The sequence below is a fragment of the Cupressus sempervirens genome, chromosome 2 (genome assembly GCF_028749045.1).
Source record: "Cupressus sempervirens isolate cs-2001-9-10 chromosome 2, ASM2874904v1, whole genome shotgun sequence".
Lineage (NCBI taxonomy): Eukaryota > Viridiplantae > Streptophyta > Pinopsida > Cupressales > Cupressaceae > Cupressus > Cupressus sempervirens.
In genome coordinates, this window is record NC_143119.1 from 762783715 (window position 1) to 762855803 (window position 72089).

The window sequence follows — 72089 nt, forward strand, 5'->3', positions numbered from 1 at the left end:
CAAAATTTGAAACTAAATCTCTAGCATGGTAATTAGATCAATGAATCCTATTATATGTGAAAAATGTGTCTCTTTCTTCAAAATGTCTTTGGCAACAAAGACTGCCTTTTGAATGATCTCTATATGTGACAATAATTGTCATTGAATCATTGTCAACTTATGCCTGATCTTTGTATCTTTAGCCATGAACTCGACTAACCTCTTTTGATTGAATGTCTGTTCACCATAAGAGGATGAGCTTGAACTTGCATTCTTTCCCAATGTAATAACATTCACTTTAATATTTTCATGTAATAGCTCTAATGAGCTTGTAGTATCTGTTGTAAAGAAATCTATATCACATAATTTCAAATAAAATGAATTAATGATTTTCAAAATTGTTTCCATCTTAGTGATTGATGTAGAAAGCTCAACTTGTCTTTGTACAAGTTCACGTGAGACTTTTTGTAACACTTTATGCTTCATTCTTCGTTTAGACCACTGTAATAATTTTTCATTGGTTTTTATGTCTTCTTTCTAAATTTTTATCAACTAAAGATACTAGCTAATCCAAAATTGTATGATGATTGTTCAAATCTGTGATCCCAGATGCATCTGTAAAAATGTCTTTGATAGTGTGTAGTACCTATCTTTTTTTTTGCTCTCTTCTCAATTGTTCTTTCTTTGCCTTACATCTCAACAAGGTTTCAAGCTCTTTCATTTGTTCTAATGTAAGATTATTTAAATCATACATAGGTAATGCAATTACCTCATCATCTTCCTCACTTGAATGAGTCACATTCTAAGATTGTGAGGGTGTATTACTCGGTAGTGATAATAACAATTGTTTCCCCTTTTCACTTGATCTTAACTTTGGTTACTACACTTGTGTAAAAATCACCTATTTCATAGGTGTCACATTTGTAGGTTCTGCAACCTTTTCACTCGAAAATTAAATAAGAGCTTGAATAGCCTCTTGTTTTTTCTTTTTTACTTCATCTTCTACCAATTTAGTGTACAAATCTCCATCAAAATTTTCCTTCTTTTACAAATTAGGCATACAAGTCAATGATGTGTATACAATTAAAGCCTTACCAAGTTGCTTGACACTTGTATCCTCTATTACTGATGTGACATTAACATCATCAATCTTCTTATTTTCAAGCTTTGGATACTCAACGATCTATAACAAAATTGGGTTAGTACAAAGTTTGCTTGAATCTTTCATTAAGCTTTAAATTTCCTCTTCAATTAGTACATTCATATTAGGTGGAGGGGTCTCAGTGTCAACTTCAATTATGACAGTCTCTTTCTGTTCACACTGATTGACAAGTTGTTGAATCTCCTCAATCAACTTGGCCATGTCTTGTTTGTATTCATCTTTGAATTCAATTGCATCTCGACCTTCCCTCACTTCCACAGATGGAGTGAGCAATCCAAATGCTTCTTTCCATATCCAAATACTACCTTGCTCAACTTCTTGACAAAATCTTTAAGGGCTATAGCCATATCAGTATTCCCCAAATCTGACATAGCTTGTGCTAGTGTTGTCTCTCTTATTTGTTTCTTAGTGGATAATTCCCATTTCCACTTTGCATCCACTCTTTTGTACAATCCCATTGGAAATCCAATTCCTAATTCCAAGGGTGTGCACTTGAACTTAATCATCATGTCAATTATTTCACTTTCAAGTTTAACCTAATCATCATTGTTCAAAGAATCATATTGAGTGTCTTTGAATCCCATTATTATTTTAGATTCTATCAATTTTTCACATACATGATCCATAGTCATTGGAGGGACTCTTTTCATTATTTGAATTTTTCTCATTTCATCAGACTTGGTCTTTTCATCATCTTCCTCCTCCTCTTGTGTAATGATCAGTTTTCTCCTCATCTTTGCTTGTTCTTCAGCTAGTTTCCTCTTCTTATATGGACTTCCTATCAATAGCTCAATAGTGGGATGTGTTGTACTTTGCTGAATGATGATCACCTTGCCCTTTGGCCTCTAAGATGTCACCATTTCCTTCATTTCCTTTTTTAGGTCAATTTGAACCTTAGGTTCTATCATAACAACCTTTTTCTATTTGGTGGCCCTTGGTTTCACAACAAGAATTTATTTTCCTTTGCCTTCCTTGGCCTCTGTAGGTTTTCCTAACCCTTCTCCTTTGTTCCTTATTACCACCATCAACAAACTTTCTCTTTCTTTGCTTCCTTGCTTTGGGTGTGCTAGATTCAACAGTCAACTCAACAATTGTGTCTCATATGTGCTAAACTACTTGGCACTCACATCTATCTCTTCTACTAAAAGTGTAGTGACTGATGCAATTATCTCATCTACATTTACTTTATAGGGCATTTGGGGTTAGCCATGCTACCCTCAACAAAACTATTTGTGCATATACCAAATATGTATCCACAATGAAACATACTTCATCATAGTATTTGTCCACAACTGACTTTGGAATTATCACTCTGTTCCTCATATTAACTTTGAATTCTTCAAAGTAGTTGTACATTATTGCTTCAAAATTCTCTCCCAATCTGCTAATTAAGTCACTCAGTTGTTCCATAGTTGTTTTGTTCCTATCCCATGTAAATTTTTCAATGGTAGTAAATAGTTATTTACATAGAAAAATATACAAACTAATAAGGATCCAAACTTACAAGAGGTGTTCTTTGCTTTCCTCACTGCCTCTAAGTTCTTTGTAAGTTGGTGAAGTTGCGGCTCAACAAGATCATATGAATGGTCCTTCTTCACAATGTTGTAGCTCAAATCCACTTCTACATAGGGTATGTTGTTCAACCTGCTAAATTGATAAAAATTGTGTGCTATCACATGAACAACAAATTCAATTAACGGGTACTCAATTTCATCAATAGACATACCATGACCATTCCACGTAGCCTTGGTCAAATTTTTAATTTCATTCTTCATTCTGTTCCTTATGCTCTTTTGTTGATCCAAGGTAGGGTACCCAGTTACCCTATGAATGATAGCCTTGTTAATCTTGAGGCATACCTTCCAACCATATTTTCATATCATGAATACAGTTGAGCACAATCTTTATCCATTCAACTTTAAAAACCTTCAGAAATCTTAGAGCACGAGTAAGCCCTTTCTTAGCAATGATCTTGTATTTGTCCTTCAGGATTCCATCAACACATGGCTTCTCATAAGCTACTCTAATTTCAAAATCTTTGATTTCTCCAACCTTGCAACACAATCTTAAATCTTGAACAATCAAGACTCTGGGTGAAATTGATGATAAAGCTCTAATATCATCAATAGTATTTTCAATGTTAATTGGATTTCTAAAGTTGGGTGGAGGACTTTGATCATTCCTTATGATTTTCATTGTTAGCCTTCATCATTTCAATTTCAGATGTCATTCCCAACTACAGTTTGAAACAAAAATATTTCACAACTATCTTCATTGAATATTTAACTCAACACTAAGAATAATATTTACTTTGTTCCACAAATTCACTGATAAATTCCTCTTATTTGTTTGCATTTGTTGCCAAAATCACTTTGATCACCTTGAAATATTCTCATAATCTCTTTGATCACTTGGTGAATGAAAATGATTGTTCAAATTTGATAAATACCTTCAATCTTCCATTTTAGGTATACAATTAATGACTTCATACTTGGTGTATGATAGCTAGCTTGATCTCCACTTTAACTCGGACAAGGTTACTCACTTGGCCATAATCAATTCATTCATATAGTATGTTATCTTCCTTTATAGCTTGGTCTATACTACAAGGCTCAGTCAATATAGATTGTACCACTGATGCTTGATACTTTATGATTTTATTTTTCTAATAGTTCGTAATGCATCTTAACTTATGCATATATGAACTTTTATCACTTTTATGCTAGGAACTTATGTCAAATATTATGCATACCTTCTTTCTTTAGTGAGATGTGGTGTGATCACTGAATCCATTAGATTGGGTGATCATAGTTTCATCTATTGTACTTCTTCCATCTCTTACCATCTTTATCCATGTTTTCTTTCCTTTAGGTTTGTCACTTCCATTACTAGGTGTTGGTGCTGGTGTTCTGGTTTTACAGTTTCTATTGATGTGTCCAACTTTACACAACTAAAACATACTATCTTTCCATTTAACAATTTCTTGTAATTTCCTCTAAAATGTGTTTTGATGCAATTCTCTAGAATGTGTCCATATTCTCCACAATAGTGACAATCGTACCATGTATTGTAATCCCAATTGTAAGAATTGCCTTAATTTCCTTGCTCTATGTTTTTGTTTTTCAGGTAACCAGTTGACTTTTTCTTGAGTCTACACTCATGAGCTCTATGTCCATACTTTTGACAATTGTATCAATGACCTTGGAATTTAGATACCTTTCTAGTTGAGTCATTGTTCTTTGATCTACATTCATGTGCTTGATGTCCTACTTTCTTGCAATTAAAAAAATTATCACTTGGTTCAGGTTCGGGAATTTTCTTGCCATTTTTGCTTCTGCAAATGTTGTCTATGTGACCAATTTTCCCATATTGATGACATGTAGGTTTCCCTTTTGATTTTGCATTCCTTTGTTCTCCACTTTTGGATGATTCTCCTTCTTCAATAGATCAAGAGTACTTGTTTATCCAAGTCCAGAGGTGTCTTTTGTTCTTGGTGGCCTCGTCATTTCTTCAAAGTGTTTGAGTGCTTCATTTAGTTTATTCAATCTCTCCATGAATTCCTTTTCATGCCTTAACTCCTTTTCAATTGCTCATTTTGTAGCCTTAGATTTTTTATCTCCAAATCTTTTCTATTTGCTTCCTGATTTGCTATTACTAATTGATTTATTATAACTAGCTAATTGTTGGTAAGATTTTGTACTTCAAATGATCTCTCTTCAAGTCTGCTAGCCATCTATCTTTTCTCTTCTTCAACCATGAGCTTATCTTCCATTTCTTTCTTCTTTTGTTTGATTACTTCACAAAGTGTAACTAATTGAGTTTCTTGTTTTGTCTTGAGATCTTTTGCTTCTTTTACTAGAGCACTATTCTTCTCTAGCAATTTTTTCAATGCTTCATCATTGTTACCAGTCTTTTTACTATCCAACAGTCCTTCTGTATCAACTTCTTTGTATTGAGTGTCATTTAGCTTAATAGCTATCTCTTTTCTTCTTTTTAGGGTTTTCCTTAACTCCTCTTTTGTTGCTTCTAATTGTTGCAAAATGATCTGGATTTCAATCATCTGATTCTCAATGATTTTTCCCATCTTATAAATTTCCATCTCCATGGTTTGATCCTCTCAAGTTGTTAGGCTTCCTGACAAGAGAACTAGGCTCTGATACCAATTGTTGGAATAAGCATATGAGAAACAAGATACTAAGAGGGGGGGTGAATCAAGATCTTAAACTTTTGACTTCAAAACCAATTTCATAAATTCATGCCTAATTCATCTTATATAATATATCTACCATTAAAACTGAAATGTTGAAACATGAATGAAATGCATTACATCCATAAGGAGTTCAACACATAATACAATGATTTGTTTACCTAGAAACACTTCAAGATGAAGGTAAAATTAGGGTGGGAAAAAAATCCACAAATCATTACTATTGAAATAATAAAGTTAACCTATTAGGGTTGCAATACTTGATCATAAGATATGATCTACCCTATGAGGGGTCTGCCTTGTTAAAAGCTTAAGAGACTATTAGGTCTCACCTTGTTAAGGATTTTATACTCATAGTAAAGTAAGAACTTTGTTAGGAGGTTTACATAGATCTATTAAGAGATTCACCCTATCTCAATTAACAATAATTGATTCAATACTTGACCCTTGGTTTGCTATGTAATCTGATCTTGGGTCTGCTCTTTGTCGTATCTTTGATTTGATCTCCTAATTTGATAACTCTATTTAGTCCTTCACTGCTCTGATTGCTCTTTATTTGATCTGCTTTCAAACTTTGTCTTTAATCTATCACATGCATATACATTCATATGTATGTCCTTACATGCTCAAGGATACTTCTCCTTTTTTCTCCATACGACTCTAGGGTTATAATCCTCCTTAAATAGATATTCTATGAAGGTTCTAGATCTTTATTGATGACTTACACCTCATCATCTTTTGTTGTTTCTATCTCATTTTCTAATTGGTTGAATTGCACACCTTGGGATCATTACCTTATATAATGACATGTGATCATCTCCTTAGCCAAATCTATAAATATTAAATATTATATACAAGTTGACCAAAATGGTTTACATGTGTGTTTGTGCTATTATAAACTTATATGTTAAAACTGAACTACTCGATAGTTGAATGCTTCAATGCTCGGTCATGTATACTTCTTCATGCTATGACTCGGTCTTTATGTTCTTGTTTGCTCAACACTTGATAACTTGTAAACATGCTCGGTCTCAACTATATTGCTCAGCTCCAACTATATTTTCCAGTGCTTACATTTGTTTGATCGCTATTGAGTACTCAACAATCACTATCCTTCTTGGTATAAGTATTGTATGCTTGGCCTTTACTAGATAACTTGATCACAGTGGTAAACTTCTAATCTTGCCTAGTAAATGACTAAGTGTTTGGACACTAATCGACATCAATAGGTTTCCCTTTTAGGTTTTCAATCTCCTTCTATAAGGATTGATCATTTGTAAATTTCATTCATCTCTTCAGTCCGATAATACAAGTTTCCATATTTTTAGAGAAAAAGCCTTGCCTCTTCTTTGTCTTTTCTTCTCTATGATAGGTTCTTGCATGTAGGTGTTCTTCAAGTTTTTTGGATTTGTAATGCTCAAATCCTACATGGTATCAGAGTCTGACATATTGTAACTTGTTCTTATTTGGAGAAAAAAAGGAATGAGGGTTTGACATAATAGATATGAATTTTTGGGTTTTTTTTAGTAAATAGGGGGGTCCTCTAAATTTTAGAGCACTTTAAGGCCAAACAGACCTCACGGTTAGATTCAGAAGACGTCAAAACCCCTATTTTCATATAAAATTGTGTCAATTTTTGATAACATTGACTGGGGAAGATTTTTTTTTTTTAATGCATACCAGGGTCGTATGACCTCTGGCACACAAATCGATATGCACACATGTGATTTTATAATTTTTTAAAAAGTGATGTCAAAACACCACTACAATCATCTTGATTGCAACAACCACCACCGCAGTTATCCTAACCGCAGCGGCACCGCTAGCGGTCGACCTTCTCACTGCAATGACCTCCATCCATTTGTGCCACCATGGCCCCACCCGCCACCAACTTTGTGCCACTTCAATGCCACCCAAGCACTGGTACATTTAAAAGATAAATAAAGCTTTATGATGTTTTCTTGTGATAGATATAAGGGGGTACTAGACCAAAGAATAAGACTATAGAAAAATCGATATCATTTTTATTTTTTAATAGTCATTCATAGTTTTTAAATTCATAAGGATGTCTTAAGAAAATTATTATAGAAATTAGATTGCTAAATGTTCTTAAAACCTTCAATAAGATCCAAGTATGAATATAAGTGATATATCATTTTCATGCTCAAAATTTAATTAGTGATATACCATGTTACTTGGTGAATTATCTCTATTTTCCTTATTTAAGTGTGTATGCAACAATTGAATGTTTTATGTGTAGCATCTTATGTTATTGATTGAAAATGGTGTCTAAAATGTAAGTTATGATTATGAAAGTTCCCAATAGATGCTCTTTGCTTATTTTGAGATATATGTTGTAAGAAATTCAAATTTATATGTATTTAGAATTTGTGATAACTTGTATGTTATGGTAATGACAATGAACATTTTTGTCCAATAATAAACTAGTAGTTGGAATAATGAGTAGAGATCTAGTGGATGAGAAAATGTAATCATGCAATAATGTTCATGGGATAATATGTTCTTGTGTTAACAAAAAATTTATGTTGCGGGAATATCTTATGTGGTTATAGATGATGGTTGATATCCTCATTTAGGGAGGATTAGACGAGCATTGTGATTAATGTGGATATTATATGTGGTTATGTAGATGCAAGATTATGGGTTCATGAAGCAATAAAAGATTTCATACTTTCCTTTAATAGATGTCAGTAATCCATGTGAAGCTATGAATCATGTCATCTTGTATTTCCTCATCCATGTGATTAAACCAATACTGCCATTTGTGTTAAGTGTTGTGTAAAACTAGTAATTGTCATGTGTGCCCATGGGGAATTAAAAATAAATGTTCTTGGAAATTATATTTGTACATAATTATGTGGAAGTCATACCTCGAATGTGTTTCTTGCTTGTATGTAACTCTGCTAAGTACCACCTGAAAGGATGTTTATTGTTAATGATTCCCATAGTTAAAATACAAAATACTAGTACTCAAAATGAAATTCCTTAGACATATTTGTGAATATTCTCATGTGAGATCCAACATGAGGAGCTTAGCATTTCCCATGTTGTGATAGATACCATTCTTGCACATGTTCTGACATGCTGCAATGGGTATGATGCCGCACCTTACTAATGGTATAACCTAGTATGTGGTGATGATGTTGTGTTGCTGATTGTAGCAAGTTGATCTTGAGAACACGATTCCATGTACATAGCTACATGAAGGTGCTATTGTTTTTTTATGTTTTAGTTTCCCACTTGATGTAGAGCATATGGGAGATGCTTGCATTCTTGTGGAGGGTTATCCATGGATGTTCGATCATGTGTACGCAAAAGTGCATATGGGTGGACCCTAGCCATGTATACCTTTGGCTACGATGATGCTTACATGAGATCGCTATGCAAAGTGTGTCCTGCACATGACTTCTCCGTGAGGAACATTGCCATGTGACATACAACTAGAGTTTGCCTTCTCCACTTGGTGTATGGTCAATGTTGGGTGAGTTGACATGCTTAGACTGTACCACTTGATGCGAGGTGTTGCTAAGGTGAACACCCCATGCCATGTGGTTAGTGCACCTTGAGTATCCACATGAAGGGTTATTGCACTAGCCAGATGTTGTTCCCTCCTTCCTCATGGGGTGACTAGATATAGTCACGTAGTGATATAATGTGCAACTTATTTTTCTTATTGTGTAGACCAACAACCTTATTTATTTTGTCTTTGATAGTTTAGCCACAACCTTTGATCTTCATTTTTCCCTTAGCTTTATTCTTGCAATACATTAGAACTTTCTTATTTTATTGTTGTTGAAATATATGATTTAACTTCTCTTATTGAAAAAATTTAGTGGCTAAACTAGTTTCTTTAATGTTTTTGAATGTTGGGTCTTCTGTTGTAATGTGATTCCTCATCAAGGACAGTGGAGATGAACTTGATGAGTGTATATGAGGAAGCAGAAGTAGGGAACCCTTTAGAATGGGGGTATGTGAGCCTGTTATGCAACTATTATCCACTACCTACCTATGTGTGTGGTGTCTATTCCTTAGAGGCTAACCACCTTACATAAACAAGGGATATGACATGTGGTTTTTGTATGGATGAACTCTTAGTGTGTGGGGTCTATTTACCATCGAACCACCAAGTGAGGCATGGATCAAGGATTATTGATTATGGACTATGGATCATGGATTATGGTTATGTATATGGATTCCACTTATTTATGTGGTATAGTGGACTTCAAACCAAGATGAGATTAACATTCTACCTTCTCTGACCATTTATGAACCTTGTGATTTGTTTATCCCAGTGATGTGGCTTGTGTATGTATGTATAGGATGCACATCTAGTATTTTTGTAGATAAAGAAATAAGTAATTGTCAAAATAATGTGATGGAAGTCTCAATGAATAAAAATATATGTTTTGGTGCATTTACGTTGTTGAGTTTAGTAAATTGGTAGTGTAATTTTACAAGTGGACAATGTGAGTTATTCTATGGTTACAAGAAGTAATTATTAGTGTAGTATAAATATTTTTTTTCTACATTTCTTTATTTCATGGATTTAGTATGTAACTTTGACAAAACAGTCAAAAAAGATAGTGTTCCAATTTTGATTTAATATATCATGATTCTATGTATGTTCATAAAATTACAAATTGATAAATGTTGTAAAGATCACTTACATGAGTAGGATTTGATAGATAAAGAAAAAGACACCAAACACCAGTGACTTCTACGAGGAAGTCAAAGACTAGTGGAGGGGAATGTAAGGTCCCCTCCAAGTAAGGACTTGAAAGACCATCAATTTGACTACAATATAATTTGTTTAGAAGTAATCATATTTATTTTGTCGTTAGAAAATATTGCATGACATATGCAATAACATGATTAAGAAGAGTCTCTTTGTTACTATAAATAATTCCATGTTACGTGATTATTGTGTTGAAGTGAATTATGTATTATTTAATTTAAAAATAAAGAAGTACAAAAATGATTAGAATGTAGACAACACATTGAATATTAGTGATACTCATTATGTTATTCTAGAGATGTTATGAGTTGAATCCTATGATGAATTTATAAAGTGTAAGAAATTGCCAACCAATTTAAATGAAAAGATCATTGATGTGAATAATAATCTAAAGATGGGAATGATGTCATAAACATTGGTGACTTCTAGGAGGAAGTCAAGGACAAGGGGGGAGTATGTAATACCCAATCTTATTATAGACATAGACTCAATTGTAAGGACTTGATTAATGTATATGTAAGGTGTTATGATACATACACTATGAATTATTAATGTGGCTACTATTCTTGAAAAGATAGTAACTAGAGAAGTGGTTATAGTAAAATGAATGATATATATTTGTAAATGATTTTTATATGCAAATGATTTTTATATGCAAATGATTTTTAGAAAATGACATTGGAATATGATATCAATCTAATGTGTTGATCTATGGTTCAATCAAGGATATGTATTAATGTTAATAGTTATATATTTATATGTTTGGTTATCGATGTTTAATTTAAATTGTGCAAAGGATGATTATGAAGACCTTAAAAGAATCTATGCCAACTATTGTACAATAGTCAAAGTCCACCTCAATGTAAAATTCTTGTAAAATTGGATTTTAGAGGGGTTAAAATGGACCCTAGAGTGAATTTTGAGTTAAATAACCTAACCCACTTATACTACCTAGGTTTGGGGGTTCATTGAAGATCAAATCATGGGTAAAGCTTTCATTATGACACCTCAAATGGGCCACTTCCCAAGGGTGACGAAAATAAGAAGTGGGAGACACACTCCATGCCTTCTCCCCTTTTTAGGAGATGTGCCATTTGAGTAGGAGACAATGGAGGACATAGAGCCTTGTTCCATCATTATAATAACGGGGATGGAAAGAGAGAGGTAGGGTTTTAAGAAGGTAGGAAGACATAGAAGGGGGATTCATTTTTTTATCATGGTGGGAGAGAAGGAGAAGTGGTATGCAGAATAGGAGAAAGGTGGAGAGGAAGAAGGAGATGGAGGAAGAGGAGGAATGGTTCTTGCATTTTAAGATGGAGATCTATCTTAAAGGAGGGCTCATGGAAAGATAAGTAACTTCTTGCATTTAGAGTAGTTCTTAGTTATTAAGATGAAATATTGTTAAAGGAATTATCCCATAATATTTTAGAGATAACTTTTAAGGAGTGCATCCAAGATCTCTTGCTGTAATGAGTTCTTTTGCTTGGGGGTATGGCTAGGGCTCAAGAAGCCTCATGATGCCATTAATTGGTAGGGTGGAAAATGAGCATTGTATGAGTATTTGTAGTTTCCTTTATTGTATCTTGTAAATAAGTATAAATGAAACTTATAAAAGTAAAGTTTGTTATTTGATTTAAGATTATGTATGATTCTATGCAAAGAAAACTATTTGATCTTACATTTATGATGTATGAAATGTTCCTATTTCAATACAAGAAAAAAATGGAAATGATATGTCTTATTGATATTATATTTGAATGACTTCAAATGGTAACCTAAACCTAATGTTCTTAGAGTTGAAATAAGTTTACAAAAGGTTATGTTAAATCAAATTTTCATGTCCCTATAAGTGCATATCTAATATCTGAAGTAGGATGTAGTAATCTAAATCATGTATGTCTTTAAAATATGTGTTTTTTTGGTATGAAAAAATGGGCATGATAGCAGTGACACTGCTAGTGGTCAACCTTCTCACCATAGCGACCTCCACCCATTTGCACCACCATGGCCCCACCTGCCACTAGCTTTGTGCCACTCTAATGTTGCCCATGCACCTCCGCCACTGGCTATGCCACCCACCCTCCACCACTGGTCTTCTCAACCTCTAGCCAGCAGTCATGTGGGGGGGGGGGGGGGGGGGGGGGGGCGCGCCTAGGGGCCAACGCCCTTTAAAAAAATAATTTGAAATGCCTTCTCGAGGCTCCAACATTCTTTTCACTCTAACTTGAGCATACAAAGGTTTGTTTGGATCCAAAAGAAGTGTCATAAAGCTGATTTGGAGATGGAGATGATTGTTAAGGTATTTTTTGGATTTTTTTCCAATTTGGTACCTATTTTTTCACTCGAAGTCAAATGATTTCTTTTATCTTTCAGGGGTGTAACCTACTTATTTTAGCTCCTTTTTCCAATCTGAAAGAAGTGTTAGAAAGCTCTTCCCAAGCACTATCTAGATTTTTTTTTTCATAATTATTTTTCAAAGGTACATGTGATTCTCAAACTAAAGCTTTTTTTGTCTCTTCTTGTTTACACATTCGTTCTAGCAACTGGGGTTTGATTTTTGCATTTTTGGGGGTGTTTTGTATTATTGTTTCTATTATTTACATCAGTAAACAAGAACATTTTTAAAAAACAATCCAAAACCTTCTAAAACAATGGCCAAGACCTCTTCTTGTCTAGAACTTCTAACCCCTCATAACTATCACACATGGAAGTCCCTGATGAAATGACTTCTTTGATCAAAAGGGTTATGGTCTTCTTTAGATAAAATGCACCAAATTTTACTGAGGCCTTTTGAGGTCATGCAACATAGGAACAAGATGGATGAGGCATGATTTCTTTACAGGTATCTAACAGTCTATAGTTTCATCTTGATGGGTGCAATACCCCTTAAGCTATGTGGACTAAGTTTGATGGCTTGTTTGGTACAGTGAATAAGTTTAGGGAACTTTAGATTGAGGCAGAGATTACCTGTCTTATACCAGATTCTTTTTCTTCCATTGAGGACTTCGTGATGAAGTTCAAAAAACAAAGATCTTTATTGTAGGGTTGTGGGAAAACCAAGACTAACACTGAGTGCATTTACCTGATTCTCTCTAAGCTTTGTGGAAACTTTCAAAATTATTGATTCTACCTTCTATTCCACCAAGGATGCTTTGGGTACTAGATTTACCATACCATCTTTATGGTTTTTTGTGATTGTTTGACTCAAGAGAAAGAAAAGCTCTCTCAGTTGGATTCGCTCACAAGCTCACAGAATTATGCATTGGTAGCTCGGCCATCTTATGGGATGAAGGAGAGGAAATAGAAGTCACATCCTATAGAGTCTCAAATTGATTCTAGCGCTCACATCACACCAGGTCCATCTCCTCCTAAGGGAGATAAACCAAAGCCAAAAAAAATTAAGTGTTCTTATTGTAATAAGCCCAATCATGATGAGTCACATTTCTATGAGAAGAAGTTAGATGACTATGCCAAATAGGTTTCAAATTTGATAGCTCTCCTTCAGAAGAGAAACATTGATATTACTTCTACTTCTCATAAATATTCTTCATCATCATCATTTCAATCATATGGTAAAGATATAGGAAATGGTCATGCACTATGTGCAAGTACTACTCCACATTCTTCTAGATTGTTATTGGATTCAAGTACTTCACACCATATGATATCTTCTTAGGATTTGTTCTCTTCTTTTGAGGCTTCTCCCACTCCACACATTTTGATGAGGAGCAACACTGTTATGACTGTATCTAGGAAAGGTTCTATTGGCATTGATGATGGTATATTTCATGATGTACTTTGTGTTCCATCTTTTTCCTCTAACCTTCTCTTTGTCTATCAGATTACACATAGTGGGACATGGAAGACAATTGAGTTTGCACAAGATTCAATGCACATTAGAGATAGAGAGATAGGTAATATTGTTGCTATAGGGACTGTTGATCACTCTTCCCACTTATACTCTTTCTCTAGTTTTGTTCCACCATCTCCACTATCAGAGACTCACTCTCCTTCTTCACAAGAGACTACTAAGGTGAAATCAGGTCACTTGAACTTATGTGTTGTTCCTAAGAGTAGTGTTGTGACTTTTACACCTCCACCTCTTATTTAAATTCCATCTATTGCTCAAGATTACTCTTCAACATTTCCTACCACTATAACTCTAGTCATTGAGTCACCTACTACAATTATTGAGGATATATCAAAGGGCACACATCTCCTCTTAGATGATAGATTCAACACACCTATTATCCCACTTCCATTGGAGATTCCATTTTAAGATTCTCATGCATTCTCCTTTGAGAATTAGCTAGGACTTTTAGCTTCACCTTACAGTTAGTGGTTTCACCCTCCTTATCTACTACCTTTCTTTCTTTCAGATTGGAGCCACATTGGTATGTTCATCAACACAAGAGTTATAGCATTATGGGGGGGGGACTATGGAGTCTCAAGCTTCTATCATGGGGGGTTTCATTGTACTTATATTCTTCAGAGAGTCATTTGTGCATCCTTTTCTATCTCTTTTTGTAGTAGGTTTTTTCCCACTAGGTTTTCTCTATTTCTCCATTTTATAGAGATTTGGTTGTGATTGGGTACCTCATAAGGCATTGTTGCCAAGACCCAAGTTTTTCTTACAACATTATAGTTTCGTTGTTTTTTCATGCATTGTTTGTAGCTACATTGTTGCTCATCTTAAGGGGGGGTGTTAGAGTAAAAGGTTAATTTCATTTCATTTATTAAAATACCTTTATTCCCTTCCTAAGATTTCCCTTTATGCACTTGCATTTCCATTTAATAATTAATTAGTAATTATTAAATGTCATTTAACTATTAGGGTTTCTCTTTTAGGTTTTCAATCTCCTTCTATAAGGATTGATCATTTTTAAATTTCATTCATATTTTCAGTTTGATAATATAGTTTTCCATATTTTCAAAGCCAAACCCTTGCCTCTTCTTTGTCTTTTCTTCTCTGTGACAAGTTCTTGCATGCAGGTGTTCTTCAGGTAAATTGTGGATTTGTATTGCTCAAATCCTACGTGGCATTGTTAGAGTAAAAGGTATTTAATTTCATTTATTAAATTACCTTTACTCCCTTAAGATTTTCCTTTATGCACTTGCATTTCCATTTAATAATTAATTAGTAATTATTAAATGTCATTTACCACTTAGCGTTTCCCTTTTAGGTTTTCAATCTCCTTCTATAAGGATTTGATCATTTATAAATTGTATTCATCTTTTCAGTCTGATAATATAATTTTCCATATTTTCAGAGAAAAACCCTTGCCTCTTCTTTGTCTTTTCTTCTCTCTGACGGTTTTTGCATGTAGGTGTTCTTCAAGTTTTGTGGATTTGTATTGCTCAAATCCTACAGAAACCCTCCCAAATTCATCGAATCCATCTAATTCCCATCCACATCTCTTTCTCCTAGCACACCCAAACTCCATCTAATGAACCTCATGAGTTCATCCTCTATATACCCATCTCCATCGAAGAACCTCCATATCACATAGGGTGTCTTGTAGGAGTGTGAAAATTATGAATCTACACTTGTATTTCTTGACAAGGTGCCAAATGTTTATTCTCATCTCTCTTTTCCTTCTCGGTCTCTTTCTTTTCAATTTAGGCCTTGTAGCCTTTTTGAGCCCCAAATTTTCCTATCTATCAACTATCCTTCCAATCTTGTCCTTCAAGTCCTTCTTGTGTCTTCTTAACCTCATATGGTCTTCTTTTTGTCATTGTGCCTTCTTTTCATTAAAAAAATTATCTCATATTTATAACAACACTCTTTACTATTTTGTAGGGCTTGTTGGGGGCTGAAATTTCTCAAGTTGATGATGCCATGCTTTTTGCCATTAACTTTGACATTGACAACTATGCAGGATCATAGCTTGCACACCTATCAAGTTTAAAATTTGAGTTGAACTCATGACGTGTCTTATTGATTCCTCTTATGTGATATTTGTTTCTTCTTTAGGGTACTCCACAGAGCTGAAGGTTTGGAGGAAAGAGAAGGAAATCAACAAGAATACCCAAAAAATAAAATATTAAATACAAGTCAAGTTTATATTTAAAAATTTATTATGAATGAATGTATATACATGTACTCAATATTGATGAATACATGTTGACTTGTTTGTTGAATATATGTAGAAACAATTGAGTTTTGTACAGTTGATGAATGCACCTGAGACTGTCGATGTTGAGGTAATGGAAGAGGTAAAATTTCATATTTTCCTTCTCATAAATTTAAGGTTATAGTATGCATTTATTCTATATACATATTAAATAGTTGCATTTACAAATGAGTACATTTTTAATTTTTTTTTCCAATTTTATAGTAATTATCAACAATTTGGCTTATTAACATGTGTTATTTATCTTTTACCTATTATATCACTCTTTGATACTTTGTGCAAATCCTCTCCCATTTCATTTTGTTAGGAGTCCCGAGTGTCAAAGATAGGGTCAAACACAACAGAGGCCAGAGGTATGTGTGTAGATTCTTAGTTGAAGCCCTCTTGTGATCTCAACTTGGATTTCTTGTGTCTATACTAGAAATCCCTAATGCCTACTCTACAATTCTAACATATAGTTTGGGCCTCATACAAGCACTGATTCAATAGCAGTTGTGTCTCCTGCTAGCACATGAGATCCAACTCAGGTTGTAGTACATTTATGCTTTTTTATGCTATTTAGAATACCTAATACCACTCTATAATGCTAACATTTTATTGCTTACCATATAGGTTGTGCCTCATACCAGCATTGATTCATCAGTGGTTGTACCTCTTGCTAGCACAGGAGATCTAACTCAGGCTATAATACATTTTAAATTTTTTTTACTCTATTTGGAATCCCTAACGCCACTCTGTAATTCTAACATTTTATTGCTTACCATATAGGTTGTGCCTCATACCATGATTGATTCATCAGTGGTTGTACCTCATACTAGCACAGGAGATCTAGCTCAGGTTGTAGTTTATATTTTGTTTTTTTTACTCTATTTGGAATCCATTATGCCACTCTATAATTCTAACATTTTAGCGCTTACCATATAGGTTGTGCCTCATACCAGCACTAATTCATGGTTGTGCCTCCCATGGGCATTGATTCATTGGTAGTTGTGTCTCTCATCATCACTCTACCTCATCATTTTTTTAGGAGTCCAACCCATTGACGAAGGAGCCTATTAATGTTATCATTTAGTCTAACTGTGGGATAAAGGAATGAAATAGTGAACAACTCAACTATCCATAATTTAGAACCCAATTTCTAGTTATTTTTATATTACTTATAGATAATATATTTGATATAGTATTTTATTTTTTCTTTTGCAGACACCTAGTGAGCCACAAACTACATCAAAGAGGCTCAATTGTGATGATCCTACACAATCATAGATATTGATAGTGATATACATATGTATTTGTGGTCATTACATGACATTGAAATATATTCAACTTTTGTATTATATATATTTGAGATTTGCATTTTGCACATTCGACATTTCTATTGTACACATTTGACATTTGTCGAGTATTCAACTTTTGTATTGTACCAATGAGACATAACATATTTTTGTAGCTATATGATTGATATGCCATAATATATTTTTCATTTTGATAGACATTAAACTTGTATTTTCATCCAACTTGTTCAATGTGTGCATACAAACTTGTATTTCATCTTACTTTTGTGCAATTAATCAAACACGTGAACATTCAATATTTTATTCAAAAAATGTAACATGTTATCAAATTCATTATAACATGTAATCAAACTAATATGTCACTTATTTTGATGTAATAATACATGAAAGGTAAAAATATGTCATGATTTTTGTATTTATGTCAAAGATTGCAATTTGATAGTGCATAGAGACCCTTAGGGACACTTTTGTGTGTGGTTGATACAAATTAGAGAGACATTGTGGCTGAAATGAGGTTGGTCCTAGCCTAAACTTGACCAACCAGAGCTAACAGAGTAGACAATTTGATCATAGGACCAACGGTTTGAAATATACACAACCTTGCTCATTTGAACTGAGCAACATTGCAAATTTTGGCATAAGGTGAGAAAGGGATGCCAAATCTAAAAAAAGTTGGATATCTAAAAAATGAGATAGGTTGTTGTAGGCCTAGACAACATGATCCTATAGCACCTAACAATTTGTCAATACCTCACACGAGCTCAGAGAAATGCCTAATCAAAGATCACAACTTGATCATGCTCAAAGACCCTTAGGGACGCTTCTGTTCAATGTGGTTGATAGCATTTGAGGGACATTGTGGTTGAAATGAGGTTGGTGCTAGTCTACACCCAACCAATTGGAGCTAATAGAGTAGATGAATCTATCCTAGGATAAATGGTTTGAAATATACACAAATCTTGCTCATTTGAAATGAGCAACATTGTAACTTTTGGCATTAGGCGAGAAAGGGATGCAAATCCAAATAAAGTAGAATCTCTAAAAATTTATATAGGTTGTTGTATGCCTAGAAAACATGATCCTATGGTAACTAAATATTTTTCAATACTTCACATGAGCTCAGAGAAATGGCCGATCAAAGATCATAGCCCAATGGTGATTAGAGACCCTTAGGGATGCTTCTGTTCAGTGTGGTTGATAGCATCTAAGGGATGTTGTAGCTGAAATGAGGTTGGTCCTAGCCTAAATCCAACCAATCAAAGCTAACAAAGTAGAAAATTTGATCCTAGGACCAACAATTTGAAATATATGCAACCTTGCTCATTTAAATTGAGCAACATTGCAACTTTTGACATTACGTGAGAAAGGGATGCCAAATCCAAACAAAGTCAAATCTCTAAAAATTGAGATAGATTGTTGTAGGCCTAGAAAACAAAATCCTATAGCACCTACTAGTTTTTCAATACCTCACATGAGCTCAAAGAAATGACTGATCAAAGATCGTAACCCAATGGTGCTTAGAGACCCTTAGGGATACTTCTGTTTAGTGTGGTTTATAGTGTCTGAGGGATGTTGTGGCTGAAGCAAGGTTTGTCCTAGCCTAAAACCAACCAACTAGAGCTAATGGAGTAGATGATTTGATCCTAAGACCAACGAGTTACAATGTACACAACCTTGCTCATTTAAACTGAGCAACATTACAAATTTTGGCATTAGGCGAGAAAGGGATGCCAAATCCAAACAAAGTTGGATCTCTAAAAATGAGATAGGTTGTTGTAGGCCTAGACAACATGATCATATAGCACCTAAAAATTCATCAATACCTTGTACGATCTCAAAGAAATGCCCTCTCAAAGATCACATCCCAATGGTACTAAAAGACCCTTAGGGACACTTCCATTCACTGTGGTCGATAGTGTCCTAGGGATGTTGTGGCTAAAATAAGGTTGGTCCTAGCCTAAACCTAACCAATCAGAGCTAATAGAGTAGACAATTCAATCCTAGGAATAAGGGTTTGCAATATACACAGCCTTGCTCATTTGAACTGAGCAATATTGCAACTTTTGGCATTAGGTGACAAAGGGATGCCAAATCCAAACAAAGTTGAATCTCTAAAAACTAAGATAGGTTGTTTTATGCCTAGACAATGTGATCTTGTAGCACTTGATAGTTTGTCAATACCTCACACGAGCTTACAAATATGTCAGAAATAAGGATTAAGGGGTGTACACCATGAGAATCATTGTTGGAGGGTATAAAGTTGATGCAATGGTATACCGGCAATTGTATTCCTATAACAAGGAGTATTTTTTGAGTTCATGTTGATTATATATGTTGAATTGAAAGTATACATTGAAATAATTAGTTTTGAAAGTGATTGGAGAGTGAATTTGTAGAAGGCCTTAGTTTTTAGGAGAAAGTGGTGAGGATTTGATGGTTGGGAATGTAAACAAGGCCAAGAGGATTTTAAACCTACTAAACCTATGGTTTTGACATCTAATTAAGTATTGTACAAAATTGGGGACTAAGGGGTTAAGGATAAAGAGTAGTTGCTTTGTAAAAGTGGCCTATTTTAAACCTAAAAAGGGGTGACATAGTGTGAAAACAAGGACACGGTCCAAAAAACCCTATACAAGATTTTCATATGTTGTTGAGAAGCCAAATGGGTATCCAAATCTATAATGTATTTTCCTGATGTTTTGGAAAAGTTGGGAGAAAAATGCAAGAGGACAGCCATCTAAATCTATTTAAGTTGAAGATAATTGATTTTTTTTAAAGAAGTTATCATTAAACCCACGAAAAAGAGTTCAAGAGCCAAATTTATAGCCATAATAGTAAATTCAATGCACAAATCTTTAACAGTAATGTACAATATTTATATCTCTTATCGATTTTATATACAAAATCTAGCATCTAATTATGCACATGTGACATCTCTTATCGAACTTTTATACAAAATATGGCATATAAATATGCACATGTTACATTTCTTCTCTTTTTTATATACAAAATTTGGCATCTTCATATGCACATCATTGTGAAGTTGCAACATTTTGCATAACATATATACAAAGTTTTCAAAATTATTCTACCATATGCAAAATGATTCAGCTATATAGCACACAATCAATCAAGGGAACCTTTTGGGTCAGATCTAACCCTTATTGTATAAAGCATTGCATCATGATCAGATTCACATACTTTCCACAACTTCTTGTTAAGAGGCCTACCATGATACAATATCAATTGAATATTTGTTGCAACAATAAGGTTAGAGTAATGAAGAATATGTCTAGGTGTCTCAAAATTCTCAAATAACCATGTGGTAAAATTCTTGATAGGGTACCTAAATTTAATTGTAAAAATTATTTAAATTCAAAATTAATACATTATACAAGAAAATTTTACTTAAAGAGATATTTTTGGGAGGGGAAAAAAATAAACTACCTTCTAAGCCATGTGCTTGTCACAATGACAGATCCTATTGGGTACTCAATATCCTCACCATCAATGACTATAGCTATCAGTTTCTTTTTGGGCTCAATACACTAACATAGAAAGTAATATGTTCCTTCATCATTACTCTCATATGCAATAACTGCATATACATGACCTACATTATATAGAAGGATAAGTTAATGCAAAAATTGAAAGTAATCTATTTTTACCAAGTATTAAATTGATAACTTAGTACCTAGTTCAACTAGGTCAGATACATGCTCAAAATCTATTGATGCTTAATTCTGGTTGAGATGTAGTGTTGTAGGAAGTTGATATGACTTAATTGGATGCAAAAGTCTACAAGACCATTGGTCAACCCACTCTTTTGATTCACATCTGTCCCATAAATGATGCATACAAGAAGAGAAAAAGCATGCAAGCTTTCTAGTATGAATAGCTAGTGACATTGCATTTGAACTTCAAAATGAATACATCTCACTTGATCTTGTAAGTATATAACAATCTTGAAAATTTTCAATGTTAGGTTCACGTATCAACCAAAAATATCTAGAAACCATAGAGTTACTTGTATTACCTAGTCACATCATAGAATTGCACCATTGGACAATTGTTTCAACATTTTCTAATATTGCACTACCTTTGTACCTTAATTCATCTCTACTAAGGGCTCTTTTCACACATGTTCCAACACCATCATGATCTCCCTTTCCATGTCCCGCCTTAGTGAAATTCCAAAAATCTTGCACTCCACTTGTTACATGCATCCTATTCAACCAATAGAACATCCTTGCATTCTTGAATTGTGCAATGTAATTGTCTGACTGTATAATGTGTTGATTATATCTTGCATCTCTTTCCCTCAAATTTCCATAGAAAACTCTAAAACATCCTTGCACAAACTCTCATCAATGAGTTTGATCATCACTAATATAGAAGTGATAATCTCTTAATACCTTTATGTCCTCTTTTGTGCTATCACCTACATGAATAAATGCTATGTGTACAAATATTGATACTTGTATAGATTTGTAATACATTTCTTGTGCTTTATTTTGAGATTTTAGTGTATAGTTTTCAGCGAAGTCAACAACTAACACAATCGTACCCAAGGGAAAATTGTCCTTACACAACTTGAATTTCTCATCTAACCATCTAGCTCTATGTATGACCTATGTACTCATAAACTATTTTCTCTTGAAACAATTTCATAAAATCAGCTACAAATACATCAGTTTTCACTAATTAACACATCTTTAATTGTTTTCCATCTTTAACACCATATATAACTGACTTGAAGTACAATTTCATGTGTGCTATCTAGATGTAGGCATCTATGAACCTTTTGCAAACCACCACATCGAGGGAAAAAAACCTTTCAAACACATGGTTTTATAATAAATGCACCCATCATCTCATTTACATATTACACTTGCAATAAATTCTCTTGGTAACCTAGGAGGTAATCGTAGACCACATTCCTACAAAAAAAAATTAGAATGAAAAGTACAATATTTTTAACGATTGACATCATAATGCATAGAAAACTCAACATGAACCCTATAACAACATGTAGTGCATGCACGATTTATCTTAACATAGAATGGTTTTGTCATCTCAAAAAACCTTTGGCTGATTTTAATTTGAGGAAATCTTTGAAGAAACATTTCATAGACTTGTGTTTGAGTCATATCCAATTCATCTTTTGACAACATCTTAGTGCATCGTCAATAACTTTATCCTAACATGGGAGTCTACCTTGGAATGACCAAAAAGAAGTCTCATTAGAATTCTCAATTTTTTCTCGCCTCACTAAGGCTTCGACTAACATTGTTCTACTTATCCTTAATGATTTACTTATTTTTCTTACCATATGAGTTTTTAAGATTTTGTTTTCCATTATGGCTGATGTGAGGACTCATTGACTTGTATTAGCACCTTTAGTACGTACTTTTGAACCAATGGATTGGTATGCATCAAAGAGATTTCTAACAATGTTCTTTCACTACTATTTTCAGATGTTCTTGACCCCAAAGTTCTCATTATCTCTCTAAATTTCAGATTTTTAATGATTTCAACAATGAGTTGGAATCTTGCACTTTGATTTAAATTTTCAAAATAGTTATTCCAAATCTTTTGAAAAATTCTCCTACAATTTTTTTCTTACATTTTATCATGCATTGGCTTGAAAATATTTTCATCAACATCAATTAGAAACTTTGGTTTTCTATAAATTATTCTAGGAGATGTTGATGTACGCGCATGCTCTATATTTTCATTACTTACATTATGTGCATTCATCATTTCAACTTGAGATGTTGTATTGGGGGCATTAGGTGGCATAAGTGTATTTGTCACAATCATTTCAATTGGGTATGTTGAACATTTTCATTTGTCAAACTAGGTGCATTTGTGAGATCAACATCAATAGGTAGATTTTCATCACTTACGTTGGAGGTATTTGATGATGTACCTTCATGTAATCTCCTCATATGCTCCCTTGTTTGTGCCTTTGTTGTGTCTCATTTTTCAAGCGTTCCTCTCTTGTTCTTTCCCATGATTGTAGATGCAGATTACCCTACAAACAATAACATGAATAAAATACACAATAAAATACATAACTAAACAAATTTGCATCATTATTTCATGCTCAATCACAAGATACAAACATAAACTAACATGTAGACACAAGATTTAATAGAACAAATTCATCATTTCCATTAAAATTTACCCTATAAACAATAACATGAACAAAATACACAATAAAATACAAAATTAAACAAATTTGCATAATTATTTTATGCTTAATCACAAGATACAAAATTAAGCATATGTTGGCACATGAAAATAAATCAAATAAAGCACAAAAAACCTTGATACTTGCATACCTGGTACCGAAATACATGTGAAACAAGAGTAGAATCTCATGGACTGCACTGAAACAATATAATAACCATTGACATGTTATTTTATTTATATTTTTCAATAACCCAATTAGATTATTGAGTCCTGAACAAATTATCCATATTGACTAATAACCCAATTAGGTTATGTATTACTACTACACAAAGGGAGTGAGGGAGAGAGGGTGGGAGAGAGGGAGGGGGAAAATGAAGATTATGAGAGAGAGAAGGGGATAGGAGAGGGAGGGAGGGGGAGAGAGAGAGAGAGAGAGAGAGAGAGAGAGAGAGAGAGAGAGAGAGAGAGAGAGAGAGAGGAGGAGGAGGAGGAGGAGGAAGAGGAGGGGATAGGATAAAGAGAGAAACTGAGAGAGAGGGGGTGATGGAGGGGGAGAGAGGGGGAGAGAAAGATTAGGGGATAGAGGGGAGGGGGGAGAGAGAGAGAGAGAGAGAGAGAGAGAGAGAGAGAGAGAGAGAGAGAGAGAGAGAGAACAGGGGGAACTATGTTAACACTCTTTTCTACCCAGATTTGTTCCATATTGATTTTAGGAGTTATTAATATAGAAATCTTAGGATTTAGTGGTTTAGTGAGTGAATGTTTGAGTCTGTGTTGTGTGTGTGTGTTTGTGTGTGTGTGTGTGTGTGTGTGTGTGTGTGTGTGTGTGTGTGTGTGTGTGTGTGTGTGTGTGTGTGTGTGTGTGTGTGTGTGTGTGTGTGTGTGTGTGTGTGTGTGTGTGTGTGTGTGTGTGTGTGTGAGAGAGAGAGAGAGAGAGACAGAGAGAGAGACAGAGAGGGGGAGGGGAGGAGGGAGGGGTGCTAGGGGTTACTCGAAGATAGACAAAGGTTGCGGATAACAAGTTAGAGAGAGAGGTTAGGACCTAGTGAATAAAGGAGATATTTTAGGATTTAGTTAGATACATATCTTATGAGTTAGTGAGTGGAGGGAGGGAGGGAGAGGCAGGGCATGAGAGGATTCAAAGTATGTTTGTATTTGTGATTACCTATTGGTTACATGTTTGGAAAATAATGAGTACCTATTTTAGAATATTATTAATTCAAATGGATGGTTTTTTTTATGTTCTCAAATTTTTTATCTACATAATCTTTTAGATCTCTTTAATACTTTTCCAACACATTTTGAACAGAGGCATTCAAACTCCAAATGAAAATTTTATGGCCTTCTGAGTAGAGCCCATTTTTACTTCACCAAAACCTAATCAAGTTTTGAAAAAGTAAATTTTTTACATCTTAATAATCTGATCAGGCTTCAACTTCGATAAGGTTTTGAATGTTCTTCTTATTTTTCATAATTTGGTCTGGTTATTTGAAAATCTAAAACATGATTGGTTTATGGCTTAGTAATAGCCTTGGTAGTTGACCCAAAGGCTTGGGAACTCGTTTTCCCTCCAATCTTATTCCTTTAGACATTTTTTCATCTTATAAGATGAATTCTCATCTTTTCCTTTATCAAGTTTCTAACTGGAAAAGTGGGTATGTCTAAAATCACCACCATAATCTCACATGTCTTCTTAGCTTTCTAAACTTTTTTTTTTCCTTTTTTGGACAATATTAACATTGTAAACTTTAATTAGTTTTACCACTATATTCATAGTCCTCATAGACACATGTCTAAATTTTTTAAATAACTTTTAATATACTTAACCAAAGGAAAAATAAATTATATATTATTATCCTACACTTCATTTTATACACTTTTTTTTAAAAAGTTTTTATTTTTTATTATTTCGGTACAAGTTATGCCCTTCACATGAACAGGTACTAAAATTTCATGATGCAACCACTTCAATAATTCATAATAAAAAATACTCATTAGAAAATTACAAAAAAATTATACAACTTATAGATATCACTCCTATCTATCATCCTACCAAAGGGATTTACAAAATATTGAATATAACTAAGTTTTTTACACTGCAAATCAAAACAACTATGTTATGTTTTCTATAAAAATAAGGAACTATTTTTCATGTGTATAGGGTTTGACCCACCTAATCTTATCCATTTTGTAAAAATTCTAGTAGTTTAGAAAGTAGATTCAGAGTACTACAATTATATGTTTTACACATCTTTTCATTTGAGTGGATGACCCTCAAATGTCTTATCCAAGTGTAGGTTTGCCCAATTTTAGGAAAAAGGTGTCCACTTATATCCCCCTTTTTGTACACCATCTTGGTGTGCTCACCCATTTACTCCTTTAGATTCTAGAAAATTTGAAGAATTTTTAGTTTAGTTAATTTATTTAATTGTACTTTTTTTAGATTTTAAACTTGTATTTTTTTATTCACAAAAAATATAATGATATTTTTACATTTTAAACTTTTAATGTTTAATATAGATAGTAAAATTTACTTGGTAGATAAGGTTTTCATTGTTGTTAAAGATATAAAGCTCAATTTGATATAAAGCACTTTTGTTACCTAGCATGGATAATCAGTCTTGCTCATTTATTTGTTGTCTAAAGCTTAATGTAGCCAATTTTATTGTTTCATATTTACATGCCTATTGACGTAAAAACAAAAATGATATGTATAAAATGTGTAAGGATTATTTTATTTGCTTAAATAGTTTTCCATTGATATTATTTTGGGGTTATGTGCATCTTATACATTTTTGCAGGGGCCCTGTCAGGCTGAAATCAGTAGCATGTTGGTAGTTGTTGTACACCATCTCTTGTTGGCTTGACACTCAATGTAATAAGCTATATTTGTACTGTAAGAATTAAAGTCACACGAATAATAATTACATCTAAATATAACCAATATCACAAAGGAATAAAACACACATGATAAAATAGAAGATGCAAAGATTCAATGTGGTCCACCCAATCCCCAGGTTATGTCCACCAAACCAAGTCCAATGTTAATTTTCTAGTGATTTTAACCTTATTACAAAATGCAATCCCTTGCTACTCAATACCATTGCAATAAGATACTAAATTATCATACATCATAAAATCCTTAACCCTAAGCCATTTTATACAAGGCTACAAGAATTATTCTGCCTAAAAAATTAGGGCTAGAATAAGTCGACTAATAGGAAAACTAACCCTTGACAACTTTTACAATAGTAAATTCATTTTTGGCTTCATGGGTGTTGTCCCTCAACCCTTCCTTGTATTGCAACAAGGAGTTCACCTAGGGCACAACCCTAGGAATTGGCCTTGGGCATTGTCCCTTGACCCCTAGCATGGGGGCACTTCCCCTAAACCCTTGTAGAAAAAAACTTGGGGGAAATTGTGTCAAATGGAGTGGTGAAAAATTAACCTCTAAGTTTGATTATGCTCCACATAACAACAAATACCTTTGTGCAAAAAGTCTAATCTAGAACATAAATTATCAATTTACCAATCTTTTTGGCACTGTGTTTTATTTTCCATATGAGACATCACCAAAAATGGTGGAAGCATCTTGCATAATAGCCTATTGGTGAATAAATTTGTATTAGAAAAATGAATGTGTTATGTCCGCAATAAGGAGAGGGGTTGGGGAGATAGAGTGCAAGAAAGATGATAAAGGTAAAGATAAAAATCAAGGGAGACAACAAGAAATATATTTATATAGAAAGGGAGATAGAAAAGGAGGGATATAGCTCGTGAGTAGAGAGAGACATAAATGGTGAAATAAAGTGTGAGAGATACAAAAATATAATGAGATATAGTGGGGGAAAGAGATAATGACCCAAAGAAAAAGGGGATAAAGTTCACCTCCCTACTACCCTCGCTAAGAGTTACACACAAAAGGCAACCAATTGGACAAATCACAAGAGATTATAGAGGTATTAATACATAATTGATGATGCAATCTTCATTCAACATGTCAAGTATGAGGCCTACCTAGTTGCAGCCATATACATTCAAATTACAATCAACGAGCTTAAAAGCTTGAGCTTACAAAGCTAAAACTTAGTATTTTCCTTCTATTTAATTTCATTGTACCTTTCTTAATTGTAGATCTCTACTTATATAACTAGTAAGACCACAAGTTTGCTTGTCAGACAAATTATTACAAATTATAGGTCCTACCCCAAAGGAGAATTCAATGACCTTACAAAAAAGAAAATAAACATCTGTGAGGACAAGGATAGGTCTACACATGATCCAAGAATAGGTTCCCAAGTGTGTGTAATGCCATAATGTCAAATGAACATCTCTAAAGTGAACCCTACACATTACTCGAGTTGCTAGGAAATCAACATACCATGAACAAAGAGGAGGCTAATTCCTATAAATGATGAAATTAGAATTTACAAGCTTACGTACAAGATACATGATAGGTCTACATTAAGGAGCTAACTATGTGGAAAGAGAAAACATGAACAACAATGACCATTCTTCAAATGGTAGACAAGAACAACAAAAAGAAAAAATATTTGTTAATGCAAGATTTCCAAAGTAACCAAGATGATATTGCATTAGACACCTAGGGTAAATAAAGAAGTGATGTCCACGTTAGGAAGCCTTGATGCTTCAAGAAGTAGCATAAAGATCCAACTCAGCTTCTATTATACTGATGGGGAGTTTCTCACACTTAGAGCCTTCTTTCTCTATCCAAGGCTTTCTCCTAGCCTTCCTAGGGTCCTTTCTCTATAACCTACTTTTGAGGATCTCTTCCTAGACCTCTCCAACCTAGAAACTCGCCTATCCATTCAAGTTACTCTCCTAACCCTTCAAAACCCAAATATGTGACTTATGTTTAAATAAGAAATTTTTTTTACCAATGGTTCCTAGTAAGGAAAATAGGTGATTTGACCACCTTCATATGGTTCTTGAACATTTCCTAACCTTTTTGCACCTTATTTCAAGGTTTTGACCTTCAAAATCACAAACTGGCATTGTTAGGCCTTGTAGCCCTCTAAGCCCCAATTAGGCCTCCTACAAACAAGGAATCTGGAATAATTCCAAAAATATCTTAACAAACCCCTTTGATGTCTTCTAGACTTTTCTTCATATCAACCTAGACTTAAGAATTTTCTAGGTCTTAATCCTCCAAAGTGTCTGTACTGTACTTTTCCAAAAACCCTACTTTTAAGGGTTTCTAAGGCAATGCCAACAACTCTTTTTGTTTGTCTTCACAAGGTGCTTGGAACTTCTTCCTAGACCTTCTCCTATAGCACTTGGACATTTGCCTCTATCAAGATCATTTATCCAAACAAGATTGGTGCAAACCAATCAAGCATATTCCATAAATTCACTTGCAAACATTCAAATTCCTACCAAACTACTCCAAGATTGCTTAGGGATAGCTTGAAAAAAATAGAAAAATAACTCCAATAAATTCCCCCTTCTATATTTACATAATTTACAAATGCTACTATTTGAATCCCAGAGGCCATTAGGTTTTAATCATGGAAACTCAAGTTATAGACATTCTTGTTTAGAACACTATGTATAGACCAATAGGAAAACAAAAATCAAACAATTTACAACACCTATCAAAATAGATCTACATTCTCAAAATATGCATGCAAAAAGTTGTTACATGATACTAAGAAACTAACCTATGCAATATAGTTAGGATGCCAATCCAACTCAATAGGATTCAACACCAAAAATAATGTTCTCTGTCAGTAATTTTTCTCCTTGCTCAAGTAACATTTGTATAAAGAAATCATCCCCTCTGATTAGGGTTTAGATCATCTTAAATACTCATACCTTATCTATTTGGACCCTAATATCAATCCTCAAACCTAACAAGTGCTCCCTCCAACATTTGAGGAAATGTTGTCATGGCAACTTTGCAATATTGCAAAGTTGTCATGAGCAACTTTGACAACTTTTGCAAGAATGGTCTTGTGTCTTTCCAAACTTGTCCAGTTTGATTCATATTTACTCAATTTGATCCAAAAACACCTATGGACCACATTTGAACACTTATCCCTCATTTTTGAGGTATTTTGCAACTTTGACCAAGTTTGATTCCATCAAGAGCTTAGAACAACAACTAGGTCTTACAAACTTAACCAAAATAAAGCATTAGACTCAAACCTATTTCCACACACTAAAAAAACCATGGGACTCAATGGTTTGATAGACCATCTAAAGACAAAATTAATATTAGGGATTACCTTTCCCTAAGGTTCTCCTGCACCATACTCCCCCTACAAGAGAAAGAGTAAGTTACTTATGGTGAGAGAAACTTTAGGCTAATTCCATGTTTCTTCAAGTCACTCTCTACAATCCATGTTGAGTCAACTTCAGGGGTGTCTTTCTATTTTATTATATGCTCTTTATATACCTTGTTTCTAGTACTCTTCTTTATTCTAGATTTTAGTATCTTTTCAACTTGAGGCTATGACTTCTTAGGTACTTGTAGCTCTGTAGCATCCTTGTTTAGCCCTATCTAATACTATGCCTCATCAATATATGGACCTTTATATGGTATCAAGTCTTGAAAATTTAAGATGGGGGAGATTGACATGTCTTTAGGTAGGTTAACTTTATAGGAATTTGCACCATACTTCTCCAACACCTTACATGGTCCAATCCTCTTCATTTGAAGTTTATATGGGATGCCCTTTTTCAACCTTGATTTGTTAAAAAATACTATTACCAAGTCTCCTATCTAAAATTTTAGATCTCTCCTTCCCTCGTCTTTCTTTCCTTTTAGCTTTTGAGTGGTCTCCATTAATGTATGCTTCACTTGATCATGAATCTCTTTCATGGATTGGAAAAAATCATGTGCATGCCCACTGATCTTTTCATGTCTTAGTAACTCTCTAAGTTCCATAATACCCCTTGGATGTGCACCATATACAATTTGGAAAGGACTTAGTCCTATGGCTCTATTTTTACTATCATTAGAGGCAAATTATGCCTGGGGAATAACTTGCTCCCAACCTTGTCCTTACTCCTTAGTCAAACATGTTAGTAGATTACCAAGAACCTTGTTAATCACTTATGTATGCCCATCTATTTGGGGGTGATAGGAAGAATTGTGAGCCCAATTAGTGCCTAACCTCTTCTAAAGTGTCTTCCAAAAATGCCCCATGAACTTGACATCTCTGTCTGCAACAATACTCATTGGCAAGCCATATATTCTAACTATTTCCTTGAAGAAAAGGTGGGCTATGTGACTAGCACCATTTGTAGTTTTACATGGTTTAAATTGGTTCATCTTACTAAATCTATCAACCAAAACAAATATACTATCCAATCCTATCTTTGTTCTAGGTAGGCCAACTATGAAATCCATACTGACACACTCCCAAGGATTATTTGGAATGGGTAATGGCTGATAGAGTCCTGCATTAGATGAAGTACTTTTAGCTTTTTAGCATATCCCACACTACTCTACATACCTCCTTACATCCCTCTGTATCTTTGGCTAATAGTAGGACCTTTCTACTAGGTCTAGGGTCTTATTTAGGCCAAAATGACCACTCATTCTCCCATTATGTTTTTCTTGAATGATATTTTCCCTCATAGACCCTCTTGACACGCATAATTGTTACCCTTTAAACAACAAACCATTTTGTAAAGTAAATTCAGAAAATTGGCCATGAAAGTGGTTTTCAAAATTGCTACATACGTTATATGCCTGTGCAAAATTAGTATCTCCTCGTTACAAACCTTTGAACTCCTCAATCCCTATGCTCTACAATTTGACTTCTTGAACAATCAATAGCCTTCTACTTTGTTGGAATACTTTAGAATAAATGGGGGAGGGGGGGGGGGGGGGTTTGAATCATTTATCCAAGGTCCAAATGTGCAAATTAAACTTTTCAGTATTGCAACTTATTCTTATGCATGCATTGGCCATTTAATATCTTAAACATATGCATATTTTTGTCTTATGTCAAAATAACTTTGCAGAAATGTAAACATGCAATACCACAAAATCAATCACACATTTTGACACAATGATTTTATGTGGAAACCCAATTTCAGAAAAACCACTAGTAACATGCTACCAATTTTCACTCTTCTAAAATGAGCTCTGTGTGGAGCCAACCCTATTAAAGGTTACAATACACACTATTAAATGTGACCTGGTTAAAGGATTTCAATCACTCTATTAGGAGTGAGCCTTGCTAAAGGACTTTAGAACATTCCATTATAATGTCACCCTGTTAAAGGATTTACTAAAGATTGTTAGGTCAACCTCAATCCAAAGGATTTATCTAAACTGAAATAATTCTGAGAGAGTAACAATAGGACTTGATCTGATAACAATTACAACTCACTTGTCTATTACAAATCTCACATTCAGTCCTCCATTTTGCTTGGCATTCATCCTCTTTGTCTTTGACAGCTTGTTCACCCTTCAAGCCTTCATCACCTTAAGCCTTATTTCTTTGTATGAGAACTACAAACTCTTCTATTTGGCCACCATATGAAGCAACACCCTATACCTCTTATCTTCCTTAGGTTCTCACACATGACTATTATTGCTTCTGGTCTACTATCTCCTTATATAGAGAATTTAGGTATTTTATTGCTTAACCAAAATCATCCATTCTAGGGTTAGGTAATATTAAATGAGTCTACCCACTTTTACATTTCATCCCTTTCTAGAAACTTCCTCTACAATCCTCTTTGAATTCACCTCAAGATAGTTTATCTTGATTTTTTTGCCACCAGCTCATCATAATAGTCTCCCACATGCTTCACACAATTCAAGAAATCAACTTTGTTAGCTTAGATGCATTAAATACTTGATCTAACACATTTTATTGGCACTCAGCAATAACATTGTTTTTCTTGGCAAACAATGTCTTCTAATGGTCAACCAACATTGGGTTGCTTCAAGGCATGCACTAGGTCTGTATTGGTGCTCAACACATACTATCTTTCTTCACTCCGAACCAACTAGATTTCTCTTTCTCGACTCATACTAACTTTCTTCACTTGGAGTCAACTATATTTCACATGCTTGGATGATACTAAATGTAATGCTCAGCTTCAACTAATTTTCTATTCAACCTACACTAACTTTGCTCAACTTCCACTATTTACTTAGTCAAGCTTGGAAAATACATTTCTCTACTTAGCCTTCTTCTATTCTTTGCTCAAGTATCCTTTCATTATAGCCTTAACTAGATAAACATTACACTATATCATCAATGTCTTGCTTGGTCTTGGTGTTGCTTTTATACACCAAATAACTCAACCTTTTTGTAGCTTTTCTTGTTGTCCTTTCTTTTCAAATCCTCTTCATCAATCAAACAATTAATAGCATTCAAACCAAAGTAAGCAATTGTCTCACCAACAAGTAGTAGGTTTGACATTAATGACAAAATAATGATTGTTCCATTGCTACATTAAACTCCTCAATCCCTATGCTCTACAATTTGAGCTCTTAAACAATCAATATCCTTCTACTTAAGGCATCAACTACCTTGTTATTGAGCCCCTTCTATTCCATCCACTTGATGTGCCTAAGGCTGAGTTTCTCTTTTGTGTTTATGAAACTAAGTGCCTAGTTGTCAGTATAGACAAAAAAATCCTTTAGTAGTAGATAGTGCCTTCACTTTTTGAGGGATTAAACCAATGCATATAACTCCAAGTCATAGGAAAAATATGTTGACTTTTCCTCATTGAGCCTCTCATTGAAAAAGGCCACAAGCCTCCCCTCTTAGCTTAACACCGCTCCAACTACAATTCTCTTTCATCACATTCTATAATGAACAATTTTTCAAAACTTGGAAAAACCAATATTGGTTGAGTTTCTACTTCCTTCTTTAGTCTTTCAAAACTCTCATATGTTTCCTTTTTCCATACAAATTTTATCTGCATGCCCCCTTTTATTGTGTCATTCATAGGAGCAAAAATATCACTAAATCTCCTCATGAATTTTCCCTAAAATTGGGCTACCCATGGAAACTCCTTACTTCAATAGTAGTTCTAGGAGTAGGCCAGCTCAAGATTGCCTCTACCTTACTCTTGTCCATTTTCAAATTACCTTGTGAAACTACAAAGCCCAAGTAAACAAGTTTCTCTTTCATGAACACACTCTTCTTAAGATTCATTGTCAAATTCTCCTCTTGGAGTCTCTTCAACACAATTTCCAAGTGTTTCATATGCTCTTCCTTTGTTTTTTTATATATTAGGATGCCATCCAAATATACTACCACAAACACACTTGTTTAATCTTTTAGGACTTCATTCATTACCCTCATAAATGTACTTGGTGTATTGGTAAGACCAAATGGCATTACCAACCACTTATAGACTCCTTCATTGGTTTCAAAAGAAGACTTCCAATCATCACCCTCTTTCATCCTTATTTGATAATATCCACTCTTAAGATCAATTTTTGAAAAGTATCTAGCTCCACCAAGACAATCCATTAAGTCTTCTATCCTAGGAATATGAAATTTGTATCTTATTGTTATCTTATTTATTGCCCTAGAATCTGTACACATTCTCCACTTACCACCCTTTTTAGGGGCTAAGACAAATAGAATAGCACATGGGCTTATGCTTTTTCTAATCAGCCCTTGGTCTAGTAGCTCTTTGACCTGCCTTGCAATCTCTTTGTTTTGCTTAGGTGTCATCTTGTATACAACTTTGTTTGGTAAAGATGCACTTGGTATAAAGTCAATCTGATGAATTATTTCTCTCTTTGGGGGTAATGCAAATGGTACTCCATCATATATGATGTCCTTAAACTAATCTAACAACTATTGTACTTTTGCAGGTATAGGTGTTTGTTTTGGTGATTCCTCCTCCTTTGGTATCACTATGATTACATAACCAATTCCTTCACCCTACTTCAAATCATTCATTAACTCTTTCCCACTCATCAAGATTTTATTAGCTTCTTCCTTTTCCACAATGTCTCTTCTAGTAATGACTGCATCTTATAAGTGACTCCATTCTTCTCGAATGAGTACTTGTTCTCCTTGCCATGGTGGACTGCTTCCCTATCATACTGCCATGGTCTTCCAAGAAAAAAATAACATACATCCATTGGTAAAACATCACAAAGTATCTTGTCCTAATACTTTCCTATGGAGAAATCAACCCATACTTTTTCATTAACCAAAATGTTTTGCCCCTTGTTCAACTAGGTGACCTTGTAGGGACACACATGAGCTATTTTGGTAAGTTTCAAATTTTGGATTGCCTCTTTTGAGATAACATTATTAGTGAATCCTAACCCAATAATGACTTTTCACATCTTTTCCAATATCTTTCATTTAACCCTAAAAAGAGATCTCCTTTTCTAATTTTCACCCTTAACATGTTCTTTTATCAACACTCTGTTAGAAATAGATAATATTGAGAGCGGGGGGGAATGGGGTGAATTAGTATTCTACTAACTTTTGTCCACAACTGAATATTTTTAATTAGTTTATAAATTACATATGAAATTAAACCAACAATACTGAACATTAAATATAACCATACACATAGAGAACTCATAACACCATTATTTGTTAACTAGGGAAACCCTGGCCAAGGGAAAACCCCAATGAGGATGATATCCACAAGATGATTCACTAAAAAAAAAGGATCATGTTAAGGATATTGACTCTATTAGGAGTCTATGAAGTACATATAGTGTCTCAAGTCCTTGTTAGAAGCCTCAACCCTATAAGGAGTTGGTAGAACAATTACAATGTATGCAAGAAGAGCCCACTACCCTAACATGCATTTATACAATAAAGTTCTTCACAAGAATAAATATAAATACAATACTTTCTCACTGTTTTAATTCACACTTTCTCTAATCATAAATTGAATCTCACATCACATAAGTCTCATATAACTTTCAAGTTGTCTATACAATAGTTCACATATCATATAATTTCCACATCTAGCACCCTTATCTGTGAAAGATTAGATCTTTACTTATACTTCACAAATTAGTAATTCTCCACTCAGTCAACCTTCACGTGTTCACACACTTGATATAATATAAAATAACTTATGGAATAATATCCACAAAGTCAGCTCATCATGACTTAGTAATTATTTTGGTACCAAAACAATTCCTTAAGTTGTACAACTCAATTCTCTTCTATGTTGTGTCAAATACCCGTACTGGTATTTCAACTGTAACTTGTGTCATACTATATATACACATCTATGCACTAGCATACATCATCATGATGTTATCATAAAGCTTTCCTCAACTGTGCATAAGCTAATTCATAGTGTGTCATCCATACACATCTCATCTATCTCTGTGCTGCTGCAAACTATCTAACACTTAAATAATTTTCTAACTCTAAATGCATAAATGAAATGTTTAATACATGTTGCGATAAATGATAACTCTCAAGACATCTATTTGACCATATTTTCAACAATCTCCCCCTTTGGTGTTGATGGCAATATTTGGGAAAATTGGATAAGTCTCGAAATGATATCATACATAACAAAAACAAATAAAAGTAAGTACACAAAATTGCCTTCAAAACATAACAATTTTATTCATGTTTTGATGGATCATTACATTTTGTATTACTCCTTTACATTGATACATATGTATACTCCCCCTTACATATAAATATACAATTCCTTACATTTATTACTTCTTCCCTTTAGTACTTACAAAAATACAATTTTCCTTACGTATAACTCCCCCTTTGACATCAATGGCAAAGATGTCAAAAAATGTATACAAAAGCTAGTGGCCTACTACTGATCAACTTTTTATCGTGGAAAAATAATTTTCATATACAAGATTTAGTCTATCCACTTTCTTCTTCTAATTCTCCTTCATTGTATTAGAAATATTGATTAGTGTGCATAGTGCATATGATGTCACTTCAACTATGCTTAAGTCAGTATAGGAAAACTTGTCATAGGAAGTCTTTGTTGCAAGACATTCCTTGAGTTGCCTCTGCAAAATGCTAATTTTAGGTGACAAGATTTCTCTAAGAATAGAGAACCTTTTTGCGGCCTTTTCCTTGTCATACTTCAAGCCTTTGATCTCACTATGGATCTTCTCCACTTTTGTGCAACATTTCTCAATACTAGTCTTAGGGAGTTGTAGTTTTGCAGTGAGTGTATCAAGGTCACTCAACTTACCCTTTACTTGACTCTCAAAGTCTGCTAGGTATTTGTATTATAGCACACATTATCTATACAATTTCTTCCCTTCATCAATGTGTTTTCTTAACTCCTTGATGCTTACATCAAGTGCCTTCAAATCACTTCTCACATTTATGCACATTGTATCAAATAGTGTTGCATCATGCTTGTCATGTGCTTGGACCTCAACTAAGGTTGTACCTGCAAGTTTGGATTGGCTATAGTTGCGGTAACTGTCTTCTACATTCTATCCAAGACTTCAGTTAGTGTCTTCTCCAAAGACTTTACTGATTTGTTCTTCTCAAACAATTTTCTCAATGAGCTCATCAATCCCTTCTAATCTTCATCATTATCAGATGGTACTGCTACTATTTTTGTTGTTGCTACTGGAGTTACTGCAGGAATGAGTGTAACTACTTTTAGTTCTGCAATCTTCTTCTCTTCCTCAAATTTCTTCTTCTCTTCTTCTAATCTCTTAGCTTCTTTCTTTGAGTCTTCTTCTACTTTCTTCCTTTTCTCTTCTTCTTGCTTCTTTATTTCCTCTTCCTATTCTTTCTTTTTCTTTTCTTCTTCTCCCTTCTTCTCTATTTCTTTCTTTCTTTCTCTCTTCTTCTTGCTTTTTCTCTTCCTTTCTCTTTTCTTTTTCTCTCCTCTTTGCCTCTTCTTTCTTCTTTTCCTTAGCCTATCTCTTCATTTCCTCTTCTTCGTCATCATCAAAGCTAGTGTATGATGTGATATTGCCAACAATAGATTGGCCAAATGGTGTAAAAGGATTCTTCTTTGCATCCATAGTGATATGTGTATTGTCCATTTGCATGGATTCAATACCCATGACAATGTTTGGTGGTGAGGGTGTTTGTTTTTTCTTCTTTATTTATTCCTCATCATTGGAAGTTGTGCTTGATTCCACATAGATTGGGCTCATAGGTTTGGACTGCACACTCACCTCTTCTACTATAGGCACTCACATCCTTATAGTTACCTCCCATTAGAAGAATTTCTCTTCTTTTGCTCCTCGGCAAGGGCTCAATACCCTTAAAAGTTTTGTCTAAATCTTCCTTAGAGTTTACTTCACAAAATTTATTGACCATAGTCTCTCTCAACTTTATGTATTCCTCTATAACTCTTTTCTTCCTATTAAATAGCCTGTTAAATAGGTCTTCAAGTATCTTATTCTCAATATTGTCAAACCTTTTATACCTTAGGATTATGTTCCTCACTATGGCATTCTCTAGTTGTCTTCTATCCATATTATTTTACAAAATATAATACTTTTTCAACTACACAAGATTGTCATCATTGATAATTTTCATGTTAAGGTTTTCTACCTTAGTCTTCTATGCTTTCTTTCCAATTGGTGTTCTGCCTTCTTGTGCAGCTTGCTCCATTGGTCTATCTTTAGCTTCATCCTTAGAATCACTGACTTGCAGTGTCTTTCTTCTCTTTCCTGGACCATTGGTGGTCTGCTTGACCCTTTTCCTAGTGGATGGTGTTGGTTCTTGCTTGAATTTTACTAGTCTTTCTGACTTCCTCTATGCAACAGGTGCTTCCCCCTCTGGCTACCTGCTAGGTTGATCACTTCATGTCCTTGCTGGTTGCAATTGTGTAACTACTACATATGGAGCAATAGGGGCTTACACATATGATTGTGTAGTGTTTACACCTTCTAAAGGTCTCATAACAATAATTAGGGTTGTTGTTATCACTTCAGATTGCCCAATTTCCTTCATCTCTAGTGCAATTCCATTTACCTCATTAAATTCTTCATAGGTCATACTTGATTCCTTAAGGATGGAATCAATTACCTTTTCTACTTTCTTCTTGCTCTCCTTTTTGTGTAGTTTAGAATGAACTATTCTCATTTTCTCCTCATATGTTCCCCATCTAGGGCATTTAGTGTCCTTCTCAGATTGAAGTATGATCTACACATATCCTTCAATAAGTTCTGTGCTCATCTCATATCCCATGGGTTTTATGAACTTTACCTTTAGTTCCATTGCTTCCATGGAGGTGTTATCAGTTTCCACCATGAAGCATATATCATCCTTATACTTCTCTACCATGGAGGGAGGTATTTTGTACCTTTATTTCATCTCAGTCTAGAAGTTCTTCATCATTCCATCAATGTCACTATCTCTAACACTTTCCAACCTTGACTTGTAGCATTGAGTTACCAACTTCATTGCGTACTCATTTCTCTCCCAATTAGTCATAGCTGGGAACTTCTTTATTGCATAGAAAAACAAATGAATTAGTAGGGATTCAAATTTGAAGACTACACTCTTGGTTTTCTTCAATTTGGCAATATTGTCTAACAACTGTAATCTTATTATTTCACACAGATTCACTTTTCTTCCTTGAACTTCTATTACATATGCAACATGCAAGAATATGACTGGTATTCAATTAACCCTTGATCCATGATTAAACTTGTACCCTAATATCTTACTCAAAACTTTTACTCCTCTATCTTGAATCATATCTACTTTCATGTTCCTTCCATCGAATTTTGTGAACAAGTTGGTCTCAAAAGTTTTCCTCACATTCTTGTCATTAATAGGATTACGTCCCTCATTAATTAAACCTATGACCTTATGAATTAGATCATTGTAAATTGTTACATGTGTATCACCTAACCAAAACATATCATCATGGACTCTACATAGAATGATTCGGGTCAAATCATAGTTGTCAAACTCAATATAGAACATATAGTTCACAAGATTCAAACCATCTAGGTGTGCATACTCGGACTTCAAGGATAGGTCATTATTACACACGACTCCTAAGTCCTTTTGTATATCATCATCACCTATACTCTCTATCTTGCAATGTATGTAGCTTTTGATATCTTTGACATGAAGCACATTTTCCAAAACTTGCGAAAATGTGCCTAACGGTAAGCGAAACAAATGGGCGTTTCTTGAATACATATCGTGGATTTTCACTCACATCATAAATGGTATGACTAGCCATTTTAACCATAACAATATGCTCAAAAAAAATGAATTCAAACTTTATAAAATATCTTAACAATCATGTTTTAGGGATTCTGCAAGTTTGTGCTTCAAGAACTTCTTTTTGCACTCCAAATTTCTGTCAAATCACTCATTACTTCTCTCTAAACACTTCACATGATCCAATGTTACTCACAATCTTGTCCACAATCTTTAAATAGTTTCAAATTGCACTATGCATTAAATGTGTATCTACCACAAATTCAAATACTATCTTTGTTTACTAGTAAACTTGTTTTTTGAATTCCTGCTTACTGCAATAATATCTAAGCTTACACACTTGACCATAGTTTCCTTTCTATGTCATTTACCTCCTGTTAACTACACAACTTCCAACTCACTCTCTAACATTAGTTCTGACAAATTTATGCTCTACCTCTTTGTTGGTAAACAAATTGTTCTTTCCAATGTAACTCTTACATACCCAAACTTGTGAGAGACAATTTGATACCAACAATTGGATAATCTATCATGAGGTTGATAGATTTCCTCTAAATTGAAAGGTGCATCCCCCTTATCAATGATATTCAATGAATTTTTTTGTTCCTAAACTAATTGGGTACGTTCTTAACTCGAGAATGGAAGAGGAAAATCAAGCTGGCCCTAGACAAAACTAACTTAGGCAGATTTTAGTTCCTAAACCTATCCAATGCTAAGAACCCACAATTCCTATGACTTCTTGATACCAGTAATGCAATATGGATGCAAATTATGTGAATGCAATGAAGAAATGAAGATTTAATATTTAGATTTCTACAATAGGAATATATGCAAATACTCTGATCTACAACACATTCATTATTTGACATAAGATGCGAGATAATATACAAAATTGAATACATAAATGCTCTAATTGAATATATTTAGAAAATAAAACCCAAATCCTTTGATTCAAAGAAAAAACTCTTCTTTGTTTTGAACACAACAAATACAATGCTCTGATTTTTATTTACTTGTAATTCTGGCCAAATCTTTTGTAGAAATCAAAACATAAAACCCCTAAATGCATGAAATGTAAATACATAACATAAACTAATGTCTCCCCTCTACTCCAGCAATACCTACTCTTATAGAAAAGAGGAACCCTTTTCAAATGAAATTTTTTTACAATAAATACATTCTCCAGCAAATGTTTGGTTTCTTCCAGTGACTTTTTAGTTCTGTAACCGATCTTGTCTCTTTGACTTCTCATATTTTTCCTTTTGAAAACCGATATGCTTATTAAATTTTAAAGTTAATAATGATATATATTAACATATTTAAATTATATTTTAACAATTGACATTTAAATATGTTAAATTAATATCAAAATCTTTCCTTTGTTGAGCGGACAGCAAAATAAATACTGCTGCTAGGTAAAAATGGGTCATGTTATGGGGGGCATATCTTTTTATCCCACCATTGGATTGAGCTCATTCTTGGATATGTTTTTCCAAACTTAGTTTTTTACATTTTGACCAAAGCGATCGGAAAAATAATCCCTGAGTCAAAATATATGAGCTACTAAATGCTAGTCTATATGACTGTTGCAAAATCAGAATTGATAAAATAAAGTTTCCAACCACTCTTCTTTCACATGCTATGTAACCCAGATGTCTTCAATTTGCCACTATGTTATCTTCCATACTTACCATGTTTATTCCTTGCTGAATTTTGCAAGAGATTCTCTGGAATGCTTGCGATGGAAAATCCCAAATGAAGGTTGAAAAGCATACCAAGTTCTCAGTTTTTCATTTCTCTGTTGTAGGTGAAATTCACACATTTTAATAACAACCACACTTTGAAAATAATTAATAAGCAATACTTCTTCTTTGCTATCAAGTCACTAGTTATGGAAGACTCTAATTCATCCTTTGTGGAAATTTGACTTTTGTCTTCTCCCTTTGTGGAAAACTCCAAATTGACTGCGAAAGGCATAGCAGAAAATGAATTTTCCACTTCATATTTAATGTCATGTTGATGTCCAAATCTTCAAGCAATAAATCATTATGAGATTGCCATTCTTTGTTTAATTAATTAAGAGCTCTTTTCCATCTCTCTATTGTGGATTTGATGCTTGGTGGAAATTCCATTTTTGAGTGCGAAAAGTGCACCCAATCTTCAATTTTCCACCTCCATGTAGTGGGCACAATTTTGATGAAGATTGATTCATAAATTACTTTTCTTAAGTGATCTTGATACTAGACCCCATATATCTTCATTTTGGATTGAGATTTTCTTTTTCTCTCCTCATGTGGAAAACTAAATTTTGACTGTGAAAGGTGTAGTAGAAAATGAGCTTTCCACTATGCTTTTTCCTTTGGTGGAAAATGAAACATTTGCTTCTTCAATGGAAAATCTGAAAATGACTGTGAAAGGCACAACGAAAAATAAGTTTTCCACTACGCTTTTCCCTTTGGTGGAAAATGAAACATTTTCTTCTCCAATGGAAAATCTAAAAATGACTACAAAGGGTGCAACAGAAAATGAGTTTTCTACTACACTTTTCCCTTTGGTGGAAAATCTCAAGTTGACTGCTCCATTGCGAAAAATTCAAGAAGTGCTTCTCCATGGCGGAAAAATGAACTTTGACTTCCATTTTCTTTCACATTTTCATATCTAGACTTAGTAACAATTCAATCCTTCATAGAGACTTTCTTATAATCAAGGAATGCATTAGTGAAAATTTATCATGGGGGGTGACTTAAAAGTTTTAAAAATTGGGATACTTTTAGTGTGCCTACACTCTTCTAAAATTGCTTAATTCAAGTAGGATGAGTCACAAACAATTACTGACTTCAATGTCTCATCAGGTGCATTGAAATACTATTCCTCCAACACTGTATAAGAACTTTTTGGATCCTTAGCTTTCACAAATGCTTCCTTGAATTCATCAACATGTTCTTTGATTGCTTCCTTGTGACTGTTATCACTATCATTTCCATTCCTTCTATCATTTTTGTTGTTGTTCCTTCTGTATTTAGGATTCTTATTGAAGTTTCTTCTGTCCATTCTGCAATATTTCATTGTGTGTCCAAAGTTATTACATAGATGACATACACGTGCATTCCTTTTCTGATTGGTTCTATTTTGACTATCAGGTGCTTTGCAATTTCTTGCAATATGTCTAAGATTGTTACATTTGTAACATACAATCTACTTCCTTTCACCATTAGGTCTCTCTCCATCATTTGATCTACTCTGGGATCTTCCTCTTTCATTACCTACAGGGTTAGTATTCCTAAACATTCTACTATTTGTATAATTACCATCAAACTTAGGTTTCTTACAATCTACTGCTTTATGTCCATAACCATGACAATTATAACAATAGAAATTAGAAATAGGTTTAAAAGTCTTACCTGTGCAATCTCTTTTCACATGACCAATTTTGTTGCATATGAAACATCTACCTCTAAACTCATGTCTCACTTCCTTGGGTGGTTCATCTTTCTTAGGTTTATCAACCTTCCCTATTTTCTTAGGCTCATCATGTTTTGCTAACAAATCAACTAATTCAATCTCTTTTGATACCTCAGTAGTTGTGATTGATTCTACCTTACTCAGATCAGATTCTTTAGGGGATTCAACAACTAGATCTGGTTCTCTTCTAATTTTACCTTTTTTGGTTGATTTCTCTCTAATAAGATATCCAAGTCATGTCTTATCATAAGAAGGTCTCTGGTGAAACATCTATTCATCAATATTTTCAGTACTAGAATAAATTTTCTCTAATTGTTTCTTAGCTTGTGTCAATTCTCCTTTTACAATGATATTGTACTTTTCTAATTCTATATGCTCAATCTTAATAGAATCTAATTTAGATGTTACTTGACTCAACTGGGATCTAAGGTCTAAATTCTTAGATGTCATATCATGTTCATTCTTACTACCATCTTTCTTAAGACTTAACTTAACTACATGAATTTTTAGTTCATGTTTCAAGATCTCATTTTCTTTCTTGAGATTTCCTACTTCATAATTGTCATTAGTTTGCACAATTGATTCCTTGCCAAATTTCAGATCATCAATCTTGTCTTTCAATTTGCCAATGTAAAAATTTTCATCTTCATACCTATCTTTCAAGTGATCTCTTTCTTCTGTAAGAATGTCAATTTGTTTAAGATCTTCTTCAAGTTTTTTCTTTAACTATTTCATATCCATAGGGATCTTATTCAAACCATTAAACTTCTTCAAAGTAACTATGCTATGATACCAATTGTTAGAAATAGATAATATTGGGGCAAGGGGTGAATCGGTATTCTGCAAACTTTTGCCCACAACGGAATATTGTTAACTACTTTATAACTTGCATATGAAAGTAAACCAACAATGTTGAATAGTAAATATAACTATACACATAGGGAACTCATAACAACATTATTTTTCAACTAGGGAAACCCTAGCTAAGGGAAACCGCGATGGGGATGATACCCACAAGATGATTCACTAAACAAAAGGATGCTATTAAGGATATTAACCCTGTTAAGAGTCTATGAAGTACATATAGTGTCTTAAGTCCTTGTTAGAGGACTAGGCCTTGTTAGAAGCCTCAACTTGGTTAGGAGTTGGTAGAAAAATTACAATGTATGCAAGAAGAGTCCATTTCCCTAACATGCATTTATACAATAAAGTTCTTCACAAGAATAGATATACATACAATACTTTCTCACTATTGTAATTCACAATTGCTTTGATCATACATCAGATCTTGCATCACATATGGCTCATATAACTTTCAATTTGTTCGTACAATAGTTTGCATATCATGCAATTTCCACATCTAGCACCCTTATCTGTGCAAGATTAGATCTTTACCTATACTTTGCAAATTAGTAATTCTTTTCTCAGTCAGCCTTCACGTGTTCACAAGCTTGATATAATATAAAATAACTTATGTAATAATATCCACAAAGTTAGCTCATCATGACTTAGTAATTATTTTGTTACCAAAATAATTCCTTAAGTTGTAGAACTCAATTCTCTTCTATGCTCTATTCTACTTTGTCAAATACCTGTACTGGTATTTCAACTGTAACTTGCATTGTACTATCCTTACACATCTATGCACTGGCACACATCATCATGATACTATCATAAAGCTTTCCTCAACTATGCATAAGCTAAATAAAAGTGTATCGTCTGTACACATCTCATCTTTCTTTGTGCTACTGCAAACTGTCTAACACAGATATTTTTATAACTCTAAATGCATAAATGAAATGTTGAATACATGTTACCATAAATGACAACTCTCAAGATATCTATCTGACCATATTGCCAACACACTCTTCTGAACATCATATTTTCACCTTTCTTTGAGTCTAAGATTACCTCATAATGTTTACAGTCCTCCTCTTGTAAATATGTTATCTTCTTCTCTCCTTGTGAAGATGATGGTTTGTCAAGACACCTATAGGCAGGGTGACCCAATTTCCCACAGTTGTAACACTTCATGGAAGAAAAATGTGAGCTTCTCCCAAATCCACCTGATCTTCCTCTTCCACCATTGGAAAAACCTCTTCCTGTACCATAGCCTCCTCTATTATTAGAGTCATGAGTTTGCTCACCTAACTTAGAATCCCCTTGGCCTTTGCTCTCATTTCCTCTTCCACTAGAACCTCCTCTATGGCCACCTACGGAATCTCTACCCCTTCCTCTTCCCTTGTTGCCAGACTCTTATTTCTTCTTCATTTTTTCTTCCACCTTAAGAGCCATTTGATAACAACTATGTAGTCTAAGGGAAAATAGACTCAACTTCTCTTGTATGTCCCATCTAAGGCCATTCAAATACCTAGCCACTTTAATTCTCTTAGTCTCTTGTACTTTGGACCTAAGGCTTAATTTTTGAAACTCCTCTATATAGGCATACACATCAAAGTCTCTTTGTCTCAAGTTTTGTCTTTTCTTATGTAACTGGATATCATAATCCTCTAGTAGGTTATTTTATTTTATTTTTCGTACCATAGTCTTCCAATTTGTTATGGGCGTCTTGTTTTCCTTTTCTCTTTCTTCCTGCAAGAACTTTAACTAAGTTAATGAATTTCCTCTCAATCTTGATTTGCCCATCTTTACCCTTTCAGCCTCTGAAACATCATCACATTCAAAGTGATTTCACATGCCTTCAATCTAGTCCATAATTACTTCTACATCCATTTTTCCCACTAAAGATAGGTACACCCTATAATGCTTTGCCACTTAGTGCCTTCGAGGCTTTAAGGAAAGGTTCCTCTGCTAATGGAGGATCTGGTGTGGGTGCTACCTCTTCCTCTTCTTTTTCCTTTCCTTTGTCTTTCTCTCCTCTAACTACTCCATCTTATCTGCAGTCTCTACCACTTGTTTCAATTTTTGCTTCATTTCTTCAACAAGTTTTTCAAGAAGTTTTTTCATTTCTTGATACTCTAAAAAATCCCTTGCCAATTCTGCATTAGTCACCATAGTGTTTTCCCCTATGGATTCTCCTTCTACTGATATCCACTACTCACTTTCCAATCCTTTCAATGGCTCTAATACCAATTTGATGGGGAGTTTCTCACACTTAGAGAGCCTTCTTTCTCCATCAAAGGCTTTCTCCTAGCCTTCCTAGGGTCCTTTCTCTATACCCTACTTTTGAGGATCTCTTCCTAGATCTCTCCAACCTAGAAACTCATCTATCAATTCAAGTTACTCTCCTAACCCTTCAAAACCCAAATATGCAACTTATGTTTAAATAAGAAAATAAACTCACCAATGGTTCCTTGTAAGGAAATTAGGTGATTTGACCACCCTCATATGGTTCTTGAACATTTACCAACCTTTCTACACCTTATTTCAAGGTTTTGACCTTCAAAATCACAAACTGACATTGTTAGGCCTTGTAGCCCTATGAGCCTTAATTAGGCCTCCTACAAATAAGGAATTTGGAATAACTCCAAAATTTTCTTAACAAGCCCCTTTGATGTCTTCTATAATTTCCATCATATCAATCTAGACTTGGGGATTTTCTAGTTAACCTTCCAAAGTGTCTGTACTGTACTTTTCCATAAAACCCTACTTTTAAGGGTCTCTAGGACAATGACAACAACTCTATTTGTTTGTCTTCACAAGGTGCTTGGAACTTCTTCCTAGACCTTTGACTCTATACCTTGGACACTTACCTCTATCAAGATCATTTCCCCAAGTAAGATTTGTGCAAACCAATCAAGCATATTCCATAAACTCACTTGCAAGCATTCAAATTCCTAACCAAACTACTCTAGGATTGCTTAGGCCTCACTTGAAAAAATAGAAAATAAACTACAATCAACTCCTCCTTCCATATTTAGATAATGTACAAAGGTTTTAACCATGGAAACTCAAGTTATAGCCATTCTTGTTCAAATCACTATGTATAGACCAGTAGGAAAGAAAAATTCAAACAATTTACAACACCTATCAAAATAGATTTAAATTCTCAAAATATGCATGCACATATTTGTTACATGATACTAAGAAATTACCCCATGCAATACAACCAGGATGCTAATCCAACTTAATAGGATTCAACACCAAAAATAACATTCTCTGTCAGTAGTTTTTCTCCTTGCTCAAGTAACATCCGTACAAAGAAATCACCCCCTCTGATTAGGGTTTAGATCATATTAATTAATCATACCTTACCTATTTGGACTAAAAGGTTGAGCCTTAGACCTAACAAGTGCTCCCTCCAACATTTAAGGAAATTTTTCCATGGCAACTTTGCAAAATTGCAAAGTTGTCATGAGCAACTTTGACAACTTTTGCAAGAATGGTCTTGTATATTTCCAAACTTGTCTGGTTTGATTTGTATCTACTCATTTTGATCCAAAAACACCTATGGACCATATTTTAACACTTATCCCTCATTTTTTAGGCATTTTTCAACTTTGACCAAGTTTGACTCCATCAGGACCTTAGAATAATTAGGCCTCGTCAACTTAACCAAGAGGAAGCATTAGAATCTACACACACCAAAAAAAACCTTGGAAATTTGGGATTAGTCCTTATTAGATCAATGGTTGGCTAGACCATCTACAAGCCAAAATCAATATTAGAGATATTCTTTCCCTAAGGTGCTCCTACACCATATATAAGAATAATTTTCAATAGGCTTATTCTACCACTGAACCAAATATTCTTTGTAATCCTTTTCCCTGGTGCTTTTGCTAGTTCTAATATCCAAAATTTTGTCAATTCCTTCTATCTTCTTCTTAGTATAATCAAGTTTATCAACTGTCTCTTCATCTAGTTCATGATACTCCAAGATGTCTGAAATATTCAACACAGATGAAATATCCATATCCTTAGGTAATTCAACTTTAAAAGCATTACCACTACCATGTTTCTTTAAGATTCCACAAGGCCCAAACTTCTTCACCTTCAACTTACTATATGTACTAACTAGACATCTATTTATTTTTAAATGTACCATCACCTCATCTCCAACCTCAAAAGTCTTATATCTTCTCTTCTTATCTAATCTTTCTTTGTATCCTTGGTTACTACCATGTAGATTATTTTTTCACTTCTCCATGCAAACTCTTCAACTTCAACATAATTCTTCACTTAAGTGTCCAATTTTCTTAATTCAGTAGTTCCTCTAGGGCTCATGCCATTTACACTCTCAAAAGGATTATTCTTATTACTTCTATTCATCAAATTATTATATGAAAACTCAACTTGTGCCAAAATCAAATCTCAATTAGAAGGTTTATCTCCAATCAAACATCTCAAAAGGTTACCCATAATTCTATTCACAACTTCAGTTTGTCCATTACTCTATGGATGAAAGGTAGAATCAAACTTAAGATTAGTATTTAACTTCTTCCAAAGTGTCCTCCAAAAGTAACTAATAAAATTAGTATCTTTATATAAAACAATAGTATTAAGCAATCCATGAAGTCTCACAATCTCTCTAAAAAATAAGTCTATTACATGTACTATATTTGATGTCTTCTTACAAGGTATGAAATGTGTCATTTTAGAAAATATGTCAATCACTACAAAGATAAAATTATTACCTCTCTTAGTTCTAGGCAATCCTATAACAAAATCCATACTGATATCTTTCCAAGGTCTGTGAGGAATAGGAATGAGGAATAGGAAAAGGTGTGTATAATCCAACATTCTAACTACTTTCTTTTGCAACTTGACATATTCTGCAACTTTTCATTATCTTTTAAACATCCTTATATAAATGATTTCAAAAGTATCTCTTTGAAATCAACTTTAATGGCTTATCAATCCAAAAATTTCTTGCAAGTCCGCCAATATATTTCTCTTTAATGATGTTCTCTCTCATAGATCCTCTCGATATACATAATTGAATTTCCTAAAAAAACATGTCCTCCTAAATGAAATAATCAACCCACTTATCTTCTTCATCAGTTATAAGGTTACAAGCTTTCCAAGGTTCTGCAAAGTCAAGGTTAGTTTCATACAAGTTCTTTGAATCCTCAAATCCAAGCACTTGAACTCTTATCTATGTTAATGAACTTCTTATGCTCAATGCATCTACTACTTTATTATACTATCCACTCTTATGTTTCAACACAAAAGAAAAGTTATGCATTTATTCAACCCATTTCACATATCTCTAATTCATTTTATTTTGACTTCCCAAAAACTACAAGACTTTTTTATTAGTGTACAATACAAATTCTCTAGGCATCAAATAGTGTCTCCATTTCTTCAAGGCTTAAATAATTGCATAGAATTCTTGATTGTAGAATGAATATTTCCTCTTAGCATTATTATATTTCTCACTGTAGAAAATTATATGCTTGCCTTCTTGATTTAAAAGAACACCAATGACATTCCCACTAGCATCACAATCAACTTCAAAAACTTTGTTAAAATCAGGTAAAGCAATAACAAGTAATTATGCAACTTTTTCCTTGAATATTTCAAAGCTTATATTTTCTCCTTGTGTCCATTTGATATCATTTTTATTGCCTCTTAAGTCTTTGTCATAGCATTACAAACTCAACTAGAAATTTTGATAAAATTTCTTGCCAATCCATGAAATGATTTAACTTCTCCAAAATTCTCAAGTGTAGACCAATCAAGAAGATCTTTTACCTTTTCAAGATCCATCTTCAAACCATTAGTATAAATAAAAAAACCAAGATACACAATTTTATCCTTTGTAAAAGAAAATTTCTTCAAATTTACCAAAAGCTTCTCCTCTCTTAACCTCTACAAAACTTGTTTGATATGATCTAGGTGTTTCTCTTTAGTCTTATTGTAAATTGGTATATCATCAAATTATACAATCAAAAACTTACCCAAAAATTTAATCACAGCTTCATTCACCCACCTCATTAAAGTACTAGGTGCATTAGTTAAACCAAAAGGCATAACCAACCAGTCATACAAACCTTCATTTGTTTTAAAAGTAGTCTTCCATTAATCTCCTTCTTTAATCCTAATTTGGTGATAGCCACTTTTCAAATCAATCTTTGTAAAATACTTTTCTCCACTCAATATGTATGTAGTGTCATCCATCCTAGGAAAAGGAAATCTATACTTTACTGCTATCTTGTTTATAGCTCTAAAATTAATGCACATTCTTCATTCTCCATTCTTCTTAGGTTTCAATACAATAGGTACTATAGAAGGACTCAAAATTTCTCTAATCAAACATTTCTCAAGAAATTCTTGCACTTTTCTATTCAATTTTTGCATTCTCTATAGGTGTTAATCTATGTGGTGCTCTATTAGGAAAACTAGCTCCAAGTATCAAATCCATACAATGACTTGTACTTCTCATAGGGGGTAAGCCATTAGGAACATTATTAGAAATAATATTTTAAAATTCAGCTGACAAAGATCTAACCTCGGGTGCACGTTCAAGTTCATTTTATTCCTCAGTCTTTCTAGGAATCAAAGCAAAGTAAATATTATGTTTCTTCATGTCTTTCACAAACTGATTTCCCTTAACCAAACAAACTTTCATAGAAGTAAAATTCTCCTTAGGTTTCTCAATCAAAGGAAATAATAATTGTCTCTTTCCATTATCCTAAATAGTATACTGATTCAATCTACCAACATTCAAAGCTTTCTTTTCATACTACCAAGGTCTTCCCAAAAGTATATATGACAATAATCCATAGACATAATATCACACAAATCTTTATCAAAGTAATTCCCAATCTTGAATTTCATAAGGCATTTCTCACTTACCAAAAATTTATGTTCATCCTTGATCCAAGAAATGTGTAAGGGTTAGGGTGCTCCAATCTATACAATTTCAACTTAGTTACCGATTCTTAGGATGCCAAATGTTTAGAATTGTCACTGTCAATAATCACTTTGCAACATTTATCTTTTTCTTACATCTAATATTAAAGATACTTTTCCTCAAAATAGGTTTATTATTCAACTACTCATTCCATAGAGTTCTTCTCATCATTAGGTTCTCTCCTTTTCTTAGTTTGTTAGATGCATTAGTAGCTTCTTCCTAAACCAAAGCATTTATGCTACTACTTCCCACTTTCTTACTATAAAAGCTACATTCAAAAGCTTTATGTTCTTCTTTGCCAATCTTAAAACAAGTACCTTTAAACCAAGACCTATCATATCTCTTTCCATGATTGTTATTTCTAAAGTAACTAGTATAATTACCTCTAGTCTAGTTACATATTCCTCTACATACATTGTCTTCTTTCCATTTAGATTTACCTTTATCATTAGATGTGCTAGAAGATCTACTACTCTCTACATAAGATCTTCCTCTACTTTGTTGAAATCTTCCACCTCTTGATCTCTGTCTATGCTCTTGTTTCTTTGCCAACTTTTCTTCATATTGAAAGGCATACAAATAAGCTTCTTCCAAACTTTCCATCTTTATAAAGCTGATTTCATCTTGTATGGAAGTCCTCAAACCACTCAAGTATCTAGCGATATTTTCAACCTTATCATCAACATGTCCAGATCTAATGTCCAACTTATATAATTTTTTAGTGTAATCTTTCACAGTCATATCCTTTTGTCTCTTATTCTACATTATTTTCAACAAATTAACTTGATAATTAGAAGGAAGGAATTTCTCTTTCAACTTACCAATCATCTTTATTCAAGTCTTGATCTTTTCTTTTCCTCTTCTATGTCTATCAGTTTTCAAGTATTCCCACCAAAGAGATTCATGTCCTTTCAACTTTGTAGATGTTATCCTCACTTTCTTATCATCAAGAAATCTTTAATAATCAAAATATTTTTAATCTTAGATATCTAATCTTATAAAGCATTAGTATCAAGTCTTCAACAATAGGTAGAAAGTTCAAAAGTAGGTCTTGAATCCACTCTATTCAAAGCTCTTAGAAGTCCATCTTCATCTTGTTCCACCTTAGGTGCAAGATTCAATCATGTTTCTTCTTCTTCACCACTAACATCTTCAAGATCTACTCCTCTTTTTTGGGTTGTTCCAATAGTTTCAAGTCTAGCTGCAATATGTATTAACATGTCTATAATATCATTGTCTACATTTCTCTTTCTTGAACCATTTTGACAATAGTTTGTACAAGAATCATAACCCTATGCAAGTTATAGTTCAGAAATCAAGAATTTCACCCTACAACCAATCTTTAACAAGATCCCACACTTTCCAAAACATTTCCAAGAAATAAACCTTCACTTTGATACCAACTCATGTAAGGTGGGAGGGGATAAAGTCCTCCTCCTAGCTACCTTCACTAAGAGTTACACATGTAAGCCAACAAATTGGAGAAACCACAAGAAATTATAGAGGTATAAATTAAAAATTGATTAGACAATCTTCATTCAACATGCCACGCATACAACCTACCTGGTTGTAGCCATATACATTAAAATTACAATCATTGAGCTTAAGAGCTTGGCCTTACAGAGCCAAAACTTAATATTTCCTTTTTTCCAACTTCATTGGACCTTTCCTAATCCTAGATCTCTACTTATATAGCCAACAAGACAATAGGAAAATTATTACAACTAATAGGTGTTACCCTAAAGGAGAATTTAGTGACCTTACAAACAAGACAATTAACTTCTGTGGGGACAAGGGTAGGTTCACATGTGATCCAAGAAGAGGTTATCGAGTGTCTAAAATTCCATGATGTCAAACAAAACCTAATTGAATCCAACTATGCACATTCCTTGAGCTACTAGGAAATCAACACACCACAAAAAAGGAGAAGTAAAACTCTCACAAATGATGGAATTAGAATCCGTGAGCTTAGGCACATGATACACAATAGGTCCACATTAAAGAGCTAATTGCACAAAAAGAGAAAACATGAACAATAAAAACCATTCTTCAAACAAAAAAAGGAAACCTTTTTGGTTGATGCAATATTTCCAAAGTACCTAAGATGCTCCTACATTAGACAAATAAATAGAGAGAAGTATGGATATATAGATAAAGTTGGAGAGATATAGAGGGATAAGGTTCAAGAGATAGATAGATGTGGTGTGTATGTGTGTGTGTGTGTGTGTGTGTGTGTGTGTGTGTGTGTGTGTGTGTGTGTGTGTGTGTGAGAGAGAGAGAGAGAGAGAGAGAGAGAGAGAGAGAGAGAGAGATTCATTTCCTTCATGACTCACATATTGTGGTAGCACTAGCTCTATTCAATCATTGAAGACCTTCCAACTAGATTAATTATATTTATTTCAACAATGCATGATCCACACTGAATATAAATTATTATATCAAAGAACATATGAAGCAATAAATGTTCATAAAACTATAATGAACTTGATCTTTTGAAAATGTTTTGTGTGTTATCCATATAGGATGGACACAACTAAATTTTGATGGTGCATCTCAAGGTAATCTAGGAAGATCAAGTGCATGCTATGTGGCTACAAATGTGAATGGAGAGATATTGGTGATTGGTGAAAAGCAAGTATTAGATGGCACAAACAATGAAGTAGAGATACTTATTGTAATTTAGGTAGTCCAAAAGGTTTAGAAGATTGGGGGATTGTGCGTAGAAGGGGATTCACATACCATTATCAATGGAATCATTCAAGGATAATTGAGATCGTAGCATTTGAATAAATACATACATAGGATTAAAATTTTACTATAATACTTAAGAGTTCAAATTAACACTTGTGCTAAGAAGTAAATGAGGTGATTAGAAATTATCCAAATTTGTGGTATCTTTATTGAATCAGCATGGGGAAGAGTTTATTGAAGACTTTAGGGGTATCACCTTAGAGTAACAAATGTAATTATTGGAATTTTTTTGGGTGACGAGGGTATTTTAAACATGATTATATTTAGGTATGCAAAGGGTATTTATGAAAGATAATATCTTTCTTCATTGATATTATGCAGTGGGAAATGAAATTAGGCATGATCTTTGATGTTGAGGGCTATTCAGATCAATAAAAGAAACTTTGGTGATGTTATGGGTGTGTTGAATGTGTGGAGGATATATATCCATTTTCAAAACTATTTGAGAAAGCCTTTTGTTAAATGAAATTTTTTTGGGGTTTATTCTATCAAAACTGACATTTGGAGTTGGCATTAGGGAAAGCAATATTCTAGAGATGGAAGCTAACTTCTCCAAAATTGCTACTAGGTTTTAGAGGCAAGATAATGATTATGATATTAAGGAGTGTGTTTTATTTTTCTCATGAACTTATTTGGGGGTAAATTATGAAGTTGTTACACATAGAATATTTGAAGACTAATATTTGACCAAGAACCAAACTTGACATTCATCTTTGTTCCTTGCATGGTTTCTTTAGCTTAGGAGTCAGGAAGAAGCCTTAGTTAATATACTTAAAGTCCTATATTACTAAGAGATGGGGGTGAATCAATAATCAACTAGATTCAAAATTTAACCAAAACATCACAATATTGATTAACCAATATTATATCGAATGCTTAACCATTCATTCCATTTACTCATCCCATATTGTAAAATTATCAACAATATAACTAACAAAAATACCCACAAAAGTAACACAATAACACCAATATTTTTTTATCACAAAAATCCTTAATTAGAGGGAAAACCCATAAATCTCTGGACTCTTCTAAAAATTTCCCTATTAGGAACTTACAATATTGCTTGATTACAAGCATAGAATGTTAGGAGTCACCTAGTTAAGGGATTTACCTCTAGCCATTTTAGGATAACCTTATTAAATGATTTCCTAACTTGTATTAATGACCTACCATGTTAAAGAAATTATCTTTAGATATTTTAAGATCTAATTCACCATGTTAAAGTGGCCATATTAGAGGCTTTAAACTTGAAAACATGTTAGGATTCACCAAGTAGAGCGATTTGAAATTAGCACTTCACCAATGCTTGTATAGATCCAATTCAGTTCGCCATCTGCATCTTCTTGTAGACATTCAACTACCAACGTGGTACTTCTAATCTTACTCATGCTTCCAGTCTCTCTCTTTATTGAAATAACATCATAGTGTATAAATAGACATCTCAACATTAGGTTAATTTACCACCTTAACCTAAATGTGTTCCACTTGAAATCCATTTTACATGGACCAAAATTGATTATAATACCCTAATCTATCAAATCTATTACCACTCCTACATCCATTGAGTTGCACATTGACTCAGTAATTAACTTCTAGTTATTTCACTTTTTCCAATGAATATACACAACTTCAAGGAATTCAATCATGATTACCAATACGTAGCTAATCCATCATAACCCATTGGTTCCACATCATTTCCAAATCATCAATCACATTTACATTTTGAAAGATCCACCTGAAGTAAACTACATGTTACCAGTTAAAGATCAAACTTAAATATTCAACTTGTTCGTCATTTTTGTTCATGTATAGCTTAGTTGGATAAATAAATATTTATTATTTATTTATATACTTTCACATTAAAATATGTTAAATATTATTTTTTGATTTAATTACTACTATGTTTCTTAATTATCATTGAGTGTAGTTATTTTAGTCTACTTGTAACTAAGAGCCACATCATGATAGGATGCAAGTCTTGATCAAGTCACACCTATTGTACATGAATCCCACAACATATACTTATAAACACTATCATGTGTTTCAAACTTAGACAAAAAATGTATAATTCATTAGTCTTCCAATATAGTTTGTAGGGCATGAACAATATTTAGTCTCAAATGTTATATTTATGATTTTCTTGAAAGTAATAGCAATCATATCATATACTTATACACCAGTCATATTAAGAATAAATATTGGACATAATATTTTGACATACTCATACTCATATTATTCAAAAGCATAGATCATAATAATTTATATATTCTTACAAAAGGATAGGTCAAAAGAAATTATAAATTCTTCTCTATCAAGAAGTTTGATTCTAACATGGTATTAGAGTAGGTCTAATAGATGATCTTGGTTAGACATACCTATATATAGTGCACTCAAATATTATTAAAACTTCATATCCTTAAAAATGGTAAAATATGAGACTAGAAGATAGGCTTGAAGGTGACTCAAATATTGCGAGATGGAAATTATGAATGCAATTAACCTTGAAAGAGAAATGTCTAAAATAATTCATTGAAAAATATGAACAACCACCCAAAAGAAGTTATGATTTGGATAAATAGGAAAATGATAACAACAAAGCCATAAAATAAATTGTGGATGGTGTTAATGACCATATACTCCCAATCATCATAGAGATAGAAACACCACATGAAATGTACAAAGCTCCTGAAGATATGTTTGAGATTAACAATACCATCAAAAATATCACACTAAGAGACTAAGTCTCCAATATCAAGATGAATAAAGGAGACACCATTTCCTCATAATTTATGAGAATAACATAGCTAAGAAGTCAACTATCTACAATAGGTCATATATGTGATGGCAAGGAATTAACCATAATGGCTCTATAAGGACTCCCAACATCATTGGATACTTTTACAAGGAGTATGCTTTCAATCCAGGTTTCTTAAACTTAATAAAGTCAAAAGATAATTGCATACAAGAAGAATGTATGTTAACATCTTGAGGCACTAGTATCACTTGCACAAATGAAGATATCCAAGTTCTTTCAACACAAGTGAATAAAAGAAAGAAGCAAAAATTCAAAGGAAAAAGGAAACAAGCAAAGTACTCCAAAATGCAATGCTTTAGATGTGATAGGTATGGTCATCCAACATCCAAATGTCTTGATAGACTCAAGCAACAAGCCTCCTTTTCCAAAGTGAACAACTCTAATGAAAATTTAGAAGATAATGCCTTCTACTCAACTCTCTCTAGTGAAGTATCAAACCGATCAAACACATGGGTGATAAATAGTGGAGCATCTTGAGACATTACTAGGTTCAAAGAATAATTAGATTCAATCAAGGAAGACTATGTTGATGATGTAACCATTGAAGATGACTCCATCTACCTAGTAAAAGGCATTAGAACGTGTACTATAAATCTTAAATTAGAAATCTCACTTGAACCCACTAAAGTACTATACGAGAAATTTGGTCTCTATATCAGCACTTGAAGATTAAGGATACAAGGTCACATTTATGGAGGCAAAATTCTTAGTTTGGCCTTAGAACACAAAAATAAAAAATGGCCACAAAATTAGTTCTAGACATGGATCTCTATACAAACTAAATTCATGCCCACCTACAACAATAGTTCATGATTTCGTCAAAGAAAATGAAATCTAGCACACGAGACTAGGGCATCTCAATTTCTGAGGATTAGCCCCATTAGAGAAAATGGTAAATGGTAATAAGATTACCCTACCATGAAGGAACCTATAAAGGTTGTACATTAGGGAAGAACATTAAAGTGATTTTTCATAATAGTGAGAGTTAAACCAAAGAAGTCTTAGAGCTTGTCCACTCTGGTTTATGCAGGTCAATGTTTGTCCCTTCCTTAAGAGGATCTTTATACTACATCATCTTTGTTGATGACCTTTCTAGAAAAAAAATGGATTATTTCATAAAATGTAAAGATTCTAAAGAGATTTTGACAAAGTTTAAAGAATTCAAAGCTCTTGTAGAAAATATATTACGAAATAAAATTCAAATTTTAAGAATTAATAATGGTAAGGAATATACTTTAGAGATCTTTCTTAAATATTGTAAAAGTGTTGGGATCAAGAGTGAGTTTTTAGTTCCTTACAATACTCAACAAAATGGGGTAGCAAAAATGAAGAATCAAACTATAAACAAAGTGGCTAAAGCCATGTTGCATGATTAAAACCTAGAAACTTACCTTTCGGGTGAAGCCTCTAACATTGTTGTTTTTTATTCAACATAGATGTCCACACTCACATCTTGAACATAAATCCCATAAAGAATCATATTCTAGAAAGAAACCTATAATCTTATCCATCTAAGAATATTTGAGTGTCATGTTTATATTCACATTCCTTAAGAGAAAATCACTAAACTAGAACCTTAAGGGAAAAGAGGAATTTTCATAGGATACAATGAAACTTCTAAAGCATAGCATATATTCATCCATGGATGAAGAAACACTAAATTGGGTTGAGATGTAATATTTTATGAAGATACTAAGTACAAGAGATCCAAAGTTGAAAATTAATCAAATTTTGAAGAAACCCAAGAAGAATCAATTCTTAAATAGAAGGAGATAACTCTTCGAAACCTATAGATATGACATATATATCTAAACAAAATAAGAAGAGACCTCTATGGGATAGAAAGATAATTGAAGAATCTGAGAGTATTGCAACTTCTCCTAGAGCTATTAGAGAAAGAAAAAGACCTAATATATTCTTTAGCTATATTGTACTCATGAGTGAACTCTCAAATTTAGAACCCACTAATGTGAAAGAAGCCTTGAAACTAAAAACCTAGAAAGATGCCACGACAAAGGAAAATAACTCCATCCTTAAGAATGATGTTTGGCACATTGTTCCTAGACCCAAAAACAAATTAGTCATATATGTTAGAGTAATAAAGTGTTTTCTTATTAATTAAATCATATTGATTTAATTATTAAGTCACTTATTATCTCTAGTTTACTTAACCTAAACTTTGGGAATATAATAATTATTATTTTTAATTAATTGTTGTCATGCAACCTAGGTTTTACCTATTAGGATTTTGATCTTCTTTTATAAGGATTAATCTCTTTGTAATTAATTCATTCACTTTTGATAATAGTAATTTCTCTTTTTTCTCATCAAGAATGTCTCTATAGTTTTTGCTTCTCTCTTTATGTGATAGGTGTTTGCATGCAAGTGACTCTTGGGAGTTGTGAGGTTGATCTTTCATCAAATTCAACATGGTATCAGAGCTCTAGATCTTCATGCCTCTGTTATGTTTATGAGAATTTTGGCTTGGCTTTCATATCTGTGCTTTTTTTTTAGAGGGTTTCATTTTTTAGAGTTTTTTTTGTATTGAATCTAGGGGGTCACAATTTTTTGATGCACTTTGAGCCCAAATAGACCTCATTGTTGAGCTCAGAGTGCCCAAAAATCCCTAATTTCATATAAATTTTGTCAAATTTGGACACAATTGCAAGCTGAAGAAAAATAATATTGCTTCCAAATTGGGCACGTTTCCTAGCACGATGATTTTCTAAAATTTTGGCACATTTTTTGAGGCAACCATTTTCAAATTTTTGCACAAAAATCAAAGTTTTTGGCACTTTTCTTAAGGCAATGATTTTTTGAATTTTTGCGCCCAAATTGAGATTTTTTATTCGAAAATCTAGATTTTGCACATTTCCTGAGGCAGTGATTTTGTGTTTTTTAACACAAAATCAAGATTTTTGGGCACGCAAATTGAGATAGTTTTGATATGAAAATAGCACACTTTTGATACAATTTATAGTACTGGTGAACACACTTTTCAAGGCATTTGGAACAAATGTCGAGGCGGTGAACAATTTATTTTTCCCTTCTAGCACTTTTTTTGACCTACATGTGGTTTTTTGGCTATAACTTGCTCATCTGGACTTCATTTTTTGCAAATGAGATATCATCAAAAAATTGCTTATGAGCCTGTCATGATGGTGTATTTTATTTGGACTTTTGCTACTATTTGGTTGTTGGTTTATGTAGTCAAAGTCAGAGATTATATTTTGAACTCCAAGAGACATATCTTGAGGCATTGTATTTTCCAGATTCTGCTCTAGGCACATCCCATTCAATTTTTTTCTTTTTTGCATTCTAATGGATATCTTGGTTATTTCAAGTCCAAAGATTGATTTTGTTTCTTCAGATGATTTTTCATGGGTTGTACTATCTCTTGTATCAGCCTTATGCCTTTTTTAATCTTTGTTGACATCTTTTTGTAGTATTTTTGTAAACACGCTAAGATAAAGTGCCACTCTATTGCATTTCAGGATCTTGCACATCTTTGTATTTTGTTATACATGCACTACATTATAAAGTGCCTTGGAGGGTTTCATGTTGGCCATATTCACCATCTTCCTTTTTCAAATGAGTGTTCCTTCCATGATATTAGCCTCATCATGCATTGATGGCACATGTCATTATAGGTGTTTGTACTTCTTTTGCACTCTCGATGTTCTTGGTTCTTTTTTCTATAGGAAATGTTGCATTCAGTTTCAGTGTTCATGTCTTACCTCTCAGCAATATAAGGGGGTTATGTTGGTTCTATTTCTTTCTTGGTTTGATGGAGTGAGTTATGTATTTAGTATGTGATCCTATGTACTAGGTGATTCTAGTGGCTAGATACCTATGCATTTAGATGAGATGGATCATTTTCCCTAAAGACATTCTTTCATTCCTATTTTTGGAGGTCATGAAGATACTTTCTATCTTTGATTGATTAACTCTTAAGAATTAGTCTTCTCTACCTGGTCATGTTCTATACAGTGGAGGTTCTTCAGATCAACATTTTGAAAATGTTTGCAACTTCATGCTTCAGTGGCATTCTTCATGATCATCCTTTTATTCCTATCTTTTGGAGCATTCTTTCCATCTCTTTTTGGATTAGGGTTTTTCCCATGTGGTCTTCTCTTTTTCTCCTCTTTTTAGAGATTTGGTTGTGCTTGGGTACCTCATTAGAAAATGTTGTTGGGACCAAATTCTTCTTTCAGTAGTAGTTTCTAGATTTTTAGCCACTCCCTAAGTTTATCTTAAGGGGGGTGTTAGAGTAATAAAGTATTTTCTTATTAATTATATTATATTAATTTAATTATTAAGTTACTTATTATCTCTAGTTTACTTAAGCTAAACTTTGGGCATATAATAATTAATTATTATCATGCAACCTAAGTTTTACCTATTAGGGTTTTGATCTTCTTTTATAAGGATTGATCTCTTTTTAATTGATTCATTCACTTTTGATAATAAAAATTTCTCTTTTTGCTCATCAAGAATGTCTCATCTATGGATTTGGAAATTTTAGCCTCCATAGTTTTTGCTTCTCTCTTTTTGTGATTGGTGTTTGCATGCAGGTAATTCTTGGGAGTTGTAAGGTTGATCTTTCATCAACTTCAACATGGTATCAGAGCTCTAGATCTTCATGCACCTGTTCTATTTATGAGAAGTTTGGCTTGGCTTTCAGATCTGTGCTTTTTGTTCAAAGAGTTTCATTTTTTAGAGTTTTTTTTTTGTATTGAATCTAGGGGGTCACAATTTTTTGATGCACTTTGAGCCCAAATAGACTTGACCATTGAGCTCAAAGTGCCCAAAAACCCCTAATTTCATATAAAATTTGTCAAATTTAGATATAGTTGGAATTTGAAGCAAAATAGTATTGCTTCTAGATTGGGCACATTTTCCAAGATGATGATTTTCTAAAATTTTGGCACATTTTCTGAGGTAATTATTTAAAAAATTTTGCACAAAAATTAAGATTTTTGGCACTTTTCTTGAGGCAATGATTTTTTGAATTTAGCACCCAAATTGAGATTTTTTATTCAAAAATCTAGATTTTGCACATTTCCCAAGGCTATGATTTTGTAATTTTTGACACAAAATCAAGATTATTGGGCACAAAAATTGAGTCAATTTTGGTACAAAACTAGTACGCTTTCTAAGGCAATTTTTGGTACTAGTGAGCACACTTTTCATGGTATTTGGAAAGGATGTCGAGGCGGTGAACAATTTATTTTGCCCTTCCAGTGCTTTTTTTTACCTACATGTGGTTTTGTGGCTGTAACTTGCTCATTCAGACTTTGTTTTTCACAAAAGAGATATTGCTAAAAAACTATTTCCAAGATTGTCGTGATGGTGCATTTTATTTGGACTTTTGCTTCTATTTGGTTGCTGGTTTATGTAGTCAAAGTCAGAGGTTCTATTTTGAACTCCAAGAGACATCTTTAGGCATTGTATTTTCCAGATTCTGCTCTAGGCACATCCCATTCAGTTTTTTTTCTTTTTTGCATTCTAATGGATTTCTTGGTTATTTCAATTCTGGAGATTGATTTTGTTTCTTCAGATGATTTTTCATGGGTTTTACTATCTCTTATATCAGCCTTATGTCTTTTTTGATCTTTGTTGACATCCTTTTGTAGTATTTTTTAAACACATTGAGAAAAAGTGCCACTCTATTGCATTTCAGGATCTTGCACATCTTTGTGTTTTGTTGTACATGCACTACATTATAAATTACCTTGGAGGGTTTCATGTTGGCCATATTTTCCATTTGCCTTTGTCAAGTGAGTGTTCCTTCCATGATATTAACCTTATGATGCGTCGATGACACATGTCATTATAGGTGTTTGTACTTCTTTTGCACTCTCGATGTTCCTGGTTCTTCTTTTTGTAGGAGATGTTGCATTCATTTTCAATGTTCATGTCTTGCCTCTCAACATTATAGGGGGGTTATGTTGGTTCTATTTCTTTCTTGGTTTGATAGAGTGAGTTATGTATTTAGTATTTAATCTTATGTACTAGGTGATTGTAGTGGCTGGATACCTATGCATTTAGGTGAAATGGATCATTTACCATATAGACATTCTTTCATTCCTATTTTTGGAAGCCATGAAGATACCTTCCATCTTCAACTGATCAGCTCTTTAGACTTAGTCTTCTCTACGTAGTCATGTTTTATACAGTGGAGTAGTGGAGGTTCTTCAAATCAATAGTTTGATAGTGTTTGCAACTTCATGCTTCAGTGGTGTTCTTCATGATCATCCTTTTGTTCCTATCTTCTAGAACATTCTTTCCATCTCTTTTTGGACTAGGGTTTTTCCCATGTGGTCTTCTCTTTTTCTCCTCTTTTTAGAGATTTGGTTGTGCTTGGGTACCTCATTAGGCCTTGTTGTCGGGACCCAATTCTTCTTTCAGTAGTAGTTTCTAGGTTTTTAGCCACTCCCTAAGTTTATCTTAAGGGGGGGTGTTAGAATAATAAAGTATTTTCTTATTAATTAAATCATATTGATTTAATTATTAAGTCACTTATTACTAAAATGATTTGGAATGATGGAAATAAAACTGATGAAGACTCCTATGGAAATAAATCTATAGAAGCTAAAAGAAGCAACTAAAGATTCTGAAAATGTTGATCCTACTCTCTACCAAAAAATTATTGGGTCCTTAATGTATTTAGTGAATACAAGATCTAAAATTTTTTATGTAGTAAATACACTAAGTCAGTTCATGTGTGAACCTAAACAAGTTCATTTAGTATCAACAAAACACATTCTCAAGTATCTTCATGGAATAGTTGAATATGGATTAAGATACACAAATTTTGAACTAAGTCTAAGTGATTATATAGACTCTATTTGGGAAAGAAATTCTTTAGATTAGAAAAGTACTTCAAGATGTTTCTATACCTTGGGATCAACAATGATATCATGGTTTAGTAGAAAATAGTCATCAGTATCTCAGACCTCCATGGAAGCATAATATATGAGCATCCATGGGAGCTTGAGAAGTCATATGGCTAAGGAAGCTTCTAGTTAGATTGTTTAGAAATCCACTCGCACCTACTACTATCTATTGCAATAACAAGAGCCACTTCAAGACCAACCTGAATCCAATATTTCATAATAATTCAAAACACATTGAAATATCATATCACTATATATGAGACATGGCTGAGAAGAATTTGGTCGAGTTGAAGTATATTAGTACAACGAATCAAATTGTAGACACTCTTACCAAACCACTTTCTATATTAGTCATGTTGTCTATTAGTGTCTAACACTTAGTCAGTCACAAATAAATATTATTCAGTCCTCATTGTGTCTGAGTCATCCTATATATGCTAAGCCAAGTATTGAAGACTTGTAAATATTCCAAGTCATGTACTAAGTAATAGTTACTGTTGAGCAAGGTGATGGTTGCCGAGTATTCCAGTGATTCTCAATTTTGTCAGGGATAGTAGTCGATGTCAAATGATGTAAAGAATGATTAATTCAATTCTTGTCAAGCATAATTAGGGCTGATGGACAACATGTTTAAATAGTTTATGCCGAGCATCATTGCTATGTAAGTGTCGAGTAACATAGTTTTACATTTTTGTTTGGAATGATGGAAAATCTTATATTAACCATTCTTATCAAGCTAGAAGCATGTTTTGAAGATCGAGGAGGTTATCAAGGAGGTGGTTATGTGTTCAAAAGAATTTCATCAATCCCTATGTGAGGCTATCCACCAATTAGAAAAATGCAAGGACTAAGTGGCAAAAGGATTTCTAGATAATTGATTTGGATCTAGAAGGTTCACCTGAACATGTATTTAAGGAGGGTCTATGACCTAGTTCATATGTACGAGTGTGTGTATGAGTGTATGAATTGAAGATTCTGGTTGCATGTGAAGTTTGAGAGGTGAGTCAGAGTGTTGAGACTAAGTAGTGCAGTGAAGAGTTTTGAGCATAATAGAGAAGATATTTCATAGCAAGGTGATATTATATTTCATAGAGGAGATATATTATCATGCATTAAAGTGATAATCGAAGGATAAGGTACCAGACATTCTAATAGGTATTTCAGGGTTTAAATCTCTTAATAGGGTAGCTTTAACAAGCTTATGTAAATCTCCTAATAGAGTACTCACTTAGTTGTGATGTAAAATCCTTTAACCAAGGTAGAACCTAGTAGTTCTTTTAGCCTTTAACAGGGAAAACCCCTCACATGGTAGATCATCAGAAGTGACCAAATCATTGTATCATTAACATGCACAAATTCATTGCCATAGTAGTGAAGATTTTGTGGGTGTCTTCCCCACCGCAGTTTTACCTTCACCTTGGAGGATTTTTGCATTATTCAATCTATGTTTTCATGTGTTATGTGTTTATGAGTTTAAATTCATGTAGTTAGAAGGTATATATGATAATATGTTGATGTGAATGGTTACATTTATATGAGATGAATGTTTAAATGAGAGTTTATGTGGTGATATAAAATATGGTTCATGTTTAAAGTGTAAAAAGTTTTATAGATCCTGATTCACCCCACCACACCCCCCCCTCCCTCTTAGTAGTACACTTTCCCTATTAGATTTCCAAAATTTGGTATCAAAGTAATGTACTCATGGTAGAAATCTAACCACTTGGGAGTAAATGATCTTGAAGCTGGAAGCCTCAAAACTGGGAAAGATCATTGAGAACCATAAGGTTGATGTTCAACTTTCTTGTGAACAAGTTAAGGTTGCAAAGGAAACATTAAGGCAATCCTTGAAGAGAAGGAACGAGATGGAAATACAACAAAATGACACCTAGTACAAAGAAGAGACTCTTGAATAACTATTTGATGAAGTTTTAATGAATTTGATGCAACAATGGTATATCTGTTGGAGAGGAACAATACATTGAATGAGGAAGTCAGAGCATTGAAAAGAGAACATGAAATTCAAGTAGTAAGACTATGTGAGGTGACTAAACAAAAGAAAAAGGCTGAGGAAGATAAAGAAAATGTTGAAGATGACAAGGCAAAGACTGGTGAAGACAAGAGACAATTGATTAAAAGACTTTATGAAAGGATCAATGAAGTACAAAAGCTGACCTATAATCACTTTTATATTCGTAATTAGTTACTAAGTGTAAATCATGAGACTGCAAATCTGATATTTGAGAATGACGGATTGGTAAATGCATTTAAAGATGAAAAATAATTTGTTGAGAGGTTGAACAAACCTAAAGAGGCTATGAGATTCCTTAATAAACATATGAATGCACCAAAGAGACCCCATGACACCTTTGGACTAGGTTATGTCAAGTTCCTATCAGGTGTTGAGTAAGGAGAATCATCAAAGCTAGGTGAATAAAGGAATGTGAATGTAAACTAAAGAAAAAGAAGCTCACATGCTATCATTGTGGGAAACAAGGCTATACAATAAATGTTTGTAGGAGCAAGATTAGTAAGTAAAACCCTAAACCCAAATTCAATGGTTATATATTCACTTGCAACAAACAAGATCATCAAGCGCATGATTCTAGATCAAAGGTCAATAAAGCACCAACTACTTCTAGATTTGAAGGCTATTGTTTTACATGTCAAAAATACGATCATAAGGCACAAGATTGTAGATCTAAAGAAAAGAACAATTGGACACTTAAAGGTCAAGACAAAGAACCTAAGAAAGGTAATACCATAAATTGGGATTATCATACTTGGGAAAATTATTAATATCGTGGAAAGTATGGACACATTGCAGAAAATTGTACTAGGATACATCTCAAAGTAAGATCTGGAAACTTGAGAAATTTTGGACTAATATGTTTCAATTGTTAGAAGGTCAGTCATCTAAGCAAGGAATGTATGAATCAAGAACCAACACCAACTGTTAAAGGGGACAATGGAAAGGAAAAGGTCAATGTTGAAGAAGTAAGTAATAAAATCATGGAGGAAGAAATTGGATGGAAGTAGTAGTGCAAATGGAGAAGTTGTGATAACTAAATCCAATGGATTAGGTGATTCCCCCAACTTAAACTAAATGATAAGGTATGTATGGAACAATGTTTCAAACTTCTATATCATACATTAGTTCCTAATCTCATATGCATGTAAGTACAAATCAACATGATAGTAGATGCACAAGGACAAAGGTTAGTGTTTGAGCTAAGATGAATTGTAGTACCAAGTTGAAAATTTGGTAGAGACTGAGTGCCAATTTTGAATGTCAATATGGACCGAGTCATGATATTGACTAAGTATTGTTGAAGGATGTGTGTGCACCGAGTTTCATTGAGTAAGCTAAGACAACTATTATGCACTTCATGTACACCTAATAAGCATAAAAAGCATTTAATAAAGACTCAATTAGACCATTTGAATCTAAATAGTGGATTTTGAGGCTCATCTCTACTCAACAAGTTTTTGAATTTACAGAGCAAAGAATTCAAGTGATTTGCAAAGAAATTTGTGTGAAGTTGCAAAGAGATTCAAGTGTGTGTCATCGGCTTAAAGAGTAAGTTGTGTAAATTATTTGAGCCAAGTTATGAAGTTGTTTGATTTATAAACCCCACATTGTAAAGATGGAATCATATGTGTCTACTAGAAAGAAGTAGGCATTGAGGGATAACAATGCATAGATTGTTTGTAATGATGCATGTCCTCTACCAAAATTTAAGGCATACCTATACATTGCATTGATAGGAGATTCGACAGGGGTGTTGTTTATATTGCCACCTAGAGTGATCATGGTACACGATGTTAGGTCATGTTATATGTGCAAAATCAAAGAGATAGGTGATTTTGAGCTAAGAAATGCTTATGATAAGTTGTGCAACAATCACATATTGAAAGATGAGAAGGTCATGGTGGAGAAAGGGTTAAATATTTCCCTAGAACTTCCAAAGGTATTTAAGGTTGAATGAATTATATTTATGTTGAGCCAAATACATGACATGAAATTATCATTGGAGAATAGACCAATCAAAATCATGAAGCCAATCATTCATTACATGATTGGATACCTTGTTCTGGACAGAATAAAAACCGTTTGATGTCAAGGTAGAGATGTAATTGAAAACCTCACAAAGAAAAAATGGAATGATAGAGGCATATCAATGAACACCATAGAAAACCCTGTGATGGAATTTTTTTGTTCAAGTTATTGCTCACAATTTTTAATAGTCAAGCTAACTGAACAATGTGTCATCCATAGTTATTTATATGGGATACAAACTTTTCAAGAAGGATAACAATTATGATCTAGCTAAGATACAACTAATTAAACTAGTAGAAAACCTAGGAGGCATAAGGAAGGCAAATAATACATCATGTAAGCTTGGTTCTCTTATTGTATGCATATTCTTCTATGTGTAAAATTCATTTCCCACTGTTCGAGATGTAGTGTAGGATAAAAAGAGGCTAGTCACTAAGAAGATAAATGAGTTTATCAATAAGATAGGAGATAATTTTGAAACCTTAATGGATTGCTATTTTTAGGATTTCAAAAGGATGATGAAGAACATATTTAGAATCTCTAAGTCACTCGTTGACCTACTAGGATGTGTTGGTTAACAATTTTTCGTCCTTGATATTTTTGTTTATACCTTGACTCTTAGACTGCCCAATGGCTTATGGAAAACAAAGAAGTTAAAAATAGAATGGGTCAAAGTAGTAATCTCTCAAAGACCCCTAAACTGAAAGGTACAACTTCCTTATGAGTGCAAGATATGTAATGAATTTATCTTTCAGGTTTTGGGGGTATGCTCTTAACCAAAGATTAGAAGAGGTAAAACCAAGTTGCTCAACACTTTAAACAACCTAGGAAAATGAAGGGGGATTAACTCACAAAATGCAAGCTATTTTGACCTACAATGCAATGAATGGAAATATGCATAAGTAGCAATAATGGCAGGAAGAAAAGAAGAGATGGTGAAATATGTAATTCTTGGATTACACAGTTAGGTAATGATTTGATAATATCTGAATTGTCTATCTCTCAGCTACTCCATACACCATTTTTTGACTTCCTTATGTACCTAAACACATAAACTATAGCATACAACAGAGAGAACAAAAGACATGCTTATGCTGAAGAAAGTAAGACATACAATCTATTGAACAAAGGAAAAAAAACCAATTTCATTCACATTCATTCAAACTTCAACATTAACACATTCATTCCATATACTCTACTTTAAAATAAATGAACAACAAATCTTAAAATAGACTCAGAGTCACACACAGTAGTCCCATCTATAGGGGTTTGGCCAAAGTAATTTTTGTCAATCTGATTGACTTCATAAAAGGTTACATTTAAAGTCTTCTCAAAGTGGTCAGTTACATTGGATGATTGGTTCACAAAGCATCTCTAGACAAAATAATCTAAAAATAGGACAAGCATGAATCATTGTTCATTACAGAGACTGACAAAATGCCATGAATGGTTACAAAATCAAGAGAAGGGGAAGAATGACAGGTGTTGGAAAAGCATCAGAACATCATGTCTTCTTAGAAGTAATTGATTTATCTCTATAAGCTTTCATGGCTTTGATTACTTTGTCCATCTCTTCAACATTTAGAATGATGATATTGTTGACTCAAACCATCCAATAGTCATGCATTTCCATCAGTTCATCCATTATGGCCACCCTTAGCTGGAATTTCTCCATTTTTCTCCTTATGATTGCATCTGTTGCTGAGAGATCCTGGATCTTGGACATTTGGAAGTTGAGTGGGTCAATGACTTCATCAACAAATGCAAAGAACTTGGATTTCATTCTCTCAATGTCCACAAGCTTGCCATTAGTGGATAGGAAGGACTCTATGTGCAAGATCTTTAAATATTGAAACAACTTTTCAATGACCTTTTGCACCATGTCGTGCACATCCTTAAGCTCATTTGAAGATCTCGTAGAGCTTTCTATGAAAAAGCCCAAGGATTACTTCTAGTGAAATAGTGACTAATTGCTGGTCTTCAGAATCCTGTGAGCAATGGCCACATTTGTCTTCATGTTTATCACTTCCTATAGAAGGGCCAATTGCTTTGTTAGCTTGTCTTCTACCTTTTGTATGGTTTTTTAATGGTTTGAAGTCACTTCCCTGATCTTGTGAGCATCCAATATTAGGCTCCCCAAGTTTTCAACTAGTGGGGGACCTTGATCCTTCATCTGATCTACCCATGCTTGGCCTACTTTCCCAAATTTCCTTTCTTGTTGCAGCTTTAGGAGTAAGTTCTTGTTCTCCTCTACATTTGGGTCAAATTGACTCAAAGAAGTGCTCCCAAGTGTAGACCTTATGTATTCCACTATCTCTATGTTTGAGGCCTTCAATGTCTCCTTCTTTGCTCTAAGCTCTTCCAACTTATCCTCAATTTTCTCATTGGTGGACTTCCACGTGTTCACTATGAAGTCATGAACTAGGATGCCAAGACCTGCTGTCCTGATCTGGAAATCATCCTTTGAGAGCTTATGAAATTTACCCTCTATCTGCAGCTTAGCAATCTTAACTAGCATGTGGCCAGTCATTGAATCCATAGCCAGTGCAATGATTATCTTATGTTTATTCATCTTCTTGGATGAATGAGAGGAGGTGACTTGTGTGATCAAGTCCTTTAATGGGGCTGCATCCTCATATCTCCTCTTCTTCTTATCAATGGTCTCTTTGAGCCAAGACTCTGTAGAGAGCACATTGATAGTGGATTGCAATGTAGTAGGGTCAAATATCTTCCTTAGGATTAATGGATTTGGCTTGCTCTGGGAAAGAATAGGGAAGGCAACTACCTTGGTTAATGAAAGGGCTAAAGTATCCCCTTGCTGAGATGCTTCATATTCTTGTCCATCCATGGGGTTAGTATTTCCATCCATATTGATGACTTTAATAAGGGAAGATGGCTTAGTCACTAATTTTTCTTGTTCCTTCCCCTTATCCTTGTCATCTTCCTTCTCCCCAATCTTCTTGATGTTCAGACGAGGGCTAGCTTTGTAGGTAGGGGTGAGTGACACATTCTTTTTGGGAGGTTGGTCTCCACCTTGGCCAATGGATTGTAATGGCCTTGCAGATATTGATGTAGTGGCTACAATGGTTGTTGCGGTTGACTGAACTGCTCTAGCAAATACTCCATCCGTGGAACTAGTGCTCATGGTCCTTTTATTCCTTGCTTGGGTCCACTGCACCTATTTTTTTGTTCTCTTGATTATCCCCTACATAAGAACCTCCATAGAATCAATAGATGGATCTATAGGTGGGGTAGACAAAATTGGGGTGCCTTTGATCTTTTCATAAGATGTGTGGTGCATGTAAGCTCCATCATCTGCAAGGTCAAAAACATCAACATAAAATTTAAATAATTTAATTTCACCAATGGTTAGCCAAAACCAAAATATCTCCTGAGTTTCGTACTCATTAAGACACCTAGACCAAAAGTCTTCAATATCTGGGAGATACCTGTAGGCATATCTCAACTTCAGATGATGCCTTATAAAGTTAACTGGATCATATTAAGGCTTGAGAACCTCATAGTCTAACAAATTAATCTTGCTCTCAAAAATATTTACCAAATTTTGAGCATCTGATATGGAGGCACATGAATATGGTCCAACCACTATAGGGAAGGGAATTTTGACTATCTTCTTTATATTGGAGCACAAGGTATTCGCTTCCAAGATTTGTTGACATAGTTCAACTAGGACTGCCTTGTCTTCAGGATACCTTGAAAACCTTTTAGGAAATCTATCATAAGCTCCTATTCACAAATAGGAGAAACTTTGAAATTGGATGAATGAGCATCTAAATTGGCTTATGGGTGAAATTGTCTCTAGTGAGAATCTCCTTTTAGGGCATCCTTACAATTCTCAGCATAGCCTCATTGTGAAGACATAATTTATAGCTACGTACTCCTCATAGATTCTTTGCAGCTACAAATATGGATAAAATTCATAGACTTTAGTGTGCTCATCATAATTTGGGATGCTACAGAGGCCAAGCTACAAGTGATGCATTGCTAATGCATAGATCAGATAAGAGGACATGTATAATTTCTTCAATCCTTTGGCCAAATTCAACCAAGAGGCGAGCTCATCATAGATTATTTGTGCCCTGTCAATCTACATATCCACAACATATGTTTCTTGTACTAGGAAGAAATGATGCTCGATGAACTCCAAAATCTCCTCTTTTCCTTTTAGTCTAAGGAGGAGTGCAAGAATATCCATAATTTCTTATTTCAAATTTGTGCCAAAAAGGGTCGTTGACATTTTTCTCTTCTTTGAGTGAGCAATCTAGAATTATGTCCTCTGCATATCTTCCCATCTGAGGGTCTAATTCTTGTTGAACATGGACACAAAAGACCCAAAATCAACATTGCAATACTGCTACTTCACGGGGATGCCAAATGCAGACTACATCAGTGCCTTGTTGATTGATACGAGAA